This window comes from Excalfactoria chinensis, chromosome 1, assembly GCF_039878825.1.
Source record: "Excalfactoria chinensis isolate bCotChi1 chromosome 1, bCotChi1.hap2, whole genome shotgun sequence".
NCBI classification, from domain to species: Eukaryota; Metazoa; Chordata; class Aves; order Galliformes; family Phasianidae; genus Excalfactoria; species Excalfactoria chinensis.
In genome coordinates, this window is record NC_092825.1 from 122,038,685 (window position 1) to 122,099,632 (window position 60,948).

At 39.5% G+C, this 60,948-nt stretch overlaps 2 protein-coding genes across 4 annotated transcripts; both read left to right on the plus strand.

Annotated features, from left to right (window-relative positions):
* Positions 1-3,659: 3,659 nt before the first annotated feature.
* Positions 3,660-28,837, plus strand: P2RY8 (P2Y receptor family member 8). Of its 2 annotated transcripts, XM_072359919.1 has the most exons (3): positions 3,660-3,700; positions 7,325-7,411; positions 27,444-28,837. In XM_072359919.1, exon 3 carries the CDS (start codon positions 27,515-27,517, stop codon positions 28,586-28,588), a length of 1,074 nt encoding a protein of 357 aa, XP_072216020.1. In that variant the 5' UTR covers positions 3,660-3,700; positions 7,325-7,411; positions 27,444-27,514; the 3' UTR covers positions 28,589-28,837. The 2 variants fall into 2 exon arrangements, with proteins under 2 accessions (XP_072216020.1, XP_072216030.1); XM_072359929.1 differs by lacking the exon at positions 3,660-3,700 and having other exon boundaries at positions 7,410-7,547.
* Positions 28,838-36,569: 7,732 nt separating this feature from the next.
* ASMTL (acetylserotonin O-methyltransferase like) lies at positions 36,570-60,702 on the plus strand. Of its 2 annotated transcripts, none has more exons than XM_072361635.1 (13): positions 36,570-36,726; positions 38,364-38,495; positions 40,247-40,294; positions 40,408-40,472; positions 42,811-42,872; positions 44,747-44,855; positions 46,447-46,861; positions 49,927-50,089; positions 50,769-50,953; positions 53,279-53,408; positions 54,171-54,314; positions 54,848-54,970; positions 59,859-60,702. In XM_072361635.1, exons 1-13 carry the CDS (start codon positions 36,634-36,636, stop codon positions 60,071-60,073), a joined length of 1,884 nt encoding a protein of 627 aa, XP_072217736.1. In that variant the 5' UTR covers positions 36,570-36,633; the 3' UTR covers positions 60,074-60,702. The 2 variants fall into 2 exon arrangements, with proteins under 2 accessions (XP_072217736.1, XP_072217737.1); XM_072361636.1 differs by lacking the exon at positions 59,859-60,702 and adding an exon at positions 56,111-57,068.
* The last annotated feature ends 246 nt before the right edge of the window (positions 60,703-60,948 follow it).

Below are 60,948 nucleotides of genomic sequence, written 5' to 3' on the forward strand. Positions count from 1 at the left end.
GCAGTGTCAGTTTGCTTTTCTCATATTTATTGATATCACAGCTAGCACTCTGCTACATGCTCCAGTTGTCAGGTCTCCCTCTCTTCATGTTCACTGCCAGGCTTGGTCTATCAGGGGGATGATAAATACAGTGCATTTGTTGCTCTGGGAATGAATAAACACATTTAGCTTTAGTGCAGCTCCTCAAGGTTTCTTTTTGCTCTATTTTTGTTTAAGATTTTGTTAAGTCTTGGGGCCGGGCAGCCCTCAGTGCCTTGAGCAAGTCGAATCTGCTTTCACGTATTCTTCCTTTGGGCACCAGAGCCAGAGGTACATTCAGGTCACCATCCAAGCTGGTGCAGATTCATGCTAGAGGAAGCTCACTGCAATGTCAGTATACTTAGAAGCTTTCTAACATCATTAATAATAATCATCATCATTAACTGGGTAATCTTAAATATCTTCCAGGAACAAAAATTACACCCCTGTCTCCCAGGAGAACATAGTCAAAGTGTAGATTCATACCAACAGTGGAAGGAATGCAAATATTCAATAAACCGAGATGGCTCCAGGGCAGGCTTGCAAGATGAACTCTTGACCTTACTTAGCTCAGTAAGGTGACTATGGGCTTGCAGAGGGCTGCAAATTCACCCAAAGAAACTGATCTATAAAAATCTACAGCATCACTCATAGTCATTTAGAAAGACATGATCAATTTTCAGAGTAACCATTGCAGAGATACTAATTTCTTGCTCAGGAAATCTGAACGTGGACAAATGGGTTCTCTCAAATAAATAGCCTACCTTGAAACAATAATAATAGCAATTATGGTAACACTCATTATAACATATAATCCTATAGGACCACTGTATTTAATTTTCTTTTTTTTTTTTTTTAACCAAAAATATATACTGTTTTGGTTGTTTGTTTTTTTTTTTTTTCTGAAAGTACCTTTCAGCATTTGTAGAGATTCCCCTCTATATATCAATCAATACCCATATAGATATTGTAAAAGCTGTAAAATTTGGACTATTTTGCACCTTTAGGGATGAAGAAGTAGAAACAGAGCTCTATTGCTAACCCGCCATGTTTAAAATGAAAGAAGACTTTTTAAAAAATAACTGAGGAAACAAACCAGGTTTAATTAATTTTTAGGATGTCTGATTCAATATTTTTGCATACTTTGAGGTTGTGAGACTGAAACTCCTTCCTGTTTACCGGCAGGCCCATGGTGAGAAGTGAGTCTGGCAGCTGACATGGACAAACAGTTAATTCAGTTTTTGTATGTGAAAGTGGAGGAGTCAAGGCAAGAGGAACTTGAGTCTGTTCTGCAACCGTACTTAATATAAAAACCTCAGATGCTTCTGCATATGAAGCAATATAATAAATAACCCTAGATTGAGGAATCACCTGCTTACAATGAAAACCATGACTATCCCATCACCTTCGGGGTAAGGTGTGGAAGAACTAACACTGAGGGCAGATCACACTCCTTGGTGCCTCATGGGAGCATGCATCATGATTTGTTACTACTGGAGATAATACTCATGAAGGATTTTGTTTATTTTAGAAACCAACTTCAATACAAATCATGCAAATGCATACATATATTAAAAGGAACTCTTACTGTTAAAATTCTCAGATAAAGAATCCCGTACATTCCTGTTTCTCGCCATTGCCTATATCCAAGATGCCTCAGATGGCTAGCTCTGATGTAAATATGAGTGTGTGCCCAGGGCCTGGTAAGACAATCCCACCCCTGCCTTGGATAACTGTCCTCTGGGGGAGGAAGTCCCACAGTGTCTGTCTGACTGGAGGAACCTCAGTCCTATCCAATGTGCACACAGAAGAGCCCCATTTCACAGAATCACAGAATCACAGAATCACAGAATCACAGAATTATAGGGGTTGGAAGGGACCTCTAGAGATCATCGAGTCCAACCCCCCTGCCAAAGCAGGCTCCCTACACCACGTCGCACAGGTAGGCGTCCAGGCGGGTCTTGAATATCTCCAGAGAAGGAGACTCCACCACCTCCCTGGGCAGCCTGTTCCAGTGCTCCGTCACCCTCACCGTAAAGAAGTACTTGAAACCCACCACCCATTAAGAGCTGGACAAGGATTAGCTCTGATCCTTGTTGCTGAAGTGGTTGATGGTGTTCATCCAGTGTGCCTCCCATGGAAAATCTCAGGAACAGTCTTGCTGATACTTCAATTCTGTTCAGCTTTAGTGAGAAGAATGGACTAGATCCACCCCTGTTATTTCTGTGAGCTTTAGACGTGTTTTATGAAGGATATTATTTATCCTTGGAGCGGCATTCAAATCTGCATTTCATCTGCAACAACCCCCTCATTAGCCCCTCCCCCTGGTTCAAACAAGAAGGTGTGAACATCCGATGCAAGAGAGGGAGAGAGCCTTGTCCTTCCCACTACAGGAAATGCTGCAGTTTGCAGGCTCAGGTATTGCGCTGTGAGGTGTACAAAACACAGATTTAGCATTTCTCAAAGAAAAAAAAAAACAAACAACAAACCTGAACCCATCTGTCTGAGTGCTTTATCTATGAAACTGTCATGCAAAAGTGCATGCTGATGACATTTCTATTCTCTCTTCCTCTACCAACACCGCAAATGCAGGGAATGACACTTCTCTCCCACGTACCCCCCAGTGTTTTTAAACAAAACCTACACATGCCTAGGTGAGGAGACTTCAGAGCTGAGGAAAAGGCATACATACATGTGTGTCTAGGACTTGCTTTCTATATAATAAGAAAAAGAGAAGGGTTCAGGTCTGTGTTGTGTGTTACCATCTATATTGTTGGAAGTGTCTTCTTCCTTAGGCTGCAGCTTTCAGGTGAGGCGAATACATTTTAGGGTCCTGATTTCTACCCAGACCTGCAATCAGTCCCAAGTGCCACCTCATCCTCAGCGTGGGAGTGCCCTAGTGATGGTGAGTGTTCCTAGAGGAACTGGCCCTTACTAGCTTCCAGGCCAATGGTTTTATGTAATGCATACTCAGAAATGCCTTTCACCTGAACAGGTGCATCCAGCCAAGGGAACAGGGCTCAAGGAGCAGAAGGTTTTTATGTACAGATCTAACTTCTGGTGTTCCAGTATGCCCAGCTTTCACCTGGAGACCCTGTGTGCATAGAAGTATCTCAAATATGCATATATGCACCAAATTCATGCCCAGACTGCAATGGACAGTGCTCTCTAAAGAACAGCATTTTCTGGTTTTCTGTCTTTTGTTTTTTTTGTCTCGCTCTGGTGGGTGGCACAGCACAAGTCATGCTGAGAGTATTGCTCTGAGCTTCTTCTAAACAGAGAGTTCTCTGCTTAAGCCATCACTTAGTCATTTCTACACCTCATCACAAAAGCTTCACGCAACAGCAAAACGTACTTTGTTGTAGTTATGCAGAAGATGCTGTAAATTCTCTCTTCCATGGAAGTGACCAGAGACATCTTCTCTAACCACCTGCATATTCTTAGTGTGAAACAGAAATCAGGTGTAGAACATGGCATTAGTTATCAAATTGCAGGGGTGGGTAGGATGGATTTTTTTGCTTTACTTGAAAAAGTGAAGACAGTGAGGAAGGAGTTAATCGTTACAAAATACGGAGGTCATTTCCTGAGCCCTGTGGTTGGATGAATGCAAACTTTCAACTATTTCTAATTCTTCTCTGACATTTAAGAGAGCTTTCAATGTGCACTGTACATCTCAGATCAGGTAAGGACTACAGCTTTTCATTTCTTGATTGTTTTTGTGTTTGTTTGTTTGTTTCAGAATTGATTTTTAGTGGAGTTAAACTCAGCCAAGGCTGATTTTCGCACCCTCCTATTATTTACATCCAAAGGGAGAACAAAGTTCCTTGCATCTAAGAAGTGTATGTGTGTCTTTGTCTGAGATGACTATGAGCATTAGTAATAAAGTAAATACTGCGTAGGTTAATACGAGAGCAACAACAAGTTAGGCTGCTATTTGTCAGAATTCAGAATGATTACAGCAAATACTGCAGTAAAAGAGAAAGAAGACTCTTACCGCCAGTTTTCAGGAGTTCTCTCTGCAAATGTGAACAAAATAAGGGGTTATCAGGTGTATAGTTTGCTTTAGCACAGAAGGCAGTAAAAATCTTAACATTTCTTCAGTGCTTTTTTAGAAGGGGGAAGAGTGAGCTGCTACATGCTGATAGAAAAAAACAAAGATCAGTTTGGACTAGTTTGATTTGTAAAACTTTATCTGATAACTATCTTTAGCTAATGCAGAGTCACATATTACAGTCATCCCGAGACTGTTCCTGAGGTTTACAGCAACTGAACATACACACAGAAGTGACAGTGGAAGCATATCATAAGAAGATGTAGCTTTATCAGAGTCTTCTGATGCACAAAAACTATGCTCAGACAGAGTGGCACCAGAAGGAAGTCTGGTAACAGAGAGCACTCTTGCATACTGCATTTGCTGTCTCTTAATAGATGGGAAGATATTATTTGTGTGAAGGTGTTTGGTTTTTTTTTTTAATAGTTTGGACACAAACATTAAATAGCCCATGCAAGGCAATTATTGTAAACGAGTGCTGTCACTGGGTCGCTGCAGAAGGTGACATGCTGAGAGGATCGGAGTTAGGTAATATACTGGAGATTCAGTTCTTTGGCATTTACATTTTTAAAACAATTCTTTTTGCTTGTAATTAGTTTTAATGCTCGGACATCAGCTCCTTGACTGTACTCAGTGTCTGGTACAAGCAGTTTTTGGATTTTATGCATAATGGCTGGGAGAATCCAACCGCTATAGCTTCTGAAAGTATTTGTTTGCTTGAGAAACATAAGTTCCATCAAATTTTGGACTTAATTCCTAAATCATCAGCACCCTTCAATCTCTGTAATGAAATTTACCCTTAACATATTCTGTGAAACATTTTGTCACTGAACTTGATTGAACCCAACCCCAGGTGACACCCATATTTGCGTCCTGGTTTTCCCAGCACACACACGATCCAATCAGGAATCCAAGTTCTTCCATTGCAAACAGTTGTAGGTTATTTTTGACATGGATAGGAGGATGTCATCATGCTGCTAGGGAAGAGGCTACAGCATGGGGAGAAGCATTTCTGTCAGCTTAGTTGTATCTGAGTATCACTGCTAAGCGGTTTGAGGTTCCTTACAGTTGTGCACGACCTTAGCTGGTAAATACTTGTAATCTGTGATCTATACTGAAACAGCTCACTACTAATACTGCACACTGCTAGATGAAAGCTGGCTAAGGGATGCCTACCACATTTCACAGTTACTGTGTAGGCACGGCTTGAATGAAAATACACAGCAGCTTTGTGGGAGGATAACGAACTGAACACAGGAGTTGCCTGTCACCAGACAGCAGCTTACCTGCTGCTTCTGCCTCCGGATTTTAGCATCTCTTCAGGTACATTTACTGAAAATGTTTTATTCCCCTTTCGCACTGTGGGTTTGAGTTCCACTCTGATGCATCTGCCTGTGCAGATAATTCTGCTCTCACTAATGGCTGTGTAAGTGCAGAAAATAGGGGGGCAGCTTAGTTGTTTTTAAATGTTTGCTCTCAGCATTCTCTTTGAGCTTCAGCATCTTTTGCAAGGGAATGGAACGTACTCCTCAGCTGTCTATCAGAAGCAGGCATACATTGCATGTAGTGCCACAACAGGATGGAAGATAAACAGCATAAGTTTACCTATGTATGGTAAATGTGGTCACCTTCATTGTCTGCAGGCTTCTCATTAGGTGACTGGAGGACAGAAACCGAGCATGCCACAACCTAGCCTCAAGAGGTTACGTGGTGGACTTTCTGTCCTGCTTGAAAGTGAAGAGACACCAGGATCATTTCTCAAGGTGTTTAAGCGATGCAGTGGTGTTTTGCACATCTGCTGTAGCCTTATGATTCTGTTTCATATTTACATAGTTTTCACATTATAACTGGCTTTTAAAGAAGTCCAAGGTGCTTTACTATTGACAACTAATGTTTACAAAGCCTCCAAATGGACAAATGGCATTTTTGATATCAGACACATTTTCTGACACTATTCCTACTTTTTCAGAGTACTTAATAATCCTCAAAATTGATCATTTCCCTGGAAAAATAAAAATAAAAAGAGTTTATAGAAATAGGACACACTTGATTTGTACCTCAAAATTTTCCAGATAAAATTAGTTCATTTTATAAGTAAATACTGTTGGGACTATGCTTTGGTCTCATTTTCTCTTCCAGACAGATCTTTATATTATGATTGAAATTGGAAAGAAAAGTTGGTGTTCTGCTTGAGATTACTATTTACATACAAAAAAACTGAGAGGGACTTTTAAATGAACCACTGGGGTCATGATTGTTAGATAAATTTAGAACAAGTAGTCACAGAACCATAGAATCATAGAATCACAGAATCATAGAATCATAGAATGGCTTGGGTTGGAAGGGACCTCGAGGATCATGAAGCTCCAGCCCCCCTGCTGCAGACAGGGCCACCAAACTCCACATTTAATACTAGACCAGGCTGCTTAGGATAGTATAATCCATTTTTTTTTTTTTTTGTCTACTTTTAGTTGCTAATCATTGAGAAATATATCACAGGCTTAACATGTGGAATTTGGTAATGTCAATTTGATCTGGTCGCTCTTCATACATTTTTCATAAGAGGCCTTCAGTTCTGACTGAAATTTTCCATTGCTATTCTTATTTCTCAGTGTTGCACTGAAATACATGTACGTTGAGTGTCTAACTAAGGCCAAGAACACAGTGAGTGAGAGAGAGAGCTTGTATATGCTTCATGTAGTAGCTCATCTTTTAAAATGAATACTAGCCATCACTGAGAACAAAGGAGAGATTTTCTCAGAATGACACTGATGAGGAACCAAGAGTTCTCCAGGCTGGTGCAAACATCTCTAAGCTTTTTTTCTTAAGGAATGGTATGTTTTTGTCATATTTGTACACCACTGCATGAAGAATTCATGCTCAACAAGTGGTGAATTAAAGTAATTTTACCATCAGGTCCTTGCTTTTGTAGTTCCTTGTTAGGTCTTGAAATAACAAGAGATGGTATGCACCAATATGGTCATGATGAAGCAGCTAGGTGTACTTGATTCACATCACACCTCACTCAATTGCAAAAGAAAATATGAAGTTACCAAAACGCTTGTGCCCTTTTATCTTCCCTTCTTCAGATGTTCATATTGTGTATCTTTAGCAATCAAGCACTGGTACCTAGACAGCTAATGAACTGTGTTTTACAGGAGGCAGTGCCATTACTGCATGCCAATAATTGGCATCTTTAAGCATTTTTTAGTAGCAGTTGATTTTTAAAAGGTTTTCCTTTGGTCCTTTCTACAGCTCTTACTCAGAGAGGAAATTTGATCTACGATAGAATGGAAACATCAGCAGCGACCATGGCGAGGGAAATTCCTTAGGGAGCTGCCTGTAAGTCTGATCAACACTTAAGATGAAAAGCGTTGCGTATTCTTTGACAGGATGTTACATGCAGAGTTTAGCTATATAAGGCAATTTCTGAGGCAATAAGGGAATATGCAGGAACACAACTTTCTGCCGTGAACAGGTGAGTAAGCACAAAGAAAGGAATTACCTTGTAAAGCTTGTTTTGTTGGTTTTTTTTTTCACCATATGTTCTCAAAGATATGATTAGTTGCTGAGATTCTCTAAACTGTGCACAAGTGAAATCCTGTTATTCCAGAATCTTGGGTACACTAAGAGGACCCCATTTCTGTGCTACAGTGATTCAGCAACTGAAGGTTGGGGAAAAAGGAGCCTTTTGTGTTTTTATTACTTTTCCTTGTGACTGTTGGCTGTGTGGGGAGCAAAGGGAAGTATTGGGGAAAGAGGTAGGATAGATCGTGGCAAACAGGAATGGAAATGCTGAGGGAAAGGCAAAAAAATACAGGAGGGAAGCTAACGATCCAGAATTGAGGGAGATAACGACGAATATGTCAGGACAGCAGCTAATGGGGAGAAGGAAATACTTTGGGTTACATGTTAAATGCAAGTACACTGTAGAGGACAGCAAGATATGATCCTCTCATATATACTCTGGAGGGGAAAAAAAAATAAAATAAGATAAAATAAAATAAAATAAATAACGAAATATCCATGCCTCAGAAATCTAAATCTCCAAGGCAAAGCAGGTTTGCCTGCACCCTCTTGTGGTCTAGACAGAAATGACATTTTCACTCGACATCTTCAGTAAATAGTACCATTTGCTGGAACCAGGCAAACGTTGTTCCTCAGCCAATCTAACACAGCTGTAACAACTGTTCCCAGCCTCTGAAACATCTAAGCTCTTTTTTTTTTTTTTTGGTATGATTTTTCGTCTATGATAACTCCTGAAGTTGAGAGAGTATTAATTTGTGTGAATCAAGATTGTGACATAGAAGCATAAAATATCCCGAAGAACACTCCCTGAACTCCAGCACTGGGGGCCGTGCCCACAGCCCTGTGCATCCCGTTCCATGCCCACCGCCCTGTGGTGCAGCCCCTTTCCCTGCCCCCCAGCTGCCCCTCCCCTGACAGCTCCATGCCGTTCCCTCGGGCCCTGTCACTGTCACACAGAGCAGAGCTCAGCGCTGCCCCTCCGCTCTCTATGAGGAGCTGCAGCCGCCATCAGGCCTCCCCTCAGCTCTGCTCTGGGCTGAGCACACCGAGGGGACTCAGCCACTCCTCATATATCTTGCAGTCCGGACCCTTCACCATCTTCATAGCTCTCCTTTTGAGTCCCCAGACTTGAACCCAGTGCTCAGCGCAGTGGGAGCAGGACATTCCCACCCCTTGCCTGGTGTCATTGCTGGACCTGATGCAGCATGCAGAACGATTGGCCCTTTGGGCTGCCGGCACACACTGCTACTGTCAGTCTGCCATCAGTCAGAACCCCCTGACCCTTTTCAGCCACTCAACCCCCCAGTCTGTACATATAGTCAGGGTTATCCGGTCCCAGGTGCAGACTGGCACTTGCTCTTGTTAAAGTTCGAGAGGTTGGTGATGGCTCAGCCCTGTAATAAGTTTGTAACCACACAAGGAAGTGAATTTCATGGCTTGAGCCCAAGTTTTGACAGAGTTTAATTTACTAATATTGACTTAGATTCAGTGTAATAACAACTTCTTTGTGTATACGGAAGATGGTACAGCACTCAATCATAAAAGTATAGATAGAACAGAAGACTTCATCACACAAAAAGATCAGTCACTCATTTAGAGGGAAACTATAGCATGTAAAAGCCCTTATGTGCTTGCTGCTGAAGGACACGTGCTCACAGGAGGTAGGACTGCAGGAAAAAATGGGTGTAACCTTGTGATTTTGATGCTTGAGTGATGTCCTGGGAAATCAGATTCTGTCACTGATTCTGCTTGAAAGTCTTGGGTGATGCAGAGAGTAAAAGGATGCACAAAAATACCTGAAATCAAGCTGAGATGGAACTTTATTCCTTCAGCACAAGTGGAGACAGTTCTCACACAGTCACTAACTATAGTCCCTATTAGTCACTTCTCATAAAATATAGCAGTACTTGGGATATTTAAGGGCAAGTACAGAGCAGATATCCATTTGCAGTTACAGGGCAATTGGGTTTTGACAGGACTGAGAGCTGGTCTACTGCCAGGGAGGAGCATGCTTCAAGTATATAATGAAGACTGTGTTTTCTTACAAATACAAGTGCTTTCCTTTCAAGTACATGTAATTCCTCTTCTAGGGCACTCTCCTAGGATAAAGACTCTACACGTTCAGTGCTCTCTTTGTAAAGTACTGAAAACCTTGACCGTTTCCTTCCTTGAAAGTATACTTAAACTACCACAATTAGGGATGATTTGCACTTGTCCAGTTGAAATTACAACCTTGATGAAAGAGAAAGCAGTAGTCGTTGGACAAAAGAGGAGCAGATGTCTGAAATCTAGCTCAGCTAGAAGACAAAATAGCTGATCTCTAATTTTGTTTGCAAAGATACTGTTTCACATTCAGAAGTTACTGGCTAATCCCAGTCTAAAGAGTAGAGATCTGACTATGGCCAGTCCCTCATGGATAAGTTACCCTGTGTTTAGACTAGAGAATCCTGTATCCTTCTTCACGGTGCTTTCGTCTTTCCCTATGCAGTCATGTCAATATATTTTTTCTTGTGCATCTTTGACATGAAATACAGGCGGTATGCAGCCATTTCATGGTTAAAACAATCTCTTGCTCAGATAACAATTTCCATGGTGAGACGTGGTAGGCAACGTGGGGCTCTATTTCCTGACCATAACCGCTAGTTTGTCATTTAGAAAGTGAAGGAAGTGTTTCTTTTCTGTCAGTCATCTTAAAAGACCATAACAAATAATATTGATTTCCCAGAAATAAAAGGAAACAGATAATCTTTTCAAAAAAGCATTCACCAACAGATTGAAAGCTTAGGTGTTCAAGTAATTTTCCTGAGGAAGAGAGTATTCTGGGAAACTCACTAAGATTTTTTTTTCCCAAGTTTTCATGTAGTCTATTCTGTGTGAACTACATCAGTCTGAGTGCTGAGTTCATACTGTTCTTTATCCTCTTATTATTCCAGATCCCATTCTGAGACAAGTAAGACACAGAATCAAAGAATCACATAATGTCAGGGATTAGAAGGGACCTCGAAAGATCATCTAGACCAATCCCCCTGCCTTAGCAGGAACACCTAGATAAGGTCACACAGGAATGTGTGTAGGTGAGTCTTGAATGTCTCTAGAGAAGACCCCACAACCTCTCTGGGCAGCCTGTTCCAGTGTTCTGTTACCCTTACTACGAAGAAGTTTCTTCTCACGCTGGATTTTCATTGGTACCTTACTCTTTGTGATTCTCATCTCATAGAGCATGACATCTTTCTTTTTATCATATCTGCCTTCAAGGAGTTAAGCTTTCAGAAGAAGCCACCAATTCAGAGTTCCTCATTTTCTAATGTGTATTCAGAGACACCTGGGTCTGACTTGAAGAAATATTGAACACTCACAGATCCAGATATAGTCTACAGAAATGTCAGATGCTCAGAGAATTGAGGACTTAGGCAACTCTTGTTCTCCATTGCTTACTTTTCTGTTTGCAATACAGAGTCAAATAATATTTGTAATAGAGAAAGGCTGAAGAAAAAGTCTTTGCAGTTCTTTTTGAAGCACTTTGCATCAACATTGCAGGCTATGGAAATACCCACAAATAAATTATTTATTTGGCATTCAGAACAAGAGGTTGAACTTACCATAGGGCCTAGTTGTCAATCGTCGAATAGGGAGAACAGACTGAAGCTTTCTGGTGGTTTACTTTGCTTTTGGAATATTGCTGGGAGGGCACTCATTCCAACACAAATCTAGTTGAAACAGGCAGGCTTAAAGGTGTCCATTTTGCACCCAGCTGAATTGTTAAGTTTCTTGGCACCAGAGCTGATTGCCTCTTTTCAGCCTGTTGTTTTCCAGCTTGTCCCTACTTGGATCATTAGACTACAAAGCAAAGAGGGGAATGGGCTGACAAGATTAGGCTCCCAGATTCTTCAGTAGTTTATCCATCCATCTGTAGTAACCTGCCTGAGCTATATGAGCATTTCTTGACAACAAAGGAAAAGACGTGTTCATTGGAGATACCTTCTCCTCCCCTCATTTTCAGGTCACTGCAGAGCTGATGATTTCAATTATTCAGTATTTACAAAATCAATGCAATGATCAGTGCTGCTGTGGTCACTTGAAATACAACGTCAGTAAAAAAGTTTGCAAGTTTTTCACAGCTGCAGCTAGGTTGGCTGTTAATATAAGGGTGTGACATTGTATTAAACTGGACCAAGATTAAGCTCTTCAGTTAAGCTAAGCTCTTCTTTATACCTGCTTGGAATGTCTCTTTACGAGCCTAAGTTGTAGATGACATCAGTTGCCTTTTCTTGGGCCACTGATGCCATCACTCCATTACTGAAGGCCACCTAGTTGGTCAGACACAATCTGCCCTTGGTAAAACATGCTGGCTGTCTCAGATCACCTTCTTGGCTCAGATTTGCCTTATAATAGCTTCCAGCTGAATTACCAAAATGTAGTCTTAATATTAACACTGAAAAAGAAAGGCTGTAGAAACCTAAATCCTCTGTTGTTTTCATTGCAAGCGCTAAAACTGAGACTGAGATCTTGCTTAGCTTAGAAGGAAGGTCTGAAGTGATCCACGGTTGTCGAGGGGGAAGATTCCTTCTCAAGCTGTATCATTCTGAGAACCTAACGTGCTATAAATAGTCAAAGCACTTGCTGAGGACTTACCAGAGTAAATCCTAGTGAATCCGACAGCTAGAAGAAAGTACCTTCTAATGTACCTTTTAATCCTGTTGATGCTGAGAGTACTCTCTACAAACTAAAGATGTTTACCTAATGTAATTGGAACCAAATATTTTTGCAAAGATTAGCCACCATGCTATAGTTATTTTTCTACAACTAGTCTTTACTCCTGAAGTTGAATTTGTTCCAGTTTGAGTTATAGTGTAAATAGTTGATAATGAAAAAGTGTAGCATTTTACTTAGTGTTTAAATAGAGATGTCCCAATTTATATGTTCTATATGAAGTGACAAAGAAAATCTTACTGTTTCGTGGGTGATATAGATCCAAATGTTACCTTTCTGAAGATGAAAATATATTCATATTTCACACATCCCAGTTGAGAGAGTATGAGGAATTCCCTGTTTGAGGAATGTGGTTAGTACTCTATTTTCTGTTTTTGATCTTTCAAACTTTTGTTCTGAAATAAGACTGTTGCAAATATTTTGCTCCAGGGGAAAGTTGGATTGCAATATGTTGTTGTGGCTGGATCTCCTTGAAATCTCCAGCAAAGCATTGAAAGTTGCAGCTTTCTCAAGGACCGAGATGTTTCCTCTCATCTAACTTGCTTGCCATTAGGAGTTTCATTTCAAAATGCTTGATTGTGAACTGACAGGGTATGGGATATATTAGCTGGGGCCATGTAGGTTTGAATATGTAATATTATCATATTACATAATAATATAATAATATAATATAATAATATAATATATATTATATAATATATAATAATATAATAAACTATATATAATAATATAATAATATAATATTATGTAATATCTGCTCTATATTACGTATAGAGCAGAGTGAAAAGCAACTCTTTTGATTTAATGAAAGAAGGAAAGAAAATAAAGGGAAGAAAAGAAGGAAGGAAGGAAGAAAGGGAGAAAGGAAGAAAGAAAGAAAAAGGAAGAAAGGAAGAAAGGAAAAAAGGAAGATCTGTAAAAGTTATCATTTCGTTTACAGCTAGAATACAAACAGCAGTGGCATGGAGTTGGCACATGATATGACCTAAAAATAGGAGCCGAGTATGAACACGTGTTCAGCCTAAAAAGTAGTCGGTCTTGTGATTAGTGTGACCATTTCAAAATGTTTCCTGTTGTGATTGAATAACCTTTAAAAAGAAAGGATGGCTTTTATCTGAAGAATTTCTAGGTGTCTTCTCTTAGTCTTGGCAAAAAAATAGTAAATAAATAAATAAATAAAGGTTTTCTTCTATGTTAAATCATCAAGACAAAACTAGATCACAAACCATGCTTTTTGCATAGTAGGGTTTATAGCACTATATAACAGAATGCTCTAAAGCCTATCAGTCTGTATGCAAATGACTTCAGTATGTACCTTATAGAATGCCCTAGAGGTAGGTAACATCTGAAGAGATGTTGTGGGAGCGGTGAGTAGTTCTGAACTGAGGAAACCGCTTGTTAAATTCAGTTTTTGTGTTTGCTTCTTTTTGATCTTTTTTTTAAAGAGATTCAGAGAATTGAAAGAGGAACCTGCACTGAGCAGCACGTCCTAACTTGTAACAAATTTTCCCCACATCATGTGATGAAAAATATTTTATCACTGCGCTCTTATCGTCACTATCTGCGATGTTTAAGCACTACGGCTTTTCTCACCTCCATGTCTGATTCTAGAGGGGGCTGCACTAATTTACTTTATACTTTGTAGGCTCTTTTAGGTGTACATCATTCACAAACTGTACTAAAGAAGGAAATCAATTTGTTTCAAAGCTTAAAACTCTGCTTTGCATTTCTTCCTCTCTGTTTGTGTCTTTATGACTGTGAGGCATAGCAAGAGACTGAAACATACACAGGAAAACAATAGGGAGACTAAAACATCTCTCCTGAAATCTACGTTGCATTTATATTTTTGAGATGAGAACTTTACTGAGATATTTAAAATAAAAGGGACCTGGATCTGTTTCCTTTAGGCCATGAATGACTTTCAGAACAGTGGCTTTTTCCATCATTTGGCTGCCAAACGGCAGTAAAAGCCCTGCGGGTGGTGATGCTTAATGACTAGCACAGGCATCAATGACTCCATCTCATACACCCCACCAGGTCTCTCCACCACGTGCCTGGTGCCATGTGAATAAACCCTGTCCTGTTACTGAGTAATTTCAGTGGGGCTGGGCTGTTCTGTGGGAAAACGCAGTGATGGTCCTGCTTCTCTTAACATGGATCCCAAAACAGAGACGGGAACAAAGTTGTAAGAAAAATTAAACAACCTCCACTTTTTTCAGGAGAAGCAGAAAAGTTGTTGGTGCTGGTATTCTCAAAGGCAACTGCAGTGGGCAGGAGGGCAGGCTATACTGTAAGAGCAGAATGAATCCTCAGTGTTTCAGAAGAGAAGACTGCTGAGAGGGTTGGGGTTAGGTATCAGCCTCTATCGAAGCCCCAACAAGGGATCTTCCAGGGGCAGTTCTCCTTTGAGACCTATGCCTCTACAGCAGAGGCACAACAGAAAAAGAGAACCAAAACCTTTTGATAGGGAAGTCCTCACGAGAGTTCAGGTTTCAAGCTTAGAGTTTTCTTCTAACAAGTCTCATTTCTAATCAGTTATTTCCATGTATTCGGCCTTTCTTTGGGGACAGCAAGCTGTGCTTTTGCACTGTAGCAATACTGATAAATCAGTCAGCTCCAGTGAGAGCTTTTGGTCACTGGAACTCTCTGCACCAGTAGCTGATAGCAATGCTGCCTGGTGCAGGTTTGGGTTGTGTCAGGTCCCTCCTCCCCATTGGTTCCCTGGTGTGTTGCAGTGGCAAGCTCAGGCATGGAATGTTGTGAGTAGGCGCCATCATACCATGGAGAAAGCCTGTCAGCGTGGCACAGGCTGGCACTGGCAAGGTGACCTCCACAGCAGAGGATGGCCCTGACACTCAGAGGAAGAGCCTGATCCCTGCTGATGAGCAGGTCCAAGACAATGGGAGAAACCTGGGTCACCAGATGCTGCTCCTCCATTTTGGAGTTCCTCTTTTACAGGTGTCTGCATACAAGGATTACATCTCAGCACATTTGCCCAGCCGATTCAGTGAAAACTGAGAGGTTTTGTCATTTCTGTATTTTTTGTTCTCTCAGCCTTCTTTTTATCCTAGGCATGTTGCTGTCATATTCACCATTCTCATGATGTGACTGATGGTGCAGTACTGACATTATATTCTTCTTATTTAGGTATTTAACTCTTCGAACGTCCGTGTAGCATGTTGATGCAGCTGAATTGCTTATTGGATGTGACACACAGCTTCCTGCAGTACAATCATAGTAATCCTTTAGCAGACCAGCCTATTCTGGCAGTGCCATGTCAGTGTTTGTCCTGGCCATACAGTTTTTAGAGGTTATGTCATCTGATAGCTAAATGATGTCAGATTCTCAGCCATAAAACAGAGCAATCACTCCCATCATCTTTACATTCTTTGATTATCTGTAGAAACATCTCCTGGGGGTTAGAAGGCCTTACAGAGGGATCTGGACAGGCTGGATCACTGTGCTAAGGGCAATGCAGTGAGGTTCAACAAGACCAAGTACCAGGCCCTGCACTTTGGTCTCAGCAACCCCAGGTAGTGCTACAGGTTTGGGGCAGAGTGATTGGAAGATTGTATGGATGAAAAGAACCTGGATGTTGGCTGACTCTCAGCTGAACATGAGCCAGCAGTGTGCCCAGATGGACAAGAAGACTAATGGCAACCTGGCTTGTATCAGAAATAGAGCTGTCAGCAGGAGCAGGGAAGTGATCATCTCTCTGTACTCAGCTATGGTGAGGCTGCACCTCAAATGCTGTGTTCAGTTTTGGGATCCTCGCTACAAGAAAGACATCAAGGCCCTGGAGTGTGTCCAGAGAAGGGCAATGAATCTCACAAGAGGTCTGGAGCGTAAGTTTTATGGGGAATGACTGAGGGAACTGGGATTGCTCAGTCTGGAGAAGAGGAAGCTAAGGGGAGACGTTATCACTGTCTACAATGACCTGAAAAGTGGTTTTGGTGAGGTGGGAATCAGCCTCTTCTCCCAGCAAAGAGTGACAGGACAAGAAGGAATGGACTCAAGTTGAGCCAAGGGAGATTCAGGTTGAATATTAGGAAAAATTTCTTCTCTGAAAGAGTGGTGAGGCTCAGTACAGTGCTGCTCATGGAGATGGCTGATTCACCATCCCTGGAGGCCTTCAAGAAACATTTAAATGTTGTACTAAGGGACATGGTTTAGTGGAGAAATACTGGTAGTAGGTGGAGGGTTGGACTGGATGATCTTGGGAGATCTTTTCCAACCTTGGTCATCTTATGATTCTATGGTAAATATCTTGGGTTTATTCTGACTGTTATACGTGATCTACTTCAAACACTACAGAAGCTGTTTGTCCAGTTCCTTCCTGGATGTTATTAATATCTTTTCCTGTCCTTTAAGAATATAGAGGATTTAATCACATTCCCACCCCCAATGTGTGTGTCACCCTGAACCATATACTTTTCTGTGCCAAATGGCTTTCTTTAGTCTTCAGTTTAAAAACTGTAACCTTAACTTTTAACAATGGAAACCTTGATTGTTTTGGGTTAGCTTGAGCTGTTTTTCCTGTATAGGCTCCAACTGTGCCAAACCTTTCCTTTATTCTTAGTATATTTGTATCATTTTCCTATGCATCGATTTCCAGTCATACATTGGCTCTCCACAAATTCAGTAATATTTTAAAGAATGTCACATGGAGGTCTCTAGGCGTACTTATAACTCACATTTTGCTTCCCAAGAGCTATTTCCTACTGCTCTGTTGATATTATTGATTAAATGGATCATAATCATGCTAGCTTTCGAAACACTTTGGAGTTTGTTTTTAGATATACCATGAATTTCAGTATCTTAATCTTCTACACACAGTATTCACACAAAATGAAGTAAATGTCTATAAAGTACATGATCATCAGCCCATGATATGATCTGCAGGAGCTTTTTCTCCAGTTTGCTGTTCCTTTTTCCTGTAAATGCCTGTTCTCCTCAGAAAGTCAGAGACTTGCATGTCTGCATGGCACTACTACTTTATGATGTGCTTGTGCTCTTCTTCAGCATATTTATTTTTTGGCCAGATTATTACCTTCATTTTATTGTATCAGTAGGTTTCAGCATGTCAGGAGTTTATTTTCCCCTTCATTTTCATCTCTTCGGGTGAAGAGCGTTAGTTATGCCATTTTCAAGTTCCTCTCTGTTCTCTATATTTGTCCTTGTCACTGCATTTCTCAAGGTATACTTTTTTCACACTGAAGTCTCATCTTACACAGAAATACACTTTAAGACTGGCTGATCCCTGGACCCCAGTTTTTTATCTACAGTGTTTTAGTCCTAGTGAAACTCAAGCTTCGAAGCTTCGAATTTTATCTGACAAAGTTTTTCATTGGGACTCGGAGTTCCTATGCTGCAGGATTGCTTTCCTTTCATATCATATCTGAAATTAGCCCTATCAAGTCAGCTAAATCTCAGGATCATAAAAATAACTGTGAAGACACTATTTTTTAGTACACACATCAATAAATAACAGCCTCTAAAACAGGAAATAATCTTTTTTTTTTTTTTTTTTTCTTCTTAATATCACAAAACTCTCTTAATGCTTCATACTGCAATGATCCAGGTATCTCAGGGCATTTTGCTAGTGGTAATGGGGAGCTCAAGTTCAAGTAAAGCCAACAAGTTGTTGCTATGTGTTGCCTATAGAGGAGAACACACACTAGACACCCCTTCCCCACCCCCAAATTTTCATTAAATTATATACCAGCACACTTCTTGATTAAAATTAGGCTACTTTATAGTTTTAATGAAGGAAGTGTATGTTAGACAGGCGTGCGATCAACTTTTTACCTTATTTAAGTTACCTAAGCGCAGTGAAAATTTGCAAGAGAGACAAAAATCTAACTAGCACACTTGCAACTGATAATATTTCAACTTTGACCCACTGTGTCACCTGCATTCGATGGCTTTCAGAAGAATGAAATGGTAGCAGATGTGGTTTCAGAGTGCTATTCTTGTTGCATCTCTGTGTATTAGTGTGGCTGCACAAGTAGTTACTATGAAACCGAATAAGCACAGGAGCTTTTGTTAGCAATCACAGAATCGTAGAATCGTAGAATTGCAGAATCATAGAATGGCTTGGGTTGGAAGAGAACTTAAGGATCATCTAGTTCCAGCCTGTTGAACTGGAGATTATGACATAGGAAAGAAAAAACAACAAAACAAAACCAAAAGCGTTTCTTGTGTATCACCAGTCATACTTCTGACTGGTATCAAATTGAGGGGTCAGGAAAAAAATGGTAAATTAGGAAGGACAAATAAAAGGTCAAAAAAAGGTCTCTTATTTTGCATCTCTTCTTCTGTGCATGCATGTAACGCTGCTTTTAAAACCAGGTCATGCATGCTAAATGCTCATGTAGTTATTCCTGAGATTTCACTAACAAGTTTGTTTGCAATTTCTGCACAAAATGTCTTACACATGTGCTAGGATTACACTATATTCTATTCCAAACAGTATGTCCCAAAAATCATGTCAAATTATCCTTTCAGCTACACCTGTATAATATAATGGTGGACTGAGCTGTTTATGGACTGCAGCATATATTAAATCAATCAACAACTAAAGATTTTCATATCCTTAATGCAACTGGAAGAGAAAGCTGTGTTTTGTTTTTTTTTTCTTTTTTTTTCTTCTTCATTTTTTTTTACCATGTGCTTTCTTTTTAATCTCTGAAGATAATCTTCAAAAACACACGTACAGCTCTACCTCAGTTCCTTTGGACTGAGCAGGAGAGGAAACTTTCAAAAAGAATTTCACAGAAGAGAGAAATGAAAAGATAGAAAAGATATAGTTGAAGCAGAATATATATACTTGGGCTGCTCTGAAAGTAATGCCTCCGATTTCATGACATTGACCCATAATGTTAGAGGAAGATATTAGTGGTATGGCAGTAGAGGTTGAGGCTTCCCACCAGTATTCTATTACACTTTGTTGTTGTGTGACGGATGGGAGAGATCAAAGTGACTAACTATATATAGGATCATATCATAGAATGACCTGCATTGAAAGGGACCACAATGATCATCTGCTTTCAACCCCCTGCTGTATGCAAGGTCGCCAACCACCAGACCAGGCTGCCCAGAGCCACATCCAGCCTGGCCTTGAATGCCTCCAGTGATGGGGCATCCACAACCTCCTTGGGCAACCTGTTCCAGTGTGTCACCACCCTCTGTGTGAAAAATAAATAGGAAGCATTGCTTTAACAGCAACCTACATATATTTGCTGAAAAATGTCCATCATATCACTCATTCACTATAAGCCTCTGAACTTTTCTGAAGATGAATGTATTCTCTATTGGAAATCAGTCGTATTGTCTATCACAAATGGCTTCTGCCAACAAAGTATTGATACTTTTCCTGACAGTTGAATTCAGAAGGGAAATGGTCTCAACTATGTCTTTGACTTTCACAATGACTGTGTGAGGTATTTACTCATAGGAGGAGATAACTGCAGACCAAAAGCTGTTCATCAGTCCTGGACACAGACAATATGCAAAGATGCAAAGTAATACAGAAAACCAGTTCATATATTATTAAGTTTAGACTTTTTCAGGTTGACGTTTATAAAAATATCAGTGTTTTGCTATAAGCCAATACTGTTAAATAATTGTTTAGGGATGAGCTACCTGCAGTATGGCCCTCTGGCACAGGATCATTCCATGTGGCTCAGGACATCTGTTGAGGAGGAGTATTTGGCAAACTGGTTGTCCATTGCCATACACTCTGTGTAGCCATCTGACAAAAAATGGTGGCTGCATGAAGTCAATGTTCCCTGACAGGAATCAGCAGTTTTTCAGTAACTGCTTGCGTGCATGCTCTTGCTCCATGCTTAAGTGCAAGACAGCATAATTTCAACAAGAAACAAGTTACCTTGTGCTATTGAGAAATAAGAGCATGCACTTGGACAGTGACCTTTGCTAATACTTCTTAAAATATCAGGCTTAAAAAAAAAAATCAGGCTTACAAAGTCTGTGCGTGTAGGAAAGACTAATATATACATGATATATTTTGGCAATTAGTGCAATAACCAGAATAATTTAAATCCACTTCAGGATGCTTACTTTGATTGAAATTTAGAGCAGCCTAGAAAATTGACCAAGGCAGTTAACCAGATTGACCTAAGACTGCTCATAGCATCGTTGAAAGCTGCTTAGAAACTGCAATCCACTTTGTTTTATGAAGTAACCAGCTCCTTGGCAGCACATATAGTCACAGACTCAGGCTTCATATGCTGAGTGTCATAGAACAGGACTGTCCCACAACCTAATGTTTATGGAAATACTAATATTTCCATAAATCTGACTACTCCCGAAATGTACTCTTAAAAGATGGCATTGACTAGGATCACTCTAGACAGGATTATTAACACAGAAAATACAGGCTGTATATTTGCAAACTGTTATCAAACATAGAATGAACGTTGTTAACTGCAGTGTTTGCAATCAGCACAGAATCCTAATTTTTTAATTTATTGTTAGCAAAGGCAAAAGTTCAAGTGCAGTAATATTCAACTACTGGTAAAAATGCATGGTGCAGGACAGACATGGGGAAATGCAGAAGTAACTATGTACAGTTAAATTTGCTACATAGCTAGTTTTGAGGAATCAGAACAGTAGATTCATAGAATCATAGAATCACCAAGGTTGGAAAAGACCTAAAAGATCATCCAGTCCAACCGTTCACCCATTACCAATAGCTCTCACTAAACCATGTCCCTCTACACAATATCCAATCATTCCTTGAACACCCCCAGGGTCGGTACTTCCATGTGCTGTTTACCCATCTCCTAACTGTATTTTTAGACTTTACACTCAGCGCAACTTTTTTGTTTAATCATGAGAGCTTCCCGCTTGCATCCCCTTGGGCTGTAGGAGTACTCTCTTATAGGAAGAAGTGTTAAGATTACTTTTCTTCAGTTTTGAAGAAAGCTTCTTTCATCTAGACTGATACAAGCTCAACAGGCATGTATTCCTCCACTACACTAAGGCTGGTAGTGTTTTCATATTCTTTCACTTTAAAAATAGAGGTTTTCTCACCTTTTGGTGTTAAACACTTGTGGAGAGAAGACACTTGTGTTTTGCCTTGGCCTAACAATTTGAGGTCAGACCCATAACCACCATAAGATTTACTTTGACTAGATGTACCTTACAAAGGACTGAAATATGTCTCTGCAGGAGTTAATGATCAGTATGGCATTTCTAAAGTCACTCTGCAGCGTAAAAATATTTCACATTTTGTAGTGGAGGCATACATTTACTTTTCTTATGTCTTTTATTCAAATAATCTTCCTTGAAAAAATACTAAGTTTTATTTGTTCTAAGCTAAATGACATAGAAGGTCCAGAATTTTGCAGCTAGTTGGTTGGTTTTGGTTTTGTTTGCTTGGAAATACTTGTACACACAAAGGCCAGTGACAACCTGGCTTGTATCAGAAATAGTGTTGCCAGCAGGAGCAGGAAGTGATCATTCCCTGCACACAGGCAAGACCGTGCCTCAAGTTCTGTGTTCAGGTTTGGGCCCCTCACTACAAGAAAGACATTGAGGCCCTGGAGGGTGTCCAGAGAAGGGCAGCATAGCTGTGAGGGGTCTGGAGCACAAGTCTTATGGGGAGTGGCTGAGGGAACTGTGATTATTCAGTCCAGAGCAAAGAAGACTCAGGGGAGACCTCATTGCTCTCTACAACTGCCTGAAGGGAGGTTGTGGTAAGGTGGGGGTCGGCCTCTTCTCCCATGTAACTAGTAACAGGACTAGAGGGAATGGCCTCAGGCTGTGCCAGGGGAGATTCAGGTTGGATGTTCTTAGAGAGTGATCAGGCTTTGGAACAGGCTGCCCAGGGAGGTGGTTCAAGAAACATTTAGATGTAGTACTGAGGGACACGGTTTAGCGGGATATACTGGTAGTAGGTAGATGGTTGGACTGGACAATCTTGGAGGTCTTTTCCAACCATGGTGATTCTGTGATAAGTGCACAAGCATGCACATTTCCTGAAAATATATGTGTGTGTGGTTTTTTTTTTTTTTTTTTTTTTTTTTTTTTTTTTTTTTTTTAAGAAAATAAGACTTTAATACTGTGTGAAATAATGCCTTTGTGATAATGTGGCTACATCCTTGGCAGCATTTGGTGATCTTTGCGAGTATGATACTCAGAAAAGAACAGAAGCAATAAACCTCAGCAAGAGCAACAAAGACCTAATACAAAGAAGTTTCTTAGAAGGCTTAGGTTCAGATCTTGACTGAGTGAACAAAAGCTTTGACTTGTAGAGATGTAACATTATATGTTAAAATTTCCACAAAAGTTTATTGCAAGTGTGAGAAAGAACATCCAGAGAAAACCTATAGCCTCTTTCTGCAAAGCCAGATGCTTAGGGAACAAGAACTGAGTTGTGTTATAAAAGGATGCTTCTTAGTTATCCCCGTATTAAAACCCTTTTGTCTGTCTAAACATCAAAGTGTTTGTCACTTTTCTCACAACTCAAGATGTTATCCTTTGGCCTTCCTTGCTCTTTCTTCTTTTCATACCCAGTCTACAAAGGAAATTAACAGTCTGTTTTCTACACTGGTCTAATATTCTGTTAACAGCAATTCAGACAGTCCAGCAGAGGTTCCCAGAATTCAGTGTAGAGGATTCCTAAGTTTTCACTGCCGTTAGCTAAATGTAGCGAGAAATAAACTATCCTAATCCTTTAGCTCTCATTACTGCTTTTGTAAGTGATAAGCAGAGCAAGTAAACGAATTTCAGTATTACTTTTTGCTAAAAATGCACTTTTTTGATTACAAAACAAAACAAAACAAAACAAAACAAAAAAAAAAACAAAAAAAGAAAACAAAAAAAAACACCCAAACACCCAAAAATGTTAATCGCATTTGCTTTGATTAAAAACTTTTAATACAACTTCCTTAAACATTTGCAACAAATTATGTGATTTATTTTCATTCTGAATATGTTTGCAACTACGTTCAGCATTCCATGTTGGTTGACTGGTTGGTTTATTTTCCCATGCTGTCCTACATTTCTCAGCTAGAGTAGTGTCTTTCTAAAATGGCAAAGGTCTCTAAGGATTCCAGAAACAAGGCGTTTCTCAGGAGTGCTTTAACAGGTAGTGAACCACATTAATGCATCAAAATAAGCTTAATGAAGGCTTTCTGCTTAATGGCATGCGTCGTGATTTATTTTTCCAACTCAAATCACAAAACTTTTTACGAAATGGTACATCTGTTTTCAGTCAGCTTGCAGGCTTTTCAGTCTTTCTCGCAGGTGCACTTGACACAACAGGAAAAGAATAGATGTGAGAAAGGAAATGCATCAGTTTTATTTAGTAGTCTCCTAAAAAGAAAGTAGATATCTCTGTTGTTACTCTTCCACGACTAAGAAATAAGAGTGTTCTCTTCTCTTCTGCTTTTTAATCTTTGTTTCTCCGCATACCTTTTACTGTTTTATTTGCCATCTCTTGTCTGCTGAAGGGAAAGAAATCACCATCCCTGCCAAAAGAAGCACTAAGCAGCTTTCATTCTCAGTGATGATTACAGCTCACAAGAAAATCTGGTGCTACTGAAATTACAAGTGAGCCTTTTGTGTAGTGTGTCCCAAGTGAGGAAAAAATCCTCCCCAAATTTAGTGAGGGATTAGCACCTAGTATTGAACTGAGATACACCTGTCTACTAAATGTTCCATAAATTAGGTATTTTGTAACATTTCTCTCTCTATGCTCAAATCTCTAGGACTACTGTAAATGGCAATATGACTGTACTTTCTCATTTGAAGAATCCAAATAGAGTATTTCTGTCTCTCTGCATGTTCACTTGTCGTAGTTTAGACACAGCTGTTGCCAAAATAAAATGTCTTTCTTACAGGCTTTTATGTAACAGAACGTATGTTTACAGTTTTGAAACCAGAGGTGAAGCTTTATGTTCTAAAACCATTCTGCAGGAAATTTTCTCTTGCAGTGATTCCTGAAAACTAAATTGAATTAAATTGTGCTGGAAGCCTGAAATTGCAGGGAAGCAGCTCTTATATAGGAAGGAGAATGTAATTTTAATACTAAAAACCAACCAACCAAAAAAACTTTCTTGCTTTACTTATGACATTTTCAACTCAAAACCACAAGTGACAAACATAGACTGTGGTTGCCATGGGGGAAGGACTTCATATTACCCTGAACATGATTGGAAATATAGTTGAAGGAATAATAGACACAATAATGGGAAAGCATGTTGAAATGCTATGTTGTGAAACCAGCAGCTTAATCTGTCCATTGATGTAAAAGGCAAACAATCAAAAATAATGGTGACTCAGAGCAGGAACTGCTGCTGGCCCATGTCTCATGAGCAAGAAATTCAGGATTAGAGATCCAAAAAGATTTGCCAATAGGAAAAGCAAAGATGAAGTGGTGATTTTCTGTACTCCACATTTCCATATGAAAACTTGCAAGTCTTTCATACTCTGTGGGCTCCCTCCTCCTCTGCAGAAAGCAGTAAGGAACTCTCACTGTTTGTGATGAACATCTTCTGTAGCTCCTTGTGATGAACACTTTCCTTACAGAAAACCATGCCAAGGGAAAACACCATTTTTGAAGAGCTCTTGTAGACACAACAGCAAAGTCCAGAGCCTTACAATCCCAGCTCAAGGGGTGCCTAAATCTGGGAGGCAATTAAGTAAGTTTTACTGACAGTTCTGTCCCGTAAGTGTATAAAATCTGCCTTTAACCTTTAATGGCTCTGAATCCCAACTGTTTTGCATACTTCAGCATCTGGTTGCATTTTTCCCCTCTTTCTTATCATTGCGTACTTTCTGAAAAAGCAAGTTTGTATCCAGTTCTGGCCTCCCCAGTGCAAAAAAGACAGGGATCTCCTGGAGAGTCCAGCAGAGAGTCACAAAGATGATAAAGGGCCTGGAGCATCTCCCCTGTGAGAAAAGGCTGGGTGACCTGGGTCTGTTCAGCCTTGAGAAAACAAGACTGAGAGGTGATCTCATTAATGTTTATGAATATCTTAACTGTGGGAGTCAAAGGGACATGGCCAACCTCTTTTCAGCAGTCAGTGGGGATGGGACAAGGAGAAATGGCCATAAACTGGAGCACAGAATGTTCTGCACTAATATGCAAAAGAATGTCATGGTGAGGGTAAAGGGACACTGGAACGGGCTGGCCAGGGAGGTTGTGGAGTCTTCTCCTATCTCTGAGTTATCTACTTCTCTGGAGATATTGATGAGCCTATGCCTACCTGTGCAGCCTGCTGTAGGGGGCCGGCTGGAGAGTTGAACTCAACGATCTCTAGAGGTCTCTTCCAACCTCTGCAATTCCGTGATTCTGTGATTCATCAGCTGCTTTCAGAAAAATATATTTATGATTATTCCTTACATAAAATTCAGTGTAACAGATAATCAACAGCTTTGTGCCTCGCGTGAAAGTTTTAATGGAAATTTTCACCAGAACTTCAACCTCATGAATACATATACACTTTGTATAGGAATAGCATCTGGAGGTGAGATCTCAGTCTCTGAGTGCAAAGGTCTTTCACAGGTTAATATTAAAATTCTGTAGGTACTTTAGGTATAGATGAAACTTTTCTGTTTGCTTTGGGAAATGTGGGGTTGCTAGGCATGAATGGCTGTCACTTGACAAAGACTTTTAAGGTGATAATGGACTCATATTTAGTGTGGTAAGTTGTGGATAGAAGAACTGAAATGGATGGCATTACATTCTTTTTCTTTTCTGTAAGAGCTGTTTGACAGTTAAATACCTTTTCTAGTTCTCCTGAAAATTGAAGAGTTGGTTTAATTTTTGATATAACTCCACTGACAAGAACAGAATTTCATCCGCAGTGAATTTACCTCAAAGTATTTTTGCAGTTGTGATCATACTTTCCATTTCATATACATGATATATTCAGAACATGACTTCTTTGCAATTCCTATTTTCGTGTTATTACCTGTTTGGTACTGACTCTTGCTATTTCCAAATATATTTATCTGACTTTTGAAGCACTGTGTCTTATTGATCAGATCAAGAAATTTACAGAAATAGGCCCACGCTGAACTTCTTACTGCTGTGTCTGCACTTTTAAAAATCTTTCTGGATTGCACTCTGTTTATTTTTAGAATTGAATATTTCTTTGGTAGCCTTTGGTAGAAACTTCATTATTTTTTTGCCAGCTCTCAAGAACCATCAACAGGTATGTTGTGAAAGGGCTAGGAAGTTAATCAGTAAGAGCTTTAGTCAGAAATCACCATTTTCGGCAGAATGGCTTTTGCCAACTGTGGGCTGACCATTACTCTGAGGGACAGACACACTGCTCCAAGGTTAAGACTACACAAGTACATTAAAGGTCTTACTTGACTAGATCTGAGGTTAGGTGACACCAACAACTAGCCTCTCTTGTGGCATGTGTGTCTTCAAAAGAGATACTTGCATTAAACAGTGGAGATGTTCAGAATCCACAGGTAAAGGGATATGCTTGTATTCACTCTCTGTTCCTCTTTATTCATAAAAACACTGTAGATGTAGCCAAAGTTATCAGATGGCTTGGCCTGGAATCCTTGAAAGGTCCATAGTCCCATTCTTCACAGAACATGCTGTTCTTTGACCATTTTCCTTTCACACCATTCATTGCCATTTCTTCACTTTTTTGACCCTTGGCTTTTGTTAAATTACACCCCTGTACTAGGTGCATGCATCTAGTACTTTGAGATATCAGTTCCTGTTTGCAGCTGCTAAATGCTGCTGTACTATCTAGAGTATATAGAATGGATTTAGCTCGTGAGGAACTTATGGCATAGTGTTCTAATGCAGACATCGATTTAACTTCAGTTTGTGATTTTCTTTGTGTCACAATCACATGACAATGAGGTGTGTAAATGGTAATGCACAGACTGTAAAGCTATCAGCCATTCAGCAGAGAAAAAGTAGCTGTTCAAAGCTAGGAATAAATGAGACAGATAAATGATGCAATAAGTAGAAGGGAGAAGGCAGTTTTCAGAAGGTAATTTTAATTGATTGAGTTCGTTCAATAGTAATATCAAATAACATTGGGCTTTTTAAAATTAGTATTTAATTAGCATATGAAGCATGTTTGCAATTTCTGCTTTGACACATTGCTTCTCTTTCTTGACATTTTCTCTCCAGATTTTCAAGCCAAGAAGTGTTCATGATATGATCAAGCTGGCTTGCAGAGAACAAGAACGCTCTTTTGAATAATGGTTAAAAACGTATCACACCTGGACGCTGAGACGCTTGCAATGCTTCAAAACAAAGCTATCTCCATCACTCTCCCAGTGGTGTACACAGTGGTGGCTATTATCAGTATCCCTGGCAACTTTTTTTCCCTTTGGGTGCTCTGCTGGCACATCAAACCCAAAACACCTTCTGTTATCTTCATGATCAACCTGAGCATCACGGATCTTATGCTGGCCTGCTGCTTTCCCTTCCAGATTTCTTATCACATTCAGGGCAATCACTGGACCTTCGGCAAGACTCTTTGTAGCCTTGTGACTGTGATGTTCTACTCCAACATGTATTCTTCCATACTGACTATGACCTGTATCAGCATAGAGAGGTACATGGGTGTAGTATACCCCATGAAGTTGATCAAGTGGAGGAGAAAAAGATATGCCTTGGGTGCCTGCGTGATAATGTGGATTTTCTTGCTACTAGCTTTCTACCCATTGGAAAACACAGATCTGACCTATGAAGTGAAAGAACTGGGGATTATAACCTGTTTTGATGTCCTCAAATGGGAAATGCTGCCCAACTTTGCAGCCTGGGTAGCCTTTCTTCTCACCCTATTTGTCGTGCTCTTCCTGATTCCTTTCATTGTAACAGTTGGATGCTACATGGGCACCATTCGGAAGCTTATTCAGACATCAAGCAGATACGGTAACAGGCAGAAGACTAGATCCATATACCTGGCAGTTATAGTTCTTTTGGTATTCATCACTTGCTTCGCCCCCAATAATTTTATCCTACTTGCCCATATGATTGTCCGTCTGTTTTACGAAGGGAGTTTGTACCCTGCCTACAAGCTCACCTTATGCTTAAGTTGCCTCAACAACTGCATAGATCCCTTCATTTATTATTTTGCATCGAAAGAATTTTACCAGAAATTCATGCAAGTTTTTCGCCCTAAGGTACCACTCACTGACAGCCTGGAAACCAGAAGGGAAAGCTTATTTTCTGGCAGGACCATGTCAGTCAGGTCGATGTCGAGTGGACCTATGGATGGCCTAGAGGGAGTGAAGATCTGTTTGCAAAGGCAAGAAAGTGTGTTCTAGCCCCGGGCAGGAAAGCAACTCTGAGTTCCATATGCAGAGGCAAAAAACATTTCTTTCTGAAACTAACTCTCTCCGGTGACAGACATCAAACCATACTCATACTGTGCATGCTACTTCAGTAAACAACTGTTTGCTGATAAGAAGTGGAAGTGCAAAAGAAAATGAGTTTATTTTAAAAACCTCTGAAGAAAACCCAACATAATTTTTTAAAGGTTGGCCTGGAGTTAGTACAAAGGAGAAGTTTAGAACAAGAACTACATTTAAGATATGTGATTTCAAGCATTACCCAAAGCTTGATGTCCTATATGAATGTGAAATATTGCTGTGTATGAGTTAAAGCTTATGTTGAAGAGGGATTTTGGGGAGGGGAGTTATTTTTCTAAGCAATGCGCTTTGGGTTTCTGTTAATATATTGCTTTCTCTCTTGTATTTCTATAAAAGAATGAGAAAACATAGCTTGTCATTTTACCATTAATGCTTAATACATAGCCACTGTGAATTCACCACAACACTCACCCAACTGTTTATCAGAATCAAACCACACTAACCTTTGAAAAGGTTAGACTGACTCATATTGTTTACTTCAACTTTATCTAGCAAAATATCTCCTGCAATGAAAGAAAAGCTAAAAACAACGAGTATTTGAGACAACTTCAACTGCTGCATGGATTACATTTTCATTTCCTGAAGTTATTAATTTTTCAGGATGAAGAAGGAGGTAAAAGAAGACAACTTACTGCATTTAAAGTAAAAACAAAACAAGAAAGAAAAAAACACACACAAAAAACCCCACTGCTTACTTACTTGGGACTGTAGTGTCCACGTCCAGCTCAATCAATGTCATTTTGTTTCAAGCATGCCGTACATGGTTGTCTGCTCTACCCCTCTAATGAAAGAAACAATGATAACAATAATAAAAAGGTATACAAGACATAGCACAGTACTTTCAGTAGTTTGGACGTGTGCCTCTATTTACCTACGCTGTCTGAAAAGACACACAGGCTGGGTTTTTCCTAAGAAGTCCCATAGTCAAAAGGAAGAAATTCAGTTATTCATGTTTTGCAGGCCCATGTGATAATTTAGCATGGTTTTGCCTTGGCCTTCAAGTCCCTCTTCCATCCACTTAAATCATTACAGCTTTCTCTCTACCAAAACTGTTTCCAGCACTTCAGCAGAAACTGTTCTGTCAGCCATCCTAAAGTCCCCTTCTTTCTTCCTCTTTTTTTTTTTTTCTTTCCCTTTCTTAATATGCGAGTTGTTTTCTTTGTTATTTTTTCCCATCTCTAATGTGGATTTTCATTCTGTTTGGTTTTGAATTTATTCTTCAAGCACTTATCGCATCCTGAAATGTGCCGAAATGTCTCTAATATAACTGACAACAAGCAGAGCAGAAAAGGCAGAAGCTTCGCACACTGGGTACCAACTGTTGTATTCTGAAAAATACCGAATTGCTCCTTTTGCAACACAGAAAAGCTGCTCACAACTGTCTGAAAATGTTCTCCTCTCCAGCTTCACTCAACTTGCCGTAACACTTCATCCTTTTCTCAGCTGCGCATCCCAAGCAATAGGAGCAATTTCCCATGAAGGTACTTCTTCATATCAGCTCTCCTCAAGTTAGCTCAGGTTAGGCAAAATCTGAGTTTTTGTTAGTGGGATTGTTCCTCAGAGAAGGCATGTGGAAGTGAACAATGTTTTGAATCTGACGGTGCATACTATGAAGCTCTGGGGGGTGAGGGGGGTGTTTTAAGAGAAGAAAATAAGAAGTTACTTCAAAAATAGTGCAACAAACTGCTCTTCTACACTGGAAACATGTCCTCATGGGACACCAAGATGGTGTAAGACTGTTAACCTCCTTGTTCAGTGTATGTGAGTTTAAATGTATTTATATGTGTATATGTACATACATATAAACGTATGTTGCCATTTGAGATGTTATTGAGAAGTTCATATCTATACTGCCTTCAGTTTAGGGAAGCACTGTTTCCCACAGCATTCACCTAAAGAACCTGGCAGCCTGTGGTTTGGACACATACACTCTTTGCTGGATAAAGAACTGGCTGCATGAACAGGCCCAGAGAGTGGTGGTGAATGGACTTAAATCCACCTGGTGGCAAGTCATGTGTGGTGATCCCCAGGGACTGTCACTGTGGCCTGTTCTGTATGATATAATATGACCTGGATGAGAGCATTGAGAGCATCCTCAGTAAGTCTGCAGATGACACCACACTGGGAGGCAGTGTCAGTCTGCCTGGGGGGTAGGAAGACCCTACAGAGGGATCTGGACAGGCTGGATCACTGCACTGAGGTACAAGACTAAGTATAGGATCCCACACTTTGGCCACAACAGTGCCAGGCAATGCTACAGGCTCAGGGCAGAGTGGCTGGAAGACTGTGCGGATGCAAAGAACCTGGGGGTACTGGTCAACACTGGACTGAAAATGAGGCACCAGTGTGCCCAGGTGACCAAGAAGGCCAATGGCATCATGACTTATATCAGAAATAGTGTTGCCAGCAGGAACAGGGAAGTAATCATCCTTCTGTACTCAGCCATGGTGAGGCCACACCTCAAGTGCTGTGTTCAGCTTGGGGCCCCTCACTACAAGAAAGACATCGAGGAGCTGGAGTGTGTCTGTGGAAGGGCAACAAAGTTGTCGAGGGGTCTGAAACACAAGTCTAACGAGGAACAGCTGAGGCAACTGGGATTATTCAGTCTGAAGGAGGCTCAGGGGAGACCTTATTGCTCTCTACAGCATGAGAGGAGCTTGTGGAGAGGTTGGCATAGGGCTCTTATCCTGCATAACTAATGATAGGAGAAGAGGGAATGGCTTCAAGTTGCACCAGGGGAGATTCAGGTTGAATACTGGGAAACATTTCTTCTCTGAAAGGGTGGTCAGACGCTCCAACAGGCTGCCCAGGGAGGTTGTTGAGTTGCTGTCCTTGGTGGTGTTCAAGAAACATGCAGATGTTGTACTCAGCTTAGTTGGGAAATACTGGTGGTAGGTGGAGGGTTGGACTGGATGATTTTGGATGTCTTTTCCAACCTTGGTGATTCTATGATTCTACAATTTTATGATTCTAGTATAGAGTTCTGGATGACATGCTTACTAGATTGCCTCTGCGGTAGTAATTTTACTGAGAAGCTATGGATATATATAAGCTCATGTTCTGTTTATTATTGTTGGGTTTGGTATTTTTTTATTGCTTAACAATTTAATGTCTGAATGTGCTTGAACTTTTATATATAAGAATAAAAAATAAATAAACAAACCATGAAAAGAATATGATTTAAGATTTAAGATGAGTTTGTACCAATTGTGTGCAAGTTACTTCTCTGCTTAGAATAAGGCATGGAGATCAAGTTAATAAATAAAATGAATTGGTTTTCCATTACTGTTGATCCTTTTTTTCTACATCTCTGCAACTTGTTAAGCTTCTTACTTTTCCTAGCACTCTGAGGACTGGCTTTTTTTTGTCACACCACCCCAATCACGGAGTAGGCAGCTGAGAGGATCTGTTGCGGCCCCAGCTCTTTTGCTGGGGATGGGAAGGGGATGAAGCTGGGCCAGAATATTGTCTGCAGCTGGGTCTGTCTGAGTTGTGGCCATGGCTGGACAGAACTGTGGAGATATGTTAACAGCTGAGGAGACTCTGAGGATTCTTGAAGAGGATAAAGATATCAACCAGGATACCTTTCTAGACTTTAGCACAAATGAAATGCCACCTGCTTGGTTATCTTGGCTCATTACAATGTCCAGCAGACAGTCTTTCTTTTTCAAGCAGCTTTTTCTTCTGTAGAATTTTCAGCTATGAGACTGTGGTGGTTCTCTTTCCCCAGATCCTGCATCAGCATCTACATGACCTGGCTCTGTCATAGCAGAATTGTTCAGGAAAATGTGCACACTGTTATTCTTCAAGGCTGATTCTCCCTTGAAGCTTTTCCCAACATCTTGAGCATTCTCACCTGTTGTTGCTGGAATACAGGTGAGGTACTAGGAAAAAGAGAAAGTGTTTCATTGAGTGCTTCAAATTCAAAGGAACTCAAAGGTTTGACTCCTGCTGTATATCTTAAAGGCCTTGTCAAAGGAGGAAAGGCTTTGGGGAAGTATAAACAGATTCAAGTAAGAGATGGGTGAGGGGCTGAAGAAGTAACCTCTATAGAAGCTGAGGGAAGTAATATCATAAGTGAGAGTTTAGAAAAAAGATGCAGGAAGTTTGTCTCCAACAGAAACCATCCGCTGTTGGAGAATGTCTGTAAATAATTTTCTTCATAAACAGCCAATTTCAGTTTAGAAACATGGAGCCCTTTCAGTATGAAAGCTGGAAGCAGCAGCAACTCTCCAGATTCTTGCTGCAAGGGAAAGAATGTGATTTAACAGATAAATAAACCACTACCTAGATACAGAGCAAACACCTCGCAGAGGAACTCAGATATCTAGAAATGTGGGCTTGCCATGCACAAAAGGCACAGTTCATCTGATCAGAAACTAGATATTAAGTGTTGCTCTAAGCGTCTTAGTGGATGGCAATCCATATGATAGCTGTGTTTGCTGCTGATTGTGTTCGGACACCCAGATGTTAATAAACTTTCATATCACCACGAAGCCATGCCACAAAAGCAATGTTAATATGCTGGTCCTGTTACTTCCTGCTTCTTGACAGCTTTCTTCTAATTCTGCCATCTTCACACTTCTAACAGGCACTTGCTCATCTGATGGAAATCCATGTAGGCTTATGAGCCAGGAAAAAAATATTCTTGGGGACCACAGCAAATGCACAAATAGACTGCAAGTCTCTCTCACTTCCTCAAACCTTTATGGTTCCACAAAATTCAAGACAAATACATCATGTTAAATGACTGTAGCTCTCATCTCATTGTTTACTTCTATAATGACTCTGTGAAAACTTCTCACTTTGAAGCTCTCCAGGGATGTGCAGTGAATTTTTCTTCTTCAAAAGGATTCAGCAATGCAATACTGATGGCATTACTTTCCCAGCTCCTGCTTACTGACCACAGGCTGACATTTTTCCTTTCCATATATCACGTTGCTTTCCATAGTCTGTGCAGAATGCATCAGTGTCTCACCACACTGTGATGAATAATGCAAATCACTCAGTATTACTCTACATAAAATGTCAACATTTTTGTAGCAAGACAACTATTTCCACATATTGCTGCTAAAACCAAGCCTTTAATGTGGTAAAAAATAAGATACAATAGAGCAGATAAATTTTCTTTAGTTTGTTAGATCATGATCACGAATGTAGAAGACAAAAATAAACTCAGTAAGCTAATAGTATTTACATTTTACACTTGAATTTTCATATTCAATAAAGATATTTGAGTCCCAGTTACTGCTGTTCATACAGCCATGCAAGTTAAATGCTGTTACAAACGGTGTCTTTACAATGCCCCCTTATAGTTCCCATCTCATTTATACATTAACTTTCAAGACTATCTGACATTAACTTTAGTTCTGAGTATCCCTGTATGCACACACACATACACACACACACACACAGAACTGTATTAGGTAATCCTTAGCTAAGTCTACCAAATGGCACTTTGAGTCTTTGCGGTATTGGGTTTATGTCCTTACCAACTGACAGCTGTGCACAGCTATGTGAATACAGCAAAGCCATAGAAAAATGATGGAATCTACTGCCCTCATGTGGATAGTAAACATACTAAGAACACAAAACGTTCTTAAACGTGGAGACTCAATTAGGAAATCACTCCCTGGAAAAGCTGGAATTCCAGCTGAAACAAACAAAAACATTCCCCGCATTTTATCTTCCCTTTTTTTTCTCTGCCTTTGCAGCACTGTCTTTCACTACACTGTATAAGCAGAAGAAAAGGAAGACCTAAGCGAAATAACCTATTTGTTTTTCATACTTAGACAAATGTAGATTTGTATGTGATGTAACGTATGTGTATGTTTTACATAAACACACAAACATATGTGATGTGCATTTTGTGTGTGTGTGTGTGTGTGTATAGTACAGACACAATGTACACTTGACATTTTCTGAAAACATTATATTATCTTGTTTGCATTGCGTAAGCATTAAAAGGAATGAGATGGGGCAGCACTGAGATTACTTGCCCTACAAACACACGCTGTCAGCAAGCTTGTACCCCTCTCACTGACTGTAGGGTTATTCAGCACTGCCCTGCCTTCTCCCCCGAGGCCATTTGTTGGCCTCAAGAGAGAAAGTAAGCTGCAGATCCAAAGCTGTGGTAATAGCTGGGAAACAGCACTGCTTCTGTATAGTGTAAACTGGAACATTTTGTTGTCTTTCCATATTTCCACCCTGTGCTGCTGCTGCTGACATGGCAGCCCATCCTCTTGGACAGCAAAAGGACATAACTTGTCATTCACTGGGGTGTAGCTGTGTTGCCAGTGGGATTTTTTCAAGGCTCTAGATTTTTCCACCTTGTAACACTTCCTCTGTGGTGGAGGCACAGAAGTTAGTTTGTAGCACTGGTGTCTCTTTTTTAATTCTTGGAAGGAATTTCCTTACACTGTTTAAGTATGCTGGTGCTTCACAAAGACTTGGATGGCAAGTTCTGTGTTAAAAGGTGCCTTGTGAGTGGCTACATGGTCCCTGTGGGCACTGCTGCATGTGTTTGATTTGGTTAATTCTCCTTGTCCTGTGAGATGGGAATAGAGCTGCCAGACAAATGAGCTGATATGTCTTTTGTATGAGATATGTTGCACTCCCTCAGATGTGAAGTTTCTTCATTGGTAAGGTATATGTAAAGCCATGTATAGGGACATTATATAGTACACAGACTCTGTATTTAACTAAAAATAATCCTTATTAAGAGGCTTATGAAAAACATACATCTGTGCTCTCTGAATGAATGAAGTCGTGTTAGAAAAGTCAAACTGTCTTGTGAAAGATGAAATGTTTCATCCCCTTTCATAGCAACACTTGTGGGATTCTCTACTTTCTTTGCAATGGAAATGTATTGTTCCCCAGAAAAGTCCATCTTGTTCTGGTATAGATGACTCAGCTAAATGATACATTCAGGTTGAGATACAAACTCTTAGCGGGATATATATAAATGCTGGCGCAAGAGTTTGATTAGCATAACATTCTTTAGTTCTATATGTGCAGCACATTATTACTGTGATGGCCATAGTATAAATGCATAGGCAAAGAAGCAGAGAAGTTGATAAGAAAAAATATCGAGGAAAGGTCTTTACAGTTCAGAGCTCTGTTGCTTTGCTTTTGTTTAAAATGCACCAGGCATCTGAAAAAGTCAACAGTTTCATAACCAACCTTGGACAAGCTAATGTTTGACTAGCACAGTTAGCCAAGGCAGAAACCTTTCTGATAACCATTGGTGTCACCGGCTTTCACCTCGTTCACCTCACTGCAGCCTCACACTCGCTTTGCCCCGATCTTGCACGGCTAGAATAGAGAAATTAGAAATAACAACTTACAAAATCTCTCTAAACTGTGATTAACCACTTTTTAAAACAACAATCCAAAAGTCAAGTCTAATTTCATGTTTTGTTGTTTTTTGTTTTTGTTTTTAATATAATTCTGTTAGCCATCTGCATTTTTGGACATTATCTGAACTTTCTTAGAAAGGACTCGATGGAAATTCCTCATGTTCCCTGTTTATTCATTTATTTGAACTTCTGAAGATTTCTCTGTGCATGTCAGAGAAGCAGCCTGTAAGCAGAATTCAGCCGGGAGAGACAAGCCGTGTCTGTCTTACGCTTGAGTTCCTGGGTCTCCACAAGTAGCAGAGAGCACAGAATAGCTGAGATTAGAAGCTACCTCAACGCCCACCCAGCCCCAACCCCCAGCCGTGGGCAGGGCTGCCCGCCACCACCTCAGGCTTGCCCAGGACCCCCTCCCTTCCGGGAGTGAGACGCGACCCCCCACCCGATACAACCGGCCAGCCGGGCCCCGCCACGGCCTACTGGCCCTGCCCGGCTCCGTCCCCGCCCCGCCGCCGTTATAAGGCCGCCCCGCTACCCGCCCCCAGGCTGCGCTGAGCGGGAGGCCGGGGTGTTGTTGACGCCGCCATGGTGTTGAGCCCGGTGCTGGGGAAGCTGGTCAGCAAGCGGGTGGTGCTGGCCAGCGCCTCGCCGCGCCGCCAGGAGATCCTCACCAACGTGGTGAGTGCTGCCGAGCTGCTCTCCTTCTCTCCCCTCGGTGGAGCCGGCGCGGGCGAAGGCGCGGCCCGGGAGTCGGTAACGCGGGACGGGCGGAGGCCGGAGCTCCTGCGGCTGCTGCCCGCGTTCTGTCCCTAGAGTGAACGCGGCGGGCGGCCGCCTGCTTAACTGAGCGGCCCAGAGAGTGCGCAGCAGCTGGGTCGGCCTGCTCCTGCTCTCAGAATCTCAGCTCGTTACACGTGCGTGCATGAGTTAACATGACCGCCTTGGATTCCGGTTCTGTTCCATCTTAGGTTTTCTCTAGTCCAGCATGTTTAAGTGCTCTCTGGTGATGAGTAGATTAAAGTACTTTGCTAAAAGGCAGCACTGTTGCTTCTGGTTTGTTAAATAAAAGCTCAGAAGATCTTGATGCTGACTGGAGTAATTAAAAGGGTCAGCCTGTTGCCCTAACTTCATGAGATGGCTTATTACAGTTGTGGGGGGTAAGGTAGTTACCTTTCTCTTGTAAAGCACTCCTGAAGCATAAAGAAAGCTTGAATCCTTCCAGAATATTTAGTGACTGTGGAGGCATGTGTAGGCTGGGACAGAGGACTGGCAGTAGGAAATGTTTGAATGAATATTATACCTTACTAATGAGGCTGCACCTCAAGCATTCTGTTTGGTTTGAGGTCCCTTGCAACAGGGAAGACATGGAGATTGTGGAGCATGTCCAGAGAAGGGCAGCTTGTCTGGTCTGGAGCACAGGTCTTATAGGAAACAGCTGAGGGAGCTGGGATTGTTCAGCTGGGAAAAGAGGAGGCTCAGGGGAGAACTGATTGCTCCCTATAATGACCTGAAAGGAGATTGTGGTGAGGTGGGGGTCAGCCTCTTCTCCCGCATAACTAGTGATAAGACAAGAGAGAATGCCCTCAAGCTGCACCAGGGGAGATTCAGGTTGGCTATTAGGAAAATTACTTCTCCAAATGAATGGTGAGATGCTGAAATGGGCTGCTCAGGGAGGTGGTTGAGTCACTATTTGTGGAGGTGTCCAAGAAATGTATGGATGTGACACTGAGGCCCATGCTTAGTGGGTATGGTGGTGATAGGTTGATGGTTGGGCTAGGTGATCTCAGAGATCTTTTCCAACCTTTATGATTCTATGATTATGAAATGCGTAATTCTTCACAGGAAAAGTCAGAAGTTAAATGTAAAGAAGGTATGTGGAGATTAAGAGAAGTATAAAGGTTCACATGTGCTGAGTTTTTAGAGATGTAATGTGTGCTGGGTATAGTAAATTTATGTGTGTCATCTGGAGGTGGGAAGTAAGTACAGTGTTTTTTATAAAACCATCTACTTATTTTCTACTTACTAAATTTTTAATAGAAGATAACTACAGATGGTAAGGCTCATTGAAGAATGTGCATCACTGCTGTGCAAGTGCTGTGAATGGATTCAGTAAGCTCTACTTACATGAATAGGCTAGTCCCAGGGCACAGAGACTTGATGCTATGATAATAGAAGTATTTTTTTTCCCTCTTATTAGTATAAGGGTAGGATGTCTTGAAGTGGGTAGAGCAGAAACTGAATTTGTTACTTACACAATGTGTCTTGGAGCAACTTCTAATGTGATTACACTTTCTGCATTGCTTTCTTTGTTACAGGGTCTACGGTTTGAAGTAGTTCCATCCTGGTTTAAAGAGACACTTGAAAAGTCATCTTTTGCAGCCCCTTATGAATATGCTGTTGAAACAGCAAAACAGAAAGCTCTTGAAGTAGCAAATAGAATGCATGTGGTAAGTGTGGAATCTGTGTGGTAAAGGGGAGCTGTGAGAAAGGACAGACTTTTTAGTAGGGTCTGTTGGGATAAGACAGGGGGAAATGGTTTCAAATTAAAAGAGAGTAGATTTGGATTGAATCTAAGTACGAACTTGTTTATGATAAAGGTGGTGAAACACTGGAACAAAATGCCTGGAGAAGTAGTGGACACCATGTCTGGAGAGGTGGAGAGGTTTAAGGTCAGGGTGGACCAGGCTCTAAGCAGCCTGATGTAGTGTAGGTGTCCCTGTTTGTTGCGGAAGAGGTGGACTGGATGACCTTTGAGGGTCCATTCCTACTCAAATGATTCTATGATGTGTCGACTGATTCTTGAATTTGTTGACTGTGAATCCAGAGCTTTGCTGTAGCTTTCACTGAAAAGTAATTCAGTTGAACAGTTGTGACAAGAAAATTCAGAATATATAAGGATGAAGATGCTTGAAAGCTGAAAAAGGAGACAATCTGCTGTAAAACACTGGAGAAGGAGGCTGACACACTCTAAAAAGAGTGAGAACCTAACAGTTTTGTGTCTGTGATTCTTAAATATTATAAAATCTGTTATCGAATATACAGTGTCAGTTGGATTTCTGCCCTTGTCTGCAACTGCTGTGTATGAACACATGAGGCTGTTCTTTACCAGAACTTTTTCAGGAGTCTGGCTGATGAGATCCTATGAAGTATATTGTAATGTCTTACTACAGCTCTGGAAGAGGAGTATATTTGTACAACCTATGTTGATGTCAGAAAGGGAATCTTAAGCACTCTAAACCAACAGTGTTACCAGATGTTACCACACGATCTTCAGTGTAAATTGTTATCCAGGTTTCTGTCACCTTTTTTCAGAGGTTGGTGTGACATTAAGAGAGAGTATTTCAAACCCAGATTTACAAACTGCCTTACAGTAGCCTTTCATTGCAAAGCAGTATGCTGGTGATAATGTTCATTCAGTGGATTTCTAAAGGCATCTTGAACAAAGAGGGTATTTTTTTTTTAATGTTGATAGAATTTACTTCAGCTATTTAAATTACTTCAAGAACATCTTCTGGAGAAGAATCTCCTCCCTACAGACCTTCTTGCTTAAGGGTTGGAAATGGAGACAGATTTCCTCTCTTGTGTTAAATAGCTGTGTATCTCATTAACATGCAATTAGATAAAATTTTATCTGTAAGGACAGGTTACAGGCAGCTTAAAGCCAAGAAAGGGCTATAAGGATTCTTTTTACCTCTACTTCTCAGTTTCCCAAACTGTACTGTATATGCTCCCTTGAGAGGATTGTAGCTAAAGAGCAATCATTCAGCATACTTAACTATGAATGGTGGTTCTAGAGGGCTTCAGATCTGTACTCCTGTCCCCACTGCATAGGGTGTTTCTTGTAAAGGAAATGTAACTGCCCTTTCAAGATCAGATTGGCCTCTGGGAGTGCAGGCAGTTCTCTCCTAGATGCATTTGTTCATCAGTAAGATTTTTGGGTGAAGCTGCAACCTGAGAATAGTCTGCTGAAGTCTCCTGTTTTACTCACTTTTGTGGTGTTCTAAATTATTACCCTTGTCTAAACGGTGCAAAAGGAGAAGAAAGTGTCATGTTTTTCAGTTCCCTGCAGAGCCCTATCTGTAAACCTACCTGGTGAATTAAGGTTTTCTTGCCTTATTTCTTTATTTATTTTAAAGCATTTTATTCTTTCTGTTATTTTTCTTTTTGAAACATACATCCTTTCTTTATGCCTTTTCAGAAACACCTAAGAACACCTGACATTGTTATAGGAGCAGACACTATTGTGGTAAGAGGTCTTCTGAGCTTCGGTATTGTTTTAAACCATGACAAGCATAGAAAATACAAGCATATTCAGGAAAACTAAGAAGACAGAACAGTATCTCTATGTTTCTGTTTTAGACTGTGGATGAGCAGATCTTGGAGAAACCAGTTGATAAGCAAGATGCATATAGGATGTTATCAAGGTTTGTAATGCTACATGAGATTCAAAATGTGTACATTTAAGTTGTTTTAATGGAAGCTGTATAGGTGTATATTGAGATATCTGTGGCCACATTTTTTTTTCAGATGTTTTTAAATATCATAAGCCGGTTTTGTCTCTGAAAATTAGATGTGCTTTTCTCTTAGCCAAAGCTGCTTGTTTCTTGCCCATTCACTGCAGGGAGATGGGGGACTTAACAAATGGTTTTGTTATGATTTTAATTTCTGGAGTGAATTATTGCAGGACTTACTTGTATGCTTCAGTAATACTGGAGGGGAAGACAGGGAGAGAATTATGATGGGGAAAAGAACAGAAGTAGTTTGAGGCTTGAATTTTAATGAAGATAATTGTGTGTATGAGAGAGTGATGCTTGCTCACTGACACCTGCTTAGAACTCCTCCTACCTCGTTTCCCTTCAAGAGAAATGTCCAGTGTCTTCAGATTAAATTTACTATTGGATAAACATTTTTCTAATTTACTTTGCAGTAAGAAAGATGTAATACAGTCAGTAGTGAAACTGACTGGTTGAATGATTGAAGCTGAAAGGAGCCCCTTCATCTTCTCCAGCCCATCTGCTCAAGTAGGGTTGCATTGTGAAGTTATAAGAAAATGCGTTAGTGCCTCGAATGGAGGCTATGCTTGCAGTTTTGCTCCAACCCAGATTCTGCTTTATGGATTTATAGTTTAATTGAGGAATTTATTTATTTTTTACTTCCATTGTTGCTCTCAGTGGATGGGCTGTCAGGCTTTTAGGCTTCTGCTTTTTCTTTTTTCCTTCTCCTGAAAGATACCTTTCCTTTCGAATTTAATGTGTTTGTTTTTTTTTTGGGGGGGGGGGGTTTCATTATTTTTAAGGAAACACTAACTGAATAAAATAAAACTAATAACCTCACTTTTATAGGATGAGATGTGATGAGTCTACTTGCTAGTCAGTCTTGTGTTGCATGGGAGGGGACACAGATGGTGCAGTACTAGGTTCAGCAGTTTATATTCCAACCCAGGAATCTGCTAGACAGAGAATGCAAGGGCTTGGCTGGGTTTGCCATTCAGTCAAAGGTCTAACCTTGAGTCTGTTGGGTTTTTTTGAAGTCTATTATATATATATATATATATATATATACATATATATATATATATATATGATAGATAGATATACACATATATCTATATCTATCTATATCTATCTATATATATATATATAATTTTTGCACTGGTGAATTAAGCTGAATTTTTAATCCTTCGGAGCACGTTGCTAATTTAATAGTAGTAGGGTTTTTTTGTTTCTGTTCTTTATGGTGTAACAGTGGCATGTGTTGCTAGTAGGCGATTCCTTGAGAAGCCTGTTGAGATTTCTTACTACTTTTTTTGCTTGAAATGTTACCAAGTTTGGCTTAAAAAGAAGTCCTATTATGTACTGATGTTAATTGTGTTCTGAATGAATTGGAAAATATTTAGGCAAGATACATCCTTATATCCAAAGTATCAGAGTAAAAATCTTTCACTCAGGGTTTAATTCTGCAATTAATCACACTGAATGCGGTGTGAGGTGTTAAGAGTGAGATGCTTCTGGTCAGATCACATGGTAGCCTGGCTAATCTCTAATCTCTTCAGAAATCTAACTCTCATGATACTTAGTATAGTTCAATTGCTTCTATATTACGCAAACTTAATGCCTTTACAATTATTCAGCCACAGTGTGGCAGTCTGGAACCTTTAGAAGAGTGGCTACCACTTCCGGCTTTCTGGGCCATAAGCTTGCTCACTTGGGAGTTCTGTGTATGTGTTTGATGAAGAGTGAATGTAAACTGTCTTCCCATACACACTGCTTCTGTTACTGTAGCTTGCTGTGGAATCCCTGGAGCTCAGTTGCTTTGATGAAATGCATACACAATCTGCAGTTACCTGGCACTTGTTTGTGATAAGTTGTGACCTTACTGCTTATTGGCAGTTTTCAGTGAAGATGCCTGCAATCACAGTGTAAATGTGGACTGGCTTTTCTTATACATTTGAAGTAGTTGCTTCCTCTGTATGGTGAATAGTCTGACACCACTAATTGCTTTCTCGAATTGTGGACATTGGTGTTAATGAGATTTTAGAGGCTTAATATAAGTCTTCTTAGCCTTTTTGTTGTTGTTGTTGGGTTTGGTTAATATCTTTTCACTTATATTGAACTAAGAATATATTTGTTTATGACATATTTATATCATGTTGATGTTTTTGTATGATCTGTTTTGGGGCTGTGGCAATACGATTATGAAGGATACTTCTGCTTGTGACAGATTTCATAAAACCATTGCTTAATATGTGATTTTCCCTGACAGGTTGAGTGGGAAGGAGCACAGTGTTTTCACAGGAGTGGTTATTATACACTGCAGCAGTAAAGGTACATTGGTTCTTTTTGCTCCGTGTTTTCATGAGCAATTATTTGTATATATACTTTGCCTTCTACAGATGAATCAATAGGGTTGAATTTTCTATTATATAGTCTGAATTGGCTTTGAGCTCAACATGGGAATTACCTAACCTTTAAACTAAAAATGCATTACAAAAGCTACCTTTCTTACTGCATTCAGTTGCCATCGTCCTTCCTTAATGACAAAATACAAGCCTATAAAAATGATCCTTCTGAGTGCTATGAGGCTAACTAAAAGATCAGTAGAAACCGGAAGAAATTCTCTAAGTGAAATTCAGATAATTTGTGGTAACTATAGGGAGCAATACATCTGTTTTTATCAGATAACTTTTTCAGCAAACAATTGTTTTTTGAGCACTGTAATGTCAAAACTTGAGCGTTTAAAGGATTTCCTCTAGTAGTTATGTCATTATTTCATTAGAGGAACTTGTATCAAAAATCCCTCTGAAATTTCAGTGAGTGTGGTTTTATGCAGACAAATTCTTTCCAGCTTTACTTTTTTATTGGAATGGTTGTTCTTAAGTCTTGTAACAGAAATAAGGCCAGTGATCCAGCACTGTTCCTGATGTTTGTACAGTAGAAAGTGTAACTGCTGGAAAAGAAAGAAAATGTTGTCAAGTGGTCCATGGGCAATCTAGGAAGAGTAATAATGCCATTTCTTGTTTAGGAGAAAAATAAAGTTGCATATGCTGTCAGTAGCAATGCTGATGACAGCTTGTCTCATCTGGAGTTTAGAAGTTAAAGCCGTGGTATATTTCAGATGAATAAAAATATCTGAAGTCAGCAAATTCACCAAGTGATTCAATAGAAAAGGCAATTTTTTTTAAGAGTTCATTTTTGTTTTAGTGGATAATTATAATGTGTTGCTAAGTTTTGCATTTATGTTCCAGACAGAATTTTCATCAACATGTAGCATAACCAGATTGGTTACTAGCACTTTAATTTCACCTGAATCGTTGTGTTCTTCCCATGCTAACACCACTTTCAGTTAGTGAACAGTTGATCTTCCTTTTACCTCCTGGAGGATTTCAGCTGCTACCAGAGTACAGACTAATAATTTGCACAGCAGTAGCAGGAGGTGTGGACTTGGATCTTGTAGGAAAGAGTCAACTAATAACATGCATTGTGCTTGTGCATGCTCGTTTTTAGGAGGCTGCTTTCTTTTGGGTATATTTTGGTACAGCCTTGCTCTGTAATCTTACAGGGTTCAGTGTGTACTCACTCATTATGCTGTTGGAGCCCACACCCAGATATACAGTGCTTCATAGCACACTTTAAAGAACCTTTGGCATTTCTACAGCCACTTCTAGGTAAAAAAGGCTGAAATAATGGTCTTATTTATTGAGAGAGATGAAAAATCACGCTGCAGATGGCACTGCTGGATATCTGCAGTACAGATGCTGCTGCACGCTCAGGCATATATAACAGCTATAATTTTAACTATGCTGTGTTATGAGTTGTTTGTGAACACTCCTAAGTTAGAAGGATGTTTGCAGCCTTCTTTGTATCTGTTACTGGATGTATATGCTGGCAATTAATTAATTACGCTAACTAGAGCATACTGTACACAGGGAGAGCAAGCTGTTAGCTTGAAGAGGGGAACACAGTGGCAGAAAATGTAAAAGCTGGAAGCTGTGGAAGCTTACTGAAAGTGATAAGTATGTGCATTGGGAAATAAACAGAAGAGTTCACTGTCCCTTGAGGCTTTTGTTAGTTACATCATGACTTATATCAGTTTTTCTAAGTAAAATTCATATTTATGTGAGGTGTAATTAAACTGATGTTACTCTCTAAACTAATTTGGTGTTACAATTTCTGTTTCTAATGAGAATTTCTCTCTGTAGATAATCAGCTAGAGACAGAAATCACTGATTTTTATGAAGAGACTAAAGTAAAATTTTCAGACCTTTCAGAAGAGCTCTTGTGGGAGTACATTCATAGTGGAGAGCCTATGTAAGTAAGACTCTAAAGCTACCTAATACTATATCAGAATAGATCTTGGATTATGTTACTAGCCTGCAGCATAAAATATTTTGCCCTGGAAATTCTGTAATATAGTAAGAAGTCTTGGTATTTGTTTTCTGTTGTTCCACCATTGTCACCTATACAGGATTTTTTAAACACTACAATTCAACTGTTGGTTTTTCTTTAATGAAGGCTTAGTCTTGTGTAATTCCTTAGAATTAAATAATTGCATGAGAAATTAAGAAATTGACTTGTTTTTTGTTTTGCTGTTTTGGATTGGATTGAGTCATCCTTCTTTTCAAGAATATAAGCGACATGTAGTATTTTAAAGTGACACTAATTCTAAAAGTGTATTGCTAAGTTAAAATGTGAACAAGGAGTGAGGGGAAAGCACTATCTCAAAGTGGACTATGAGCCCAACATCTTTATGATGGCTACAGAATTACAGCTGTTCACTTTCTGTCTTGTTTTCCTACTCCTTTCTTCAACCAAGAATTTTTGTTTTCTAACTGGTAGACTTCTTCTTACTGTTTCTCTCTGTAGAAATAAGGCTGGTCTACAGTAATTCTAGCTACCTTGTGATTCTCTAATGAGTAGATTTAGTTTCTGTTAGCCTCTATGAACCATAACTTCTTATTCTGTATGTTCTGGAAATTCAGAACTTGTTCTCATCCAATCTAAGCTTAAACCAACTATCTTGTAGCAGTGTACTTTCAGAATCAGTTTGCAATTCTGTACAGTCTGGAGTTAATAGATCTGAGACTGACTGACCTTTGGTTTCAGAGGTTGCTTACTTAAGCTTTCAGGTTTGGATGTTAGTCAGTGTACTTCTAACTACCTTGTTCCGTAGGCGTGAGCAGTGAAAATGTTGGATTACTGCACTTTATCTGGCTGTATACATAACATTACACAGTGAAATTTACATAATTAACTTAAAGACAGATTAAATTCCCGAGGTTACTTTCTGTGAAATACATGTGTGTACTAGTATTAGCATGATGCTAGAGCACCTTGCTGCATACAGCTCTACTTATATTTCCAAAAGATTACATAGAAATTAGATAAGACTTAGTGAGATAGCACTGGATTTTGTATTTGAATAGGACTATGTTTGAGTTCTAAGATGTCCTCTTAAGTTTGAGCTCCTTTTCAAGCTAATGTATGCCTAAGGACCCTTCAGCCTTTAGTGGATTAGGGCTAGGGTCAAATTGTAACTGGGTGACTGAGTGGCAGCATTGGTCTCAGGAGCTCTTGCTGCTACTATCCTTGCCAGACAGGACATGGAGGAAGCTGGGTGACCTATGACAACGTGGTTTGATTGCAGTCAGATGGTATATCTCCATCTAGGGGACTATGTCACTTGAACTGGCAGAAACTTAAGGACCTTAGGCTACTCACCCTTAGTAGAAATGTTAATCCTTATATTTAGTTATGACTTATAAATTGCAGTTTTGAGCTTAACTAGTCTTTATTCCAGTCTCTGCAGTACCAGTGATTACATGTTCTGTGCAACCTTTACTATCAAGAACACTCTCAACCTTAATTAGATAGGTCTCAGCTTTCATTTTCTCTCCCCCAGGGACAAGGCTGGTGGATATGGAATCCAAGCCCTTGGTGGAATGTTAGTTGAGTATGTCCATGGAGACTTCTTGAACGTGGTGGGATTTCCTCTGAATCACTTCTGCAAAAAGCTAGCAGAGTTGTACTATCCACCCCTTAAACATACCATACAGCATATAAAGCATGACTCTATCCCTTCTGTGGACACTTTTGATGGCCTAAGTGATGGAGAAAGTGAATCCTCAAGTTTCAAGGAACATAAAGGTGCTAGTAAGTTGGACAGTCCCTCGGGAGTTATTTACAACTCTGAAAGCAGCTCTGGTGTCAGAACTGGTTCTGTGATACCTTTGGAAAATCAGAATGGAGTGTCAGACAGTGCAACAAAAGTTCCACCTAAAATTCTAGACCTGATGGATGGTTTTAGAGCTTCAAAGGTAAGGATAAGGGGGAGAATGGGGAATAAAACTAATTACTCTGATTAATACAATCGCTTTGTTGGAGCTAATTTGAAATGCTTGAGATGGGATAAGAATAATAGTATAAAAGAACCGCTGTGCATTACAAGAGAATCTATGGTAACTGAAACTTCTGACAGAACAGAGATATATGTATATATTTTTGTATGAATTCTATGTACTGTTTAACTGCAGAGATGGTTAAAAATCTTCCTTTTAATTTGAAATTGAAGATGTCCACAGGACTATTTTTGTTTCTTTTTCCTTTTGCCCCTTGCATGTTGGGTATTGAGTATAAATGGTTAAACTGCTTCTAGGATGTCTGGAAACAGTACCTATCTGCTTTCTTTCCATATGTTCCTTTTGTTGTGTTGTCTAATTATATGCAACTTATGGAAGATTGACTTATCTTTCATTAGCTACATCAGTGATTCAGACTCTGGTGCATGTTGTAATTAGGAGACTCCAAAATAACAGTAATTTCAGAAATGTACCATGCAAATCATGCAAAAAAAATGCATTCCAAGTAAAAGTGGAGTGTTGTTGGGAAACTTCGTAATGCTTTTAAATATAAATGTACCACTGAGGTTTTTTGTACTAAGTGCAATCAAACAGAAAACAACCTCTTTATCTAAACTGCCCAAAAGGCTTTTTGTGTGCTTTAATTACCAAACTTATTTTAAATATATGCAATGCTTGTCATAGTGTTCTTTTTTTGTTGTTGTTGTTTTCCCCTTTTGAACTTGTAATGCTTAGTTTTAGAATTCTGGGGGAGATCTTAACTTTTTTTTTTATTTCCTGTTAAGGAAGTAACTCTTTTTATACCCTGTTTCATGTTCTAGTTGTTTATCAGATATTGCCTGGAGATTATCAGCTGGAGAGATGTACACCTAACACAGGCTACAAACTGAAGGTCACATGCTCTGTGAAGCAGCCAAGTGTAATGGGGAATGAGTAACTGGGTGTTTTAAGTGCTACCAAGTTATGTGCTCAGAGCTCCACTGTAGTGAAGAAAGTGAAGGAGGAATTGAACACTAGTCATTCTGAATAGATTACTGATATCAAGTTGGTGATGTTTCAGAAAGAGATGGAAAAAACTGCTCAAGTGGCAGTGAAATGACAAACCTAAAGATAATTAAAAATAGCAGAAGAAAATACACAAAACAGTGAACAGTGGTTCTGTTGAAACAGTAGAAAGTCACAGTTAAGCCTGTAAATTGGTGGCTACTCTTATAGTAGTCCTGGGCACAGTACAGTTAAGTTATGGAATGATAATAAAATCAGATGTTCTTATAAAGCTGGGCAGTAGCAGTAGTTGTTTCAGTAGCATAGCAAGGGCTAATGGTAGGCTTGTTGAGTAACGTGTATCCACTGAGAGCAAGTTTGACTTACCAGAATGGATGAGGTAATGCTTAGCACATCTTCAAGTGCAAAATACTGAGAATTAACAGCGTTCTGTAATTTCACATTATGTGCGCTGGCTGCTGTGATCTGATGGCAAATTCAGTTCTCTGCGATGAAAGTTGATGACAAACTGTTAATAGAAGCAGGAGCTTTTCTTTCTTAGTAATCCATGTAAAATCAGCATAGAATGCTGAGTTTCATGCTGGGCTAGTGGGGATTTCTCTTCCTAAGGCCTGAAGATATTTGTACAATTCATTACTGGTTGTGGATTATATCTGTAGGTTGACAAATCTTACCTCCTCTCTTTGTACTTCTAGAATATGGATAAGAGCACAAAAGCATTTAGCTTCATGAAAGCTCTCAAGATCTGTTTCATTTTGTTTCTCGAGTGTTGTTGCTTCATAAAGTGGGCTGAAATCTGCAGAAGAAGGAGGCATTGCCACCTGCTTTTCTATGAACAGCTGCTGTTGCAGAACAGATCAGGTTTAAGTGATATATTCTCCAGTTCTCTGGCATCTTCTGAAATTGCATATCCTGATCTTTACTTGCTGTTAGGATATTTGTTTGCTTTGTTTGTGAACTGGGCATTACAGAATTATGGATTGATTTATACTGCTAATTTTATTTATTTATTTATTTATTTATTTATTTTTCCCTCCTGTAATTTCCAGGTCACATTAATTAGTTCAAAGCTTGGGCAGATCTTGGATATCAAATGGCTGTAGTATAGAAGTGGTTGGATCAGTACTGTAAAAGCCTGGATTCTAATAAATCCCAACTGCATGTTCTTATTAAAACAACAGAGGAAATGACAGAAGGATGAAGATAATAAAATGTTTGCACAGTAGCATACCTTTCTCTCAAATATATATATATATATATTTTATTAAATAGAATGTGTATCCTTCTTATTTTTCAAGTACATCACAGTTGCTTGCAGTTGCAGTGAAGTGTCTCAGTGATAGCTGTGTGTGCTTCTACTGTGCTCTATACGAATACCGATGTTTTAGGACTTTTAACATGCTTCTGAGCACTGAAACTGAGGTGTTTTATTTTCTTTGTTCCGTGTGTAAGTGTCTTAGCAAAGTGTGCATGTAGTCATGTAGTAGAGTTGTACTTTGAAGTCTTATTCCTTTTTCTAGACATAGTTTTTACTGCACAAAGACCAGTCTGTCTATAACCGAAGCTGCTACATTACCTTAATGGAACATTGCAGTTCCTTATATTTTAGGTAAATCAAATTTAAATCAGTCTTTTACACATTCTCTTAGGCATTAGTTCAGTTGTTTAAATATATTTGGCTTAATGGGACACGCATATAGCTAGGCATATGCTAAATATTCATATAACGAGGTGCTCTTAATACAAACTTTGTAGGATGCATGCCAGTGTATTTTGAGTTCCCTTCTCTCCTATACCTCTGTCCCAATTAATGTTACTTAGCAAAGCTATTAAAACACCTAGAGGAAAAGAAACCTGTTATAACAGTTCTTAGGAGTTGTTACTGTGTAGCACTTAAATAACAGTAATTATGTAGGCTAATACTTCTGGAATGTCTGTGGCAAAAGGTGTAGGTCCTTTTGTTTCTTGATTGCAGTCTTTCAAATGCAACTGGTTTTGTTCTTTTTTCCTACATGTAGGCTCTGTTTGTAGCCTCTAAGCTGAAGATGTTTGATCATTTGAAAAAGAAAAGTCCTCAGAAGGCTGCAGATATTGCAAATGAGGTTGGAACTTCTGTGTGTGGAACTGAAAGGCTCCTTGATGCCTGTGCTGCTCTTGGTTTGCTGGAGAAAACACCACAAGGTGACTTTTTCCATCCCTTCCATGTTGCCAGTAACTTGGATTTGAGGCGGGAACATCGTTGCTTTGTCATTAATAGCTGGAATTGTTCTGTTTGGGAGCAGGCGTTATTTATTGAACACACAAGGTATCCTTTGAGAAAACCCTAGATTGATGTAGTGTTCAGAGAGCAAAAGCAATCATCTCCAAATTTTAATAACTTTCATGGGCAAGTCCCAGGGAGAAGCATAAAAGCTCAGATGTGCCATCTAAATAAGGAAATGAAAGAGAAAGTCCTAAAGGCAGAACGTATTGGGGAATGTGTGAATTTGGGGGAAGAAAAGGCATAATCTAAAACAGAAGAATGCAGTCAAGAGTGAGGAACTTCTAATGGTTTTCTGTGAATGTCGGATGCATAGTTATGATTATCTGGATCATAAATAAACAATGAAAAGGTTCTCTACATCCTTCAGCACCTACATTCATTTTAGAAAGGAAGTCCCAAAGTGATTTTCATTCTTGAAGAATGAGGAGACCTTTAGAAGTATTTCATAGGAAGCTTTGTTCAGTAAAACACTTTGTGATGCCAAGATCAGGATTGGTTGCTCTTTAATGGCATTACAGGGTAATATGCCTTGAAATATTAGCTAACATCTATAAAGTGCTGGAACAAAACTGGTTACAATTGTGCTCTTCCCTTAAGGTTATAGTAATACGGATTCAGCAAATACTTATCTGGCATCTGATGGTGAATTCTCGCTTCATGGCTACATTATCCACTCTAATGACCATCTTTGGCCTCTCTTTACACATTTGGAGTCTGCTGTTAAAGAGGGAAGCAGGCAGAACCATCGAGCCTTTGGAAAGAAAACGGAGGATTTATTTAATGTAACGTAAATTCTTATTTGTTTCAAAACTCACAAGTCCAGATGTTATCTAAGGGGAAATAGAAAATGAGCTGTTAAAGAGTTCGTGAATCTCAAATGCTAGAAATACAGCATAACTTGCTAGTCGTAGATTTCTGTTCCCTTCAACTTTTACAGTGCAGTCTTAAGGCTCTAGAAGTTCTGGAGCAATCACAGGATATATAGGAAACTTCAGTGCTGATAAAATTCAGATGGAAGTTCTGCCCACCCAGATAACATGCCCTACAACAACCTCTCAGTGTGTTTAATTGACTACTGTGTGACCTTTTTGTTATACCAGGCATGCATTTTATATGTATTCCTTCAATTCTGGGTGCTGATTGCTTGTTACTGATGTGCATCCAATGCAATCTGTAGAGGCTGTACATTCAAAGTTGCTTTTAAAGTGCTTTAAAGTTTCTGTTAATGCAGGGGAGGAATGATCTAGTCCACATAAGTCACTCTGAAAGTAATGCCTCCTATTTATCTCTGTGGAAACCACAACAGATTCAAAGGGCATAATTAACCCTATTTGATAGAGCAAAATCTCAGCTATAAAACACTATTTTTAAACAGTCACCTCCTTTAGCTGTGCATTTTTGTCAGTGATGAAGCCTATATGCTTAGCCTGCAAGTCTGTGCCGCCATCTAGAGAGAGCACTGCTTGTCTTTCACATCACTTTCACCACTGCTGAAATGCACCACTCACTGTGCTCTTATCCACAGTTTGGTCCCTATGAACATTCAGGGAGTGTCAATGATGCCATTGGTGTCAACACCATTTTGTCAGACTGCCCATCTGCTGAAAACTGTCACATGGCAACATTTAACAGAATATTGGCAGAAAAGTTTAGCCTCTGCTACCATGCTACCATATTACCAACACCCACCTCTGATGTTGTAGGCCAACTGAATAAAACAAGGTGTGTTACTTTTGGTGCAGCCTTTGTTTTATCTAAGTTTGTAGTTTTGTATATACTTCAAGCTGGCGTATGTTGCCATTAAGAACTGTAATCCTTTCCTTAATCTGTTTCCATCTCCATAGTATTCCTTTCCTAATGCTAGCTGAGGTGGGTCTCTTCAGACTGGGATATCAGTTAAGGTGATTCCTAACTCAGCAGTTCTACACCTAGTGAAGCAAACTGGGGGCATAAATATTTGTGCCTGTTTAAGAGAGAGTGGAAGAGATTTATATAAGGATTTCATCTTTGACTGCAATACTTCAGGCTGCATCTTGAGGTTCTTGATTTGTATTAAACTTCTAAATGTTGAGTAAGCTAGTTTTCTAAAGAGAATGTCTATTCACTTCCATTGTGGTTAATAAATGAAGTAACAGCCTTTGGAGATTTTAGGAAGTCCTTTTAGCCTAACATTGTCTAAATTACTGGTGGACAGAAGCTCCCTTATGAATCCTTCAGAGACTGTTTTAAAGGGAACATAGATTCTTTAGGATAACTGCTGAAGTAGATACTTAAATCTGTGTGAATTACTAACTTTAGTGTAGGTGAGCTGTTTTTTGTTAATCTGGATTATCAACTAGGGTTTTACTGGATGATGCAAGGCAGGAGTCACTACTATTTGAGATCTGCAATTTCATATCTCTGCAGTGCAGTATGTGTCCAAGCAGGATAGATGCACTGCCTGTGGTACTATATATATCATAGCCTGTAGATATTCCACTTAATGGTAATTTAAGAGCAACGTATATCCAGTATGGTTAGTATAGAAGTGAGATGTGTTTTATGCATCACTTAAAAGCTTGAGGCACAAACAATCTAATTATTTTCTCATGTGAAAATAAATGCCAGAATTGCATGAAATCAGTTTGTGAGTATATCAGGAGGAAGGATCATAGATGAAAATTCAGTCTGTTTGTTCAAGCATTTTAAAGATAGAAGACATTCTGCTGTGGAACAAATTCCTTAAATATATATCTGAGGCATAGAATTGAGTTAAAAACACTTCGGATTACCTCTTCCTCCTGCTGTACTGCCTCAGCTCATATAGACAGATGGAAGTGTTGAATTTAATAGCCCTTGAGCTAACCAAGACTGTGACCAAGCTAGTTAAGTGTGTGTTCTTTGAGACATACTACAAAAGATGAAGCAGTTGTAACCAGACAGTTAGGGTTAACCAACCAGAACTTGGATGAGCAACCAGGCAATGATACTTTGGTCTACTTTTAATTTCAGAATTCTCATATTAATATACTAGTTCACCATCTCCCTTGATTGAACATAACTGCAGTTATAGTAATTGAAATTTGTTTCACATTGCCTGTGTTTTAAATTTCTTTTTTCTTTTTAAGGACTATTATCAGAGCCAAGAGGTGAAGCAGCGTTTTATGGCTGCTATGCACAGCATTGCCCACCTTACGGCAAGAGATGTGGCTACAGCATTTGATCTTTCAGAGTTTAAGACTGCTTGTGACTTAGGAGGTATGGTCTGTAGTTGAGCCGGTGTGCAAATTAAAGGGAAAAAGCTTGCTTTGAGATCCGTATTTTATTACTCAGTACATGCATAATTTTCCACTTGATTTGGGTAAAATTGACTACTGTTACTTTTCTGGTATTGTAATGTGAAAATAAAAGGACTGAGTGCAGTTAATTGAAAGCAGAGTTATTTAAGTGGTAGTTCAGTGACTTGACAGTACCTGAATAATCTGAAGTAAGTGAATGTCACAGTGTTACGCAGTGATGAACGGCTCAGCACAGAAAACAAAGTTAGTGGCTTATATGGTAGAATCTTTCAGTGCTGGTATGTCAGCCTTGAAACTGCAACAGATTAGAATGGGCTGAAGATTCATTTGGTTATGGTGCTGTTTGTGTTTTTTCCCAATTAATATCTAAGATGACCACCAAGATGTTGAAGACCAGTGATAGATGTGAAGGAATTCTCATTGTCAGTGGTTTTATAAAAAACAATAAGCCCTGAAGTAGTGTTATCAAAGGCCATGCTAATGAGTCTGTAATAGAGTTGGGAATAACTATACTGCCCAAACTTTGAGGTGTTGTTATTGATCATATTAAGTACTCTTGATCATATTAACTGTCAGTATTAATACTGAAGTATTAACTACTGGCTACCTTTACTTCTGAACTGATGTTTGTCTCTTAATGTTACATACAGACTTTTTCTTAAAAATCTATGCGAATGGTAAGAGAGAAGATTTTACTTGAGTTTCTTTGAACTTCCAACAGGTTGTACTGGAGCTCTGGCTCATGAATTAATGCGAATATACCCAAATATGAAGGTCACAGTGTTTGACCTTCCAGAAGTTATTGCAAACACCTCTTGCTTTCAACCATCAGAACAGTGCACAGCTCCAGTGACATTTGTATCAGGTAAACATAACATTACCATTTATCTGATATCTATTATCCTCAAGCACAGGACAGTCTCTCTTGCTGCAGAAAATGGTGTGCTGCCATGCTCCAACCCCAAATCTGACTTGGTACAATGCAGCATTGGCTCACCCATAGTAAACGGGTATTGTTCTTCTCAAGCCTGTAGGGATAGAACCAAACAATGGTTTGAGAGTGGTGGTAAATGAAGTGTGAGTGGAAGTAGAGTGTGTCCTTGTCTTTGGCTTTTCCTATCTAGGCAAGATCAATATAGTTATTACAAAAGACTTCAGTCTCTTCTTTTTTGCTTTAGTCTTTCTCTCCATTTCTACATTTAACAGAATTCTTACCTGTGATCTGCTCTGCTTTACACTATGCTTTCCTTAGCTACTGATCAGTGTATCACTACTCCTCTTTCTTCAGACTTCTTTTTTCACCTCTGCTGGAACTCCTAGTTCCATCTCAATGTTTATATTTCCTTCTGGGGAGCTGTACTAACTGAAATGAAACATACTAACTCTGCCTTTCAACAGGTGACTTTTTCACGGATGACCTTCCAGAAGCAGATCTTTACATACTTTCCCGTGTTCTTCATGACTGGCCTGATGAAAAGATTCACGTACTATTAAAGAAAATATCAACTGCTTGCAGACCAGGTAGGTTTTTAATCTCTTATGATTGATTACAGGTGCAGATTAATGCACAATCATAGAATCATAATAATAAGTTAATATATTTAAAATATGGATATTTTTGTCTAATCATGGCAGCCTTTGCTTACATGCCTGCTTGCATTATAGTAATGCTTCCAAGAAAAAACAAATCTACTAACAAAATGATATAAAGTCCTTACTGTAGTTGCAGATTTTACAAGCAACTACATCATCTCCTCTATCACTGTGTTCAACCTTGCAAAGATCTGTATCATCAATTACTGAAGCATGAGTTTCTACCTTTATATACAAGCAAGCCAATTAAATTTGCTGCAAGTTAATCAAGGAGAGGCAATTCTTGCTATGTCAGTAGTACCTAGAGTAGTGGAGTTCAGCACTACTTTATGATGAGATTTCTTGAAAAATATGTGGTGTTGTACTTTCAACTACATTTTGAAAAAGATAAAAGATCAAAGGGGAGACACCTCGAGCAAAAAGCAAGAGAAAAACCTTCCTGCTTTACTCAACTGGTTGCTTAATGCAAGAGGATTAATAGTAGCTATGAATTTTGTTTCACAGGAGTGCATTCAAAATAAGATCTAGGTTGCAAAGCATAACCCTGTTACTCAGGATTGTATGAGCTGAAAGGAACTTCTGGAGATCATCAAGTCTAGTCCCCCTGCTAAGGAAGGTTCCCTACATGTAGGTCACGTAGGAAGGTTTCAAGATGGATTTTGAATATCTCTAGAGAAAGAGACTCCAGAACCTCTCTGGGCAGCTTGTTTATACACTACAAAGGAAAACTGGATGGCTGTCTTTCCTTATGTGAGGATTGGGATATGACAGGAAGGAGTTGGTTGGTTCAAATGGTAACAAGACTGAGTTTAAAAATCATGTTCAGGAAGTGATCTAAACTTTAATGAAGTAGAAACAGTGCTCAAAGCTTCCTCCTCCCCCTAACAACTAATGGTTTCTTCCAGGAAGAGATGATTGAAAGTAAAATTTAGCTACTGATTACCACTGAAGACCATTAAAACACTGTTCTGGTGGGGGACCTATGTGTAAATGTCTCTGAACAAAACACTAAAAATGTGAAGCTAGAAATACCTTACTAAAGTACTTCTGGTTGTTCTGGAAATGCAGGAAGTGCCTTGCTAGTGGCAGAAAGTGTGCTTGACGAGCAGAAGACACACCCTCCTAGAGTTGTACTGCAGTCTCTGAGCATGACTGAAGGCAAGCAGAGAAGTGGCTCAGAATATAAGCAGCTGCTGGAGAAATACGGATTCACCAATACACAAATTAAGATCACAGGCAACTTACTAGATGCTGTTTTGTGCTTCAAGTAAAGTCAGTCATCTTTGCTTGAAGAGAAATAGCATGAGGTGCTGAATTGTTTTAACGTGTGCAATATACCCGTCGTCACCCAACATTGTCAGTTTAGGACCATTTTGACCCTTTATTTGAAACATAGATGCTAGATATTGTCATAGATATGAAACTGGTCAGCTTTAAATAAAAAGTTTAACTCAATTCTGTACAAGCTGTATAGTCTTTGAGATAATAGTTGTCTTTCCTTTCCTATGGGGCTTTATTGAGAAGCGCTTCAAGGATGCCATTTTGTGCTTTAAAAAGTAAAATTAAAGAAAAATAAATTGGTCCAAAGTAAGACAACCAAACTAATCAGGTTCCTGCAGTACTTGTAAGGTCATAGGAACTTCAGTAACTTCTAATTTCTAGGCACATTATATGCCCACACAGACTCCACTTGAGTTGTTCCCATTTGTTCCTCTCAGATTTATTCTTTTTCTGAATATTTTTTTTTCTGAGTATTGATAAATGGCTGTTTATACTTTGCCTCATCTGAGATGAAATTTAGGTTTTACACAGCTTCTCAAAGGTCTGTGAATAGGAATTTCTTTATGCTCCAGCTTTTAATTAAAGAAATACATACTCCATCTCCTCTCCTCTAGTACTTTGTCACTAATGTCACTGCTTTTAATCGTTTTCTTTCTGATACTATATTAATATTTACCATTTCTATTTTAAATGCCCTTTGTAGTAGAAGCATTCCTAGAGATTAAAGTTGTACTTTCAAACTGGCTTTCTCTTCTATCAGTTATTACTTTCTTGTCTGCCACATTTCAGGAGCAATAACCCTAATGAGCCGACCTCAGCAAATAGTTTTAGCAAGGTCAGGAGTTGCATCTGCCTGCTAGACTCCGTCTTGTTATTTAATCGGAAGTTACTTTGCTCTTTGAACACTGACTAAAGCAAACGTACTACAGTGATTCATTCAGTTCATCTAAGAGATGTAAAGTACAGAGTTTTTCAGCTGTAGAAAACTAGGGGGATGTCAGATTTCTCCCAGGCTGGGTATGTAAGTCTTAGCAGAAGCTTTTTATGCATGAAATTTTGCTGATTTCATCTGTTCAGATGTTTGGAGAGATGTCCAACTGCTGAATGTATTTGAAACAAGTTTGTTTTCTGCGCTGATACAAAGTTTGTCATTATGCTTAAAGGGTTTATATTTTAAAAGACTTATTCCAGCAATGAGTTTTTCTGTTCATCAAGTTCATGCTATATTTCAGGCTGTTAGAAACTGAGTCAGAACACCACACTCTTAAAGCTGGCACATTTATTACTGTCAGACTTAAATTTGTACCTCTAAGTACTGTGTACTTAACGACTATAAAACTTGACTAGCACACATGGTTAACACATCTCCTCAGTGTACTCTGTTATTAAAGTGCAGCACTTTATACAAAATGAGACTTAGTTCCTTGAGCATGGTGACTGTGGTAATATACAGCACTGTGTTCTTTGCTGTTTCTTTATTGTGAAGTCAGCTTTAAGATATGAATATGAAGTAGCCATTTATTTAAAAACAAAACAAAATCAAAAACAACTTATAATAAATTACTGCAGTGTGATGTGGTTAGAGGGTTCAGGATCATTTTGCTAGCTACACTTGTCCACCTTACAAAGGAGACTAATACAGGTTTTGCTGAATGGTGGGTGCCTAAAAGACAGAGCCAGGCTCTCTCCTATGATGCACAGTCACGGAATGAGGGATGATGGACACAGTTGGGAAACCATGACTGGATAACAAGATGGGGAAAAAATCGTTAAGTATTGGAGCAGGTTGTTCAGAGGTTGTGGGATCTCTGTCCTTAGGGGTTTTAAGATCTGAGGATAAAGCTCTGAGCAAGCTGATGTGACTGCAGAGCTGTTCCACTTCAAGTAGGAGCGTAGAGCAGAGTTTGCCTGTCATCTACTTCAACTAAAGCTGTTCTATATTTGATTGATTCCATTCGGGTGATAAATGGTAAACTCATCCTTTCTCACTAATGTTCAAACTTCTTTATTTTTTTCCTGGAAAAAGCTGGTATTGTTTCTGAGTGGAGGGAGTAGATTTAATGGTGTTACACTGAAAAGATTTCCTGAGCAGTGGCGATAACAGGAGAGTTTGGGCCTAAGAATGAAGACGTAAAGAATGTAGGGACAGGTTTTAGAATGCAAGTGATTTTTTTTTTTGCCAATAAACCCTGTAGGTTTTTTGTTTCTTTTTGGGAAGTGACATTCAGCTACACCTTCTTGAGGATGCTGTCTTACCCACGTTCTGTGTTAACAAATAGTTCAGTGAAATTTGATGGCTCTTTTGTTTTTAAGTGGAGATTAACAGGGATTTAAAGGATAATAGATGAATGAGAAGAAATTCAGAATTTGCTCACTGAGCAGGGAGGTGAGCAAGAATCCTTGAGGACAGAAGGCGAAGGTTTGTAAAAGGAAAAGAGACAAAACTTGACTGGCTGTGGTAGTTCAGTCACTTATATTAAAATATTGACCATATTACAGCTATTAACCAGTATCTGTGGCTGGAAAGTGGATGGGACAGAATTGTAACTAAGCCAGACAGCCTAAAATCTTAGGAGGAGGTACTGAATGGCCTTTTTCTTTGTGAAGCACCTGTTCACCACAGGATACATGGCTTGAGCCTGCATTTACTGAGGTTACTAATGATATGGTGATGAAGCAGGGTATTTATTAATAAGCTTTTGAAGGACTTCTATGACACCTGATAGTAACACAGAGGTCTCAGCTAGCAATATTATCCTCAAGTCTTAATCTTTTCTCTAAGCTGCAGTCTTATTATAGAATCACAGAATATTCTGAGTTGGAAGTGATCTATGAGGCTCTTCAAGTCCAGCTTCTGGCTACACACAGGACTACTCAGTGTTCTGTGTTTGAGAGTAGAGCCTTAGCTTTTCATTGTACGTCTTGCCCTTTTATGTAGCCCTCCTTTGGATGCTCTCTTGGATGGTTTTGTGTCCTTGTATTGTGGTGCTCAAAACAGCATACGTTGAGGTGTGGTTATGTTTAATTTTATACTTCATTGTTTGCTAAATGCCTGAGGTGTACTGGTTGGAATGACAGAGGGGATCGTCTTTGGGGTCAGAACAAAGATACTAATGTTGTGCAGCACTTAATAGTAAGATCACTGCAGCCATCTTGTTCCGAGTTGGTGGTCCTTCTACTGTGCCAAGAAGCTACGACCACATAAAATGCCAGTCTCAAAGGCAGTAAGTAAAACAGCTCTTGTTTTGTCAAGTGCCCCCTCAATCATGTCTTCCCCGTCCCATTCATGGGTCTGAAGATGGAGGAAGAGGCTGTATGTGAATGATCTATTCAAGTTCTACCCTCAACCCTTGACCATTCCTACCAGAAACATCTCAGTTCCTACAGAAGTAATGTAATAATAATAATAAAAAAAAAGCTTTGTGGCTTCTGTAATGTGTGCCATCCACTGTTTTGTCCCCCTTGGCACAACTTAGCAGAAATTGTCTCGTTGATAATGGATTAGTACTGTTGTATGCATTTGTTTTTAAATTAGGCTGTGGGATTTTGCTGGCTGAGATGCTATTGGATGACGAGAAGAAGAACAGGAGCACAGCTTTGCTTCAGTCTTTGAACATGCTCGTGCAGATGGAGGGAAAGGAAAGAAGTGGCTCTGAATATCGAGGCTTACTGGAACAACACGGATTCTCTAAAGTCAAAACCAAACTGACAGGGAATTTGTTAGATGCTGTTCTCTGCATTAAGACTTAGGGGAAAAAGATTTAGTAGTAAAATCTGGATTGTATTTGATGTCTTGTAATTATACAAACATATTCTGTTTCCCAGTAATGTAAACAATAAATGCTTTGTTTTTTGAAGTTACACTTACAGGAGGGAAGCAATTGATGGCATTTATCTTGAGCTTGAGAAACTTTTAAGGCTCAAAATAACGATTCTTCTGGCAATGTTTGATGGCACTGATATTGTAGTTGCACAGTACCTGTAATGCAGTCAGAAACATGCTGTCAGCAGCCCCACGCATTGACATTGCTGAGAAATCACAGATTTTTCCATAGTGGATGCAATCTGAATAGTCCAGCTTTTAGATGAGCACTCATCACTTTATTTCCTAAAGTTAATGCAGGTATAATTGCAATAATCCAACAACAGCCATTTTAATACTGTTTTTATTTTACACTTTGTACTGTAAACAAAACAAAAACCCCAAAACATTACCTTTTTCTCTCTACCGGTTGCCTATAGCTTTGTATTTTGCTTTCCTTTATTAAAAAAATAATTATACTTTGCATCTTTTTTTCTTCTTCAGTATATATTCTGTTCACTGTCTCCTGTTTCACAGCCTGTTTGACTAAAAGGAATACAATTTGCAGGAGTTCCTCATTTTTTGGTCCCCTCTTTTCCTCATTGCGCCACAGCTGTCTCTGCTGTTTACACAGTTAGAAACTATATGGGCACAGCAGGATTTCAAACAGCTGTGCCTATTGCCTCTATACAGACAAGGTTTAGCTTGAGGTGCTAGAGGTGCCACCCCTCTGCATACCATAACTCTTCTGCCCTTTTACGCATTCAGAACTATTTCCCAGGCTACCTTTCCTTGTCCTTTCTCCTTGACTGCAGTGCTCCTT

What these genes read in the sequence shown, in the direction of transcription:
- P2RY8 (XM_072359919.1), top strand. Translation starts at nt 27,515, where the DNA reads ATGGTTAAAAACGTATCACACCTGGACGCTGAGACGCTTGCAATGCTT.
- ASMTL (XM_072361635.1), top strand. Translation starts at nt 36,634, where the DNA reads ATGGTGTTGAGCCCGGTGCTGGGGAAGCTGGTCAGCAAGCGGGTGGTG. An exon ending in AAACGGAGGATTTATTTAAT is followed by an intron (nt 50,954 to 53,278) that starts GTAACGTAAATT and finishes TTTCTTTTTAAG; the next exon opens with GACTATTATCAGAGCCAAGA. An exon ending in GACTGCTTGTGACTTAGGAG is followed by an intron (nt 53,409 to 54,170) that starts GTATGGTCTGTA and finishes AACTTCCAACAG; the next exon opens with GTTGTACTGGAGCTCTGGCT.